This window comes from Eretmochelys imbricata, chromosome 27, assembly GCF_965152235.1.
Source record: "Eretmochelys imbricata isolate rEreImb1 chromosome 27, rEreImb1.hap1, whole genome shotgun sequence".
NCBI classification, from domain to species: domain Eukaryota; kingdom Metazoa; phylum Chordata; order Testudines; family Cheloniidae; genus Eretmochelys; species Eretmochelys imbricata.
In genome coordinates, this window is record NC_135598.1 from 11236172 (window position 1) to 11307110 (window position 70939).

Consider the following 70939-nt stretch of genomic DNA (forward strand, 5'->3'; position numbering starts at 1 on the left):
TCTGCGATGCTAGGCAGCGAGCAGACACCTTAGGTAGCGGGCCAGCCACCAGAATCATAGAATCTCAGGGTTGGAAGGGACCTCAGGAGGTCATCTAGTCCACCCCCCTGCTCAATGCAGGACCAATCCCCAATATTTGCCCCAGATCCCTAAATGGCCCCCTCAAGGATTGAACTCACAACCCTGGGTTTAGCAGGCCAATGCTCCAACCACTGAGCGATCCCTCCCCCAAAAGAGACAGCGTCCCACGCAAGGGCAGGCAGGTTGTGCTCGCACCGTGCTTAGACCAGCACTGAGAACGAGTCCAGCCTGGGATCCTGCTCGGCCTGGCAGAGGCCTCTACATCCTTTCTCGCAGCACCTTTTCCCTCTCACAGCAGGAGGCGCTAGCGGAGAACCAGCTGGGCTTCCCTCTTAAAGGGACAGTACACCCCATCCCTGGTCCTCCTGGGGTGGAGGGTGGGGGGGTCTCCTTGTTGCAGAGTCACACAGAGAGATGGGCGATGGAGCGATCGGCTTTTTGTGGTCGTTTAGGGGAGAGGTGCAGGCGGCAAGAGGCCGAGGACTCGCCAAGCCTCCAGCTGGCGGCAGGGCAAGGGCAGGCCAGCCACACCAGTGGGAGAGTAAAGAAGCTGTCATGGCTGCCCCGAGCAGGCTGCAGACCCGTGCACCAGGGAGCAGCATCCGGCCTAGGAGCAGAGGAGCCAAGCAGCCTTACGTTTGGAGAAGGCCACGTGGCCACACGTGTAGCCGGGGGTGAGCGCAGACAGGCCCGCAAGCTGCAGGTTTCCCGGCAGAGGGGCCAGGTCCAAAGGGGCCTCTCCCGGCTGCGGGAGGAACGATGCTGGCTGGCCGGCCTCGAGAATCGGCAGCGTTAAGTGGAGCTATCCCATGGAGCTGTCCTGCAGGACTTGTCCGGTGGGGCACAAGGACTCTCCCCAGTTAACCAACCCAAACAGACGGGGAGCTTGTCTGTTTCGGCCCTGCCTGGGGCAGCCCGATGGGGTGCATGCTGCCAGCCGCACCCTGCACTTTAATAGTGCGCCGCCGGTCCGTAGCACCGGCCAGATGGGGATCTCAAAGCTCTTCCTCAACTTTAAGGAGCTCACCCAACACCCCTCAGAGGCAGCTCAACTACTAAACCATTGGACAGAGGGAGGCACGGGGCAGTGGAGTGATCTGACTGAGGTCATAAGCGAGCGAGTGACAGAGCCAGGAACAGAACCCAGGCGTCCTGACTCCCCAGGGTGTGGGGGGGGGGAGGTCCAGCCCTGCTGTGGTGCATGCATTTGTGCCTCCCCTATTCAGAAACTGCCAGGGGCCAGTTCAACCCCGACATGCAACTAATTTTGCTTCCGAGCCTCGGAGGAGACGTTGCAGAGATACAGGATGCTAGGGTGCAGACCGGTCCCGGCCACACCCCTCCCTCCTCTAGCCCACCCATGCCCCCGAACCGCTCCGCCCCCTGCACTCTGGGGCCGCTGTGCATCCTGACCAGGCTGTCACAGGGCGGGTCACCAGACAGCTGGGCGGGGGAATCCAGCCTGTGGATCCCCTGGTGATTTTCAGCAGGGGCCCCCTTTGCACCGACTCTGCCTCCCCCTCTGTAAAGAGACCTTAGCGGGATGAAAAAATGGCTCCCCAATACCCCCACCCCCCTGCCGACCACCTAACCACCAGACCACGCAGGCTACGGTGATCTCTGCGGCACACATCAGCGCCCCCACCTGGGGAGCTTGCTGATTGATCCTGCGAGCGCAGGCGGGGCACCGGAAGTACCGACCCTCCTCGGGAGCTGGCTGAGAAGGCAGGTGCCTGGGTGGCTCGCTGCACGCTCCCCGCTTTCAGCTAGCTCCCCAGCCACGGAGGCGCATTACTTCCAGTGGTTACACCACAAGCCCCGAGGCCAGCTGGCTTCATGAGCTCGCAGGTGCGGGGGACCCAGCGGCTTTGGGTTTTTTTTTTTTTCCAAGAGGCGAGCGATCCGAGGCCCGGCTGACCTGCCCCTCCGCTGAGGTAGCTGGTTGCGGCTGTGCAGAGAAGGTTAATGGCGGCACCTTTCGCTCTGGCTGTGATCAAAGCAGGCATGCTGCAGAGCACAGGGGAAGGAACTGCAGACTGTAATTAGCACAGTGTGATTAGCACATCTGTTGGCTGCCCTCTTGGCCGAGGCATCGGGGCTGACCCAGGGATCACCAGACCTAGGAGCATGAGCTGCTGTGGCTTGAGCTAGAAGGCAGGATGATGGGGGGAGCTATAACAGATTCCTATCCTCAGTGGGTCAGCACCGAGCGGGGAAATAAAGCAACGCAGCCAGAGGAAACATCTGCCTTTTCAATCCCACCTCCTAACCATAGCCCCTGTGGTCTTCCCATTGTGCGGCCAACCTCTAGGGGACGAGCTTCCTTACCAGAGGCCGGGCTTTTCAACAGAGCCCTAGGGAGCCGGGATACCACCTTCTCCCAGCCACGGCGGCTGCGGCCACGCTCAGGCCTGACCCGCTGTGCTTGCCGTCACCACGGGGCGCTGGGGCATCACCATGGCTGTGTGTTGTATAGCTAATGAGAGGGGGGTTTGGTAGAATACGTTGGTGCTTTTTTTTGTAAGTGTCCTTTCAAGCGGGGGGAAATACGTCATGTATAGAATTGGGTAGTGTCCCTTTAAATGGTGTGGGAGCCCTCCCTCGCTCTAGCTAGCTAGTTGGGCCCCTTTCCCACAGTGTCTGAGCACCTCGTAATCTTTCCCGTACTGACCTCATAGCCCACTATGAGGCAGGGAAGTGCTATTATCCCCATTGTACAGAGAGGGGAACTGAGGCACAGAGAGGCTAACTGAATTCCCCAAGGTCACACAGGACCTTGCGGTTGGGCCTCCCTGTGTTCTACTGCAGAAGCCACCAGCCCCAAACAGAGAAGCAGGGTGGATATGCGGCCAGGCCCTGCATGTCCGTGAATAGTTTTAGTAGAGTTATTTTGAACCCAGCTGCGTCCATGTGGTTTCCTTGTAGCCTCAGCTCAGAGAGCTCTGAGAAAATGCTTGGAAGTGATTTCAGGGTGCCCCCGCCTAACGTTTTCTCAAGGCGTCTGGAAGGCGCCTTGTTACCCTTCTCCCTCAGCAAGAGATTTGCTGATGCTAAACAGGGAAAGCGTTGCAGGGCGTAGTCGGCAGGGCTGACACCCAGCTTGCTGGGTGGCTCAGGTTCATGCTACAAGCACTGGAAAATTGGATTGTGGCGAGATTCTCCAGTGAGAAGGTGGGAAACAAACCAACAAAGCAAAGGTTCCAGGGTTTTTTTCTTGTTTATTTTGGGTGAAGGGAATAGAACAAAGGAAAGCACAGGGTAAACAGAACATCATGAAGGGCAGAATTTTGAGAAGTTGATTGGGGGTGGCTAACAGATCAGGGTGACAGGGAGTTGTCACCCCCACTTTGGCACTGGCAAATCTCTCTCTCACTGAGGCAGGGTGGCTACACAACAAGCTAAGGTTTGGGTGCCATCAAGAAAGTGTCACACCCTATTTCGGATGTCGCCATTAGGGAGTGTTAACCTAGATTGCTTCAGGTTTAGTTGCCTGTTTGCAAAGTTTCTCTCACCAAAGAATAACTAAGCACAGCAGAGGCCTTCTCATGTGGGGCTTGAAAAAAAGACCGAACAAACTGCTGGGGGGAAAGAGTGGAAAGTAGGAGAGTGAGTTTGGGGGGGGGGGGGCGGAGGGTGAGAAAACCTGGATTTGTGCTGGAAATGGCCCAACTTGACGATCACTTTAGATAAGCTATTACCAGCAGGACAGTGGGGTGGGAGGAGGTATTGTTTCATGATCTCTGTGTGTATATAATGTCTGCTGCAGTTTCCACGGTATGCATCCGATGAAGTGAGCTGTAGCTCACGAAAGCTCATGCTCAAATAAATTGGTTAGTCTCTAAGGTGCCACAAGTACTCCTTTTCTTTTATCCACATGATGCTCTGTTTTGCAAAGGGCTCAAGGCCGGACTTACAACTGCTCAGCATCCAGAATCGGGGCCAGTGTTTCAGAAGAGCTCAGCTCCCCTTCAAGCACTGAGGGGGCAGTTTTCTAATGCACCAAAGGCTCTGTTAACGCTACACTGAGGGGTGCGATTGCAGCTTTTGTAGTTAGACCCGGGCTAGCTGCCCGAGCACTGCCTACCCAGGAGCCTGGGCAGGAACTTGGGTGGCTAGCCCAGGCTGCCATGACTTCACTGCTCTTGGTATTTGAGCTAGCTGGAGTAAAGCTAGCTCCTGTATCTACCTTCCCACTGCCGTGTAGACAGACCCTACGCCAGTTAGGAGCATAAGTCCCATTGACTTTCCATCTGACCAAACCGGAGTAAGAGCCAGATTTTCAATTTTCAAGTCACGACTCGAGCTGGTCAAAATGCAGAACTCCCATTCTGTGGGAAATTCTAACTTTTCCTTTCGTCCCGAATCAGAATGAAAAGTGGAAATTTCCAAATGCCCTGCAACCCAAAATTCACCATTTTGTTCAGACCGCATCCAGGAGTTCGCTTCTGTTTGTAATTACTGCTCAGGCATTGTTCCTACAGAAGAAACATTTATTAACCCATTAGGTATTTCCATCTTCCTGTGGTTCCTTCGGACTTACTTGGATGCTACCAACCTGCTCAATCCAAAGCCCACTGAAGTCAATGGAGTCTCTAAATTGGCTGCAGTAGACTTTGGCTAAGCTTGATATTATTATGGACCAGGGTTGAAAGCCTCAAGAGTTTTCCCATTGAATTCAACAGCACGAGGCTTCCGCCCAGATCCCCAGCTGGTGTAAATCAGTGTCTTTCCATTGATGTCAAGGCAGCAACACCGATTTATACTAGCTGGGGATGTAGTCCATTGACTTAAATAGGGCTACGTTGGTTCACACCAGCTGTGGATCTGGCTTTCTCTCTCCATGCTCTTTCGTCAGGCATATTCTCTCCTCCATTGCCTCTATTTCGCTCGGTATTTTGCTTACCAAACATCTTGTTTGCTACACGCTTCCTCTGTGGTTTCAACCACTATGTGCTTTGTAGCCTCATATCTCTCCTGGTCTTGGGGCTTGTGTTTTATGCTTATCTCCTCTTCAGTTGCAGACCAGAGTGCTTTCTTCTCCCCAGAAGAGTTCAGGAATTCATTTGCACCAGACATAGCCCTGTGGGTTCAGATTCTGAAGGCTGGAACCCTTCCTGCCCCCACCCCCCAGTCTAGGTTTTCAACACTCTTTCCAAAAAATATGCCCACCCAATTGGCAATCCATTTTGAACTGCTGCATCCCTGAGGGACCACAGCTATTTGTTTCCTGAAACCAGGTAGCTGGGGCCGGACTTACCTGATTAGTGGTCAGCCTCTCCTCTTTGCACCTTAAAAGGCCAAAGCATGGGGCTGTCAATAGGGCACTGGCGAAGAGTCAAGACACCTGGGTGCTATCTACTGTGGGATTTTAGGCAAGTCCTTCTCCAGCCTGGGCCTCTGTCCCCCTCCCACCCTTTGTCAGTCTTGTCTATTTAGACTGTAAGCATTTGGGGGCCAGAGACTCGCTCTTACTGTGTGTTGTACCCACACCTGGTATCCTGAGGCCCTGATCTCCACCCCCGCCTTTAGCTGCTACTGTGATACAAATAATAATAATATCCCTGCTTGGAAGTGGATAAACTCATAGGTAACTACCCCGATGACCACGCTTCAGTCTTGAAAAGCAGCAGCGATTTACGATGGATCTAGCTGCATTTCTTAAAGCATCCTGAACTTCCAGCATCCTGAATTAACCCCGAGCACCAAAAACGTGACATGTTGCAGTTCTCCCAATAAACTCCAGGGGGCACTGCCATGCCCTGATTCAGCCCCATTCTCCCCCGCACCCGCCATGGGGAGTGGGGTTCCATTGAAGGGGCTGGAAAAGCCGGGCTGTGTAACGTGGGAGGGGGAACTCTACCGCCCGGCAGCTTTTCCCGTCATTGACTTCAGTGGGCTTTGGATCAATGCCTCACACTAGTATAGAAGTGAGATCAGGAGGAGCGGGGCGGAGCGTGTGGAGTAGTCAGCATGTTTCCCATGGATTTTATTTACCGTGTCACTTCCCCCCCCCAACCCGGCCAGGGATGCGAAAGGTATCAATCCAGCGGTGGGGGCGCATGGCAGGGTCGGGGCTGGAGGAGGTAACGCAGGGAACATTCTCACACAGGCTTCCCACCTAACTGCCTGGGGACTTGCAATAGCTTTTGCTTTTGATTGTCCTATTTCCCTCCCACCCCCTGTGGTTCTAATCTTACTGTTGTGAAAACACCACAGTAAATCTGAAACAATCCAGCTATGATATGAATCAGGCTCTGTAGAGCCCGGTTACGAGGTCACTTCAACTCATTCACCTTCCCTGGCCAGCGATACTAACATCAGGTCTTTGTAGTGGTGAAAGCACAAGCTGGTCCATTCCCCAGCACTGGGTGAAAGGAAAGTGGTGCGGATTCAATCCCCACCTCTGCCACTCACCTGCTGTGTGAGCTTGAGCCTCATTTCTGTGCCTCTGGTTCCCACACCCACACCAAGACTGGTCTGCCAGGTTCTTTCATAGATACTAAGGTCAGATGGGAACATTATGATCATCTCGTCTGACCTCCTGCACAACGCAGGCCACAGAATTTCACCCACCCACTCCTGCGAAAAGCCTCTCACCTATGTCTGAGCTATTGAAGTCCTCAAATCGTGGTTTAAAGACTTCAAGGTGCAGAGAATCCTCCAGCAAGTGACCCGTGCCCCATGCTACAGAGGAAGGCAAAAATTCCTTCCTGACCTCAAATATGGCAATCAGCTAAACCCTGAGCATATGGGCAAGGTTCACCAGCCAGATACTACAGAAAATTCTTTCCTGGGTAACTCAGATCCCTCCCCATCTAACATCCCATCACAGGCCATTAGGCTTATTTACCATGAATATTTAATTACCACAATCATGTTATCCCATCATACCATCTCCTCCATAAACTTATCAAGTTTAATCTTAAAGCCAGATAGATCTTTTGCCCCCACTGCTTCCCTTGGAAGGCTATTCCAAAACTTCACTCCTCTGATGGTTAGAAACCTTCGTCTAATTTCAAGTCTAAACTTCCTGGTGGCCAGTTTATATCCATTTGTTCTTGTGTCCACATTGGTACTGCGCTTAAATAATTCCTCTCCCGCTCCGGTATTTATCCCTCTGATATGTTTATAGAGAGCAATCCTATCTTTCCCATGATCCACGACACTTCCAAGCAGGGAGGTTATTAGGCTACATCTACATTTAAACTGCCACATCGGCGCCGCTGTTGCGTGTCAATGTAGACGCCATTACAGCACTGGGAGAAGCTAGCGCTGTCTGCATCGGGGTTTAGGTCACATCCCGCAGCGACATAGCTGCGTCTAGCTCTGTGTAGACCCGGCCTTATTGTCTGTATGAGGGTGGTACCCGAGATCAGGGTTCTGGTGTTGTGCTAAGGCGGAAAATGTCAATGTTGCTGAGCATTTTTTGATTTTCTCTGGTGGAAAACTGCAAAGAGGGAGCCCCTGGAAGACTCTTGTCAGTTTCACTTTCCCCCAGCAGGCGGCCTGTGAAATCGACAACAGCCTTCCCAGCAAGCCTCTGGGATGCCAAAAGATTCCATTGTGGTTCTCCCCATACAGATCTTAATCTGGAAATCCCTCCCTTCCTGCAAAAAAAATTTCACATTTTTGACTTTTCATTAGGGACAGAAAATTTAAAAAAAAAAAAAAGAAAGTCAACTTTTTCTCAGGAAGGGATTTCCATTTTCTAGCCCGCTCTTGCTCAGTCCCGGAGACCATCAGAGTCACCCCACTCTAACATAGCCGAGACAGCCCCTCACGGACCAGCTGTTCTCACACGGTGAATCAGGTTCCAGCCCACCCAGCTGAAGCCTGATCCAGCGCTCACAGACATCTGTGGAGTTAGTAGTCTGACACCAGTGTAAGCCGGGAGCGAATCAGACCCATTCCCTACCCCTCTCCCTGGGAGACGTGCTGTCGGGGATATAATTTCACTGCCAGCTAGAGATGAGCTTAAGCTGTGATCGTGAAAAGGAGAGGCGGGGAGGGAGGGGGATGGAACAAACAATTTATCTGTTAAGGGGTGGCTCACTCTTATCAGAAGTTTGGGAAGCACTTCACTCCTTGCCAGAGCTGAAAGTAGTACCCAGGAGTCCTGTGCCCAGCTCTGTCCATTAGACCACATGCCCTCGCCCCCACAAGTTAGAAATAGAATCCAAGAGTCCTGGCACCCATTCTTCTGTTCTAACCACTAGACCACACTCCCTCCAAAAGCCAGGAATAGAACCCAGGAGTCCTGACTCCCAATCCTCTACTCCAAGTACTAGACCAACGTTTTGTCCCTGGCCAAGCAGATTATGTTATCCTGGGGAATTTAACTGCAAAAGCGAACGAGCCAGCCCTGACCCACAGAGCCCAAAAGAGAAGAGATTTTGGCTGCCAACTGATGCTTCAGTCTATAGGTAACTTTTATTTGACTTATTCTGTTTCACAGAGCACAGGATCTCTTCAAAGAGAACATACACAAAAGGAAGATACGTACAGACCAATGTCTCTCCACGTTCTCCTGAGCTGGGGATCTCAGGGGCCCGTGTTCGTTGGCGGGCCGTATCGAGAGGGGTCAGTCAAGAGCATGCAGCACAGAACGATGACTGACAGGCCGCTTGGATCTCCCGATTGGGTGCTCGGTTGGGAGAGGGGCAGAGATTATACCACATCACATATTTCTGCTTTGGATCGTGGGACTAGAACGGGGGGATTGAAGTAACAGGCCCGGAGCAGCCTACAATAAACGACACACTGAGAGCTCTCTGCAGGCCACGCATGGGGAAGGGGTAGCTCTGGGCTCTTCAGACAGAGCCGTGCATTGTCGCATCAGGCTTTGCGCCACAATGCAGAATGCATCAGACCCCTACAGACGGACCTGGGCAGCTCAGCCCCATCTTGCCTCTCCATCCTTTCTGCTTCTCGTTGGCTCTGAGGTAGATTTCATGTGGATGTGGGACAAGTGGTGTCAGTAGTGGGGAAATTAAATTGCTCACGGGCACTTCTCTAGCCCTTGACTCCTCCCCCCCCCGTGCTGGCCCCTCCCCCAACCTTAAAGTGACATGACTTCAATATGGCTGGAATCCTCCGCCTGCTGAAAATGCCTGTCTTGTCTGTTTCAGAGTAACAGCCGTGTTACTCTGTATTCGCAAAAAGAAAAGGAGGACTTGTGGCACCTTAGAGACTAACCAATTTATTTGAGCATAAGCGTTCGTGAGCTACAGCTCACTTCATCGGATGCACTTTCCACAGTATGCATCCGATGAAGTGAGCTGTAGCTCACGAACGCTTATGCTCAAATAAATTGGTTAGTCTCTAAGGTGCCACAAGTCCTCCTTTTCTTTTTGTCTTGTCTGTGACATCCACAGCTTGTGGGCGAGCGTGTGTTACCAGAGTATGGAAAGGAGTGATGCATCAGCCAAGGAGGATGGGGCCAGCTCCTCTGTCAGTGTAAATCGGTGCAGAGGGGCTACATCGATTTATGCCAGCTGGCCTTCCAAGGAGACTCAAGCCCTTTCAGCCCCCGCCGACTTCAGTGGGACTTGAGGGTGCTCAGAGCCTGCTTGGAATTTTTCTGCAATCTCGTAGGATTGGGCCCTTTTTTGCCCAATGCCACGACTTCCAGCCCCAGATGCAGCGTGACATGAGATATGGGGGGGAGAGCCATGAGTGGCGGGGTGTCATCCCCACCTCCCCAGAATGCACAAAACTGGTTTGAATGCATTTTCCCAAAGGCCCGCGTCCCCGCTAGACTCAGGCACCTTACCCAGGGGCACCGGCGTCAGCCCTGCTTGGAAGCGACTGGAATTGCTCTCTGATTCATAGGCTTTGGGTACGTCTACGCTGTGATTAAACACCCGGGGCTCAGGTGACTCGGGCTCGCGGGGATCAGGCTGCAGGGCTATGAGACTGCACTGTAAATGTCTGGGGTTAGGCTGGAGCCTGGGACCCCACAAGGGTCCCTACAGTTTTATAGCCCAAGCCCGAGTCAGATGACACGGGCCAGTCACTGGAGTTTAACTGCAGTGGAGACATGCCCATTAAGGCCAGAAGGGACCAATATGATCCAAGCTCCTGCATGGATCCACCCCTGGGTGGCTTGTGCGTCAGGTTCACATAACGCAGGCCAGAGCGCCGCACCCAGTGATGTCCACATCAAGCCCATCAGTCAATTCATGGTCCTATAATTTTGGCATCCATCCACCCTGGATGGCTAGCACCATCAGTCGGTAACGCACCCCTCGGCCACCCAGCATGTGGGGCCAGAGGCTAGTCATCACTTTGGCCAGCCCCTAGGGTCACCCGAGCTGCAGGTTGGCCCTGCTCTGATCCCTGTTAAACCACAAGCCCTTCTTATGGCAGTTTGGAACCCTCTAACTTCCTGGGGTCTCGCAGTTCCATGGATGAACCCCACAATCCAGGGCTCAACTACCCGTGGAGTTGTTCCATTTGTGGATCCTCGTACTCCAGCCTTGTCCCCGGTCAATGGTGAAACTAAACAGGAACGGGGCACGCTTGTTGTGGAATAAAAGGGTCCATACATGGGGTTTAATCAGGAACAGCTAATGCACTTTCCATTTACACTGTGCTTTAGTCCGCATTAACTTTCAAGTGTGGACAAGCCCTCCCCATCTGAGAGTTTCCTCAGACAAGGAGCTCGGGATTCCCCTTGGGCCCAGAGAATCCTCACCCTAAGTAAACCAATTTCACACCACACCCACTCCCCAGAACAATTTGAGAGTGGGGCCCAAACCCTGCATCTGAATACCCCTTGAAATGCCAGTGATCTAGTTGCTCCAGATTAACTGTTAATGGTTTGGGCCCATCTCTAGGCAGAGCATTGGGGTGGAAAGGGCCGGAGGGCGAACGCCACCTCCCAGCCCACAGCGCTGCCAACAGCAAGCGAGAGTCTCTTCCTTCCCTTCCCCGCCCCAAAGTTTGGATGAATGACACCAGCCGAGGATCTGGCCCAGAGGAACAGCCGATGCCTACCCAGAGACGCACTGCTACGGCTGCTAGTTTCATCAGCGCCCTGGTGAATGATGAAGGAGTGGGGGTTTGCCCAGCACAAAAAATATCTCTGGGTCCCGCTAGGAAATGTGGGATACTCCCAAAGGATCTTCACTGTACGGGCACTTCTGATGAATGAATGACTCCATGAAGTTCCATTGAGACAGTCCCCGGGGTACGGGCAGGGGGAAATGAGGGCAGCTGGCCAGTCTGAATGGGCTTGTCGCAGATCAGTACAATGCAAAGATGCTTGGTAAGGCCAGAGAGAGACAGTGGGTCTTGGACCCACGCAGGTGACCGCTGTGGAATTAACATGATGCCATCACGACAGTGTCACATGCCATCACGAGACTGCGGGCAAGGTGAGGGCATGACCACTATGTGGGACACAGAGGGTATTCTTGATACACGGTAACTAGCTACTCAAAGCAACGTGTCAGGATGAAGGAGGAGTAAACGGTACATCAAAGAGAATATAAATACACCAGGGACATAGCTGGGCTCCACCAGAGTCAAAGTCAAAAGCAGCCATTGACTTTGCAGAGACCAGGATACGGCCCCTAGCCAACATTAAGTTCAGTGCAATATTATAGGATGTCCATGCTACACCTCTAGAAAGTGGGTTTTGTTTCTCAACAGCGTCACTGAGAGAAAGGGGGGGGGGACGGATTTTAATGGAAAGATGCTTGAACTAGCAGCCAAAGGCCAAGGCAGGTTGGTTTGAAAGCTCTCAGGGGCCAACAGTGACTAAAGCTGAAGAGAACCAACCGCCCTGTAACAATTAAACCCCTGGGGAGAGGGGAGAGACTCAAACTGCACTGAGATTCCCGCAGACAGATGCATGGAAACTCTGTGCCTCTCACCACAGCAGCTTTCAGAGTGGGAGGTGGAATCCATCCTCCATCAATCCTCCCTGAGATCATCCAGAGAAACCAAATGGCACAGCAAGAGCTGTAAAGGAAGAAGCAGTAAAAGGCAAGCGACACCCTCTGTAAGAAGCCACTACTAACTGTTCTGCCCCTCCCCAGTACCTGGACCAGAGCATTCCCCCGGCTGACACAAGGAGTACTGCAGATCCTGCCATTCCCGGGGGCAGGGAGGGGAGGGGAGGGAAAAAGAAACCCACTTAAAACCAAGGTGAGGGGAAGAGGGAGAGGTGAGTCTCTTACAGTTCAGTCTTTCCTGCAGGTACTGAAGACTTGGAGGTATTTAGGGAGGCGTGTTGCTCCCCGTGTTTTCATGCAGCATCCAAAGGGGGCCAGGGCTGTAAGGAAGTCGTGATGAGGAGGAAGGAGGAGGAGCCTCAGATCTTACTGTTCTCCAGGTGCGAATCAATGTGCTTTATCAAAGCATCGTCCGGGTAGCCGATAGGGAACGCCAGCTGGCAGAGGGGGCAGCTTCGGATGTCAGAATCCACCGTCTCCATCAGCAGCTGCGGGGCGAGAGGGGGCAAAAAATGACTTTTCTGCTTAAAGGAGAGTCCCAGGTACCTCCCCAGAGAGCTGAGGGGCCAGAAGCCCAGCTGATGTCAATGGAGTAGCCCCAATTCACACCAGCCGGGGATCCACCCTGCTGGGTCTAAGTGCGCTGCCCAGGTCTTCCCTTTGAACTGCCTTCTGCCCCCAGGAGACTGTTCTGCAGCCCCCAGGTCTACCCCTCAGCAGGCTTTGCTGGGATCTTCAGCCTGAATTCCCCCCTCATTAATTTCAGGCCACTCCTTGGGGGGTTACACCCCACCCTCCCCCTCCTGGCAGCCTTCAAGGACGCAGAGACATAGGTGTCAGCTCCCCTCAGCCACCACTCAGCCAAACTAGTTATGCTGGGCTGGCGGAGGAAAATCCCCCTTGTAACAGGAGCTACCTAGTGGGATTCACTAGAGGGTGCCTCTCCCAGCACTTGCTGTCCACAGCTGGGGTCCACCAGGCAGAGCTCAGATTAAGGTTGGGAGCCAAAGTTCCCCACATTTCTTATCTGGTTACAGGCTTTCGTGGGGCCTCCAACACCACAGTAACCAACTGTCTCAGCCACGGACTGGATTGATCCTCACAGCCCCCCCGGCCCCGGTTTACTGATGGGGAAACTGAGGCACACAGTGGTTAAGTGACTTTCCCAAGGTCACGCAGCTCGGCGGCAGCAGAGCCAGGAATAGAACGCAGCTCTCCCCGTCCTTAGCCACAGGACCACCACTCCTCTTCCTCCCTGCGTCCTACATTCTGGTTCAGACCCATTGCTGAGAAACGGGGACACACGTCCCCGAGTCCAGGGGTGAGGGCCGGGGGTTCGGCAAGGCCGGCCCAGACCAGGCTGGAGATGGCGCTGCTGCGAAGAAGCTCGCAGCGGGACAACGGGTTAGGCAGTAACTGGGGCTAGCGCTTACGTTGATCGACGGCCAGGACTGCGCGTGCTCGGCCCTGGAGTAGGAGGCAGCTGTCCGGTGCGCGGCGGGGTCGGGGATGGGGAAGCCGGCGCAAAAAGAGGCACAGCGGGTGGCTCCCGCCTCGGGACTGGGGGGGCTGGGGACGGTCCACTCGTCTTCGTCGGAGGACTGCTTCTCGAAGCGCAGGTGCTCCTCGAAGGCGTCTCTGGCGCCCCCGGCCCCGCCGATGTAAACCTCGCCGTAGGGACGGTGCTTTGGCAGCGTGGAGGCTTCGGGCTGCAGCCACAGGGAGTGGCCCTGCCGGTACACGGCAGCGTCGCTCACCTCCGAGTAGCTACGGCGCCCCTGGAAGCTGGCTTTGATGTGGTGGCTTGGGGGCTTCGAGTACCCCAGATCCATCACGTTCCTCTCGCTGGCGGGGGGCGCCCGGTGCTGGGAGGCGGGGGACGGGCAGGAGGGGGCCGGGGAGCGGCGCTGCTGGGCGGGGGACTGGCTCGGGGGGGGCGCCGGGGAGCGGCGCTGCTGGGCAGGGGACTGGCTCGGGGGGGGCGCCGGGGAGCGGCGCTGCTGGGCAGGGGACTGGCTCGGGGGGATGGGAGACCGCCGCTGCAGCGCGGGAGACTGGCACGGGGGGACCGGGGGCCGGCCTTGCTGAGCCGGGGACGGGCAGGGCGGCGCCGGGGAGCGGCGCTGCGAGAGCGGGGAGTGCCTCTGGCCTGCAAAGCAATGGGACAAAAGACAAGCAAGTCAGCAAGGGGACGCACCCCCCCCACCACCCGCCAGTGTGCAGCACAGACAGCAGTGCCCTGGGGGCGGTATGCCGGGCAGGGACCAGCTCAGCCTACGTGGGGCACAGGGACCATCTCGATCAGGGAAAGAGGCCAAGGGTGGAATCCAAGCCCCTGAGAGCCATCTCCCCTTCCGCCCCTAGAGGGCGACCCTCTGGGCCTGAGGCGCACAGGAGGGGTAGCAGGGACGTCCCAGGGAGGGGCTCGCCCCCCCAGGGGTGACAGCCTGACCTCGGGGATCTCCATCCTTCCCCAGCCCCTCTCCCCTTTCGGATCCCGAACTCCGGGCCCCTCTGGTCAAGGGGGATGGTGCCGATCTCCCTTTGGAGACCTCCCCCGCCGGGAACCGAACCCGCTGCCCCGGCGCGCAAACCCCTCGCCCCCGGGAACGTGCTCACCGCCGTTGATGGGCTGCTCCTGCAGCAGCGTTCGGAGGATCTGGCTCTGCAGGGAGCTGAGGGTCCTCAGCTGGTACAGCTCCTCGGTCAGCTCGGTGTAGGCCAGTGCCAGGTTGACTCTAACACAGGGCAGACAGCAGGGCAAGGCGTAAAGCAACCCCGTAGGAGACGGCCCGGCTCGGGAACAGGGAGAGGCCCCCCACCCCCGGCTCTGCTGAGCTGCTGCACCCCCACGACTGCGAGGGGCAACTGCAGGGGCAGATCATAGCCAACTGCCCTGGGAAAAGGGGACAGCTGCTTGACCCTGCTAGCAGAGGGGCTCCTGGGAGTCTAGGGAAGGCCCCGTGAGAGCTCTGGGGGTCTGTCTGATCTCCCCCCAGGACCTGCGACCCTATAGGCTGAGTGAAGCATGTCAACACAGATCATCAGAACAAGGTGAGAACAAAACGAGCGGAGGCCGCGGCTCATCACACCAACCAGCCATCGCTAACCTGTCTGTACCCAGCTGAGCTCTCTTGCCCTATACGTCGATTGTACGCTCTTTGGGGCGGAGATTGACTTTTTGTTCTGGGTTTGACCAGCCCCTAGCTCAGCGGGGTCCTGGTCCACTCCCAGGCAGTACCATAACCCACATTATATATCATAGTACATGATAGGGCCGGACAAAAGGAGACAGCAGTTTTTTCACCCCCGGAACTCAGCTCCCTTTACAAACTGAGACCGGGGCTCTAAGGAAGTCGAGCGACTTGCCCAAGGTCACCTAGCGAGCCAAGGATGGAACCCAGGCATCCTGGCTTTCCAAACAGAACAAACAAACAAACAAGGCAACAGATAAATGACGACTTTTTCCTCCCGCCGGGCTGCCGGCTCCATCAATGCCTTTCCCGCGGCCCTGCCAAAGTCGTCAACACGTGGAAGTCTCCCCAACAACTTCCGCGTTGCCTTTAAAAAAAAAAAAACAGATTTGCTATGTTGATGTGAAGGGAGAACCTGTCTCATGAGGTTACCGAGGGGCTGTCACGCCGAGCACGAGAGAGCAGCTGCGTTGGGCTGAGTGACTGTGACACCGAGGGGACCTGGGAGATGCCTCACGTAACAGCAGCGGACAGGTCCCCCCCTCTCGCCGTTCCCTTTCCCCCGCCCACCACCCCTAAAGAATCGGGGGTTGTATTCACTCCGTTGTTCACAGGACACATCCCCCTGGAAGCGGGCCATTGCTTGTTCTGACGTGCGGCCGGCGGGAGCGACGGGCGACAAAACGAAGGGCCCCGAAGGATCCGACTCGAAGGATTTTGTGAACAATGGGCACGATGCTCCCCCAGAGGAGCCCCATGTGAGCCCGAGAAGGCAGCAGAGCAGAGCCCTGGCCAGCAGCGCCGGGGTACCTCCGTCTACAGCTCTCCTCCGTCAGCCACCGCAGCAGCTACACCTCCCGGAGCTCCCCGGTGTCCGGAAACTCACGTGCTCCCCTGTTCTTCTAGGAACTCGCCATCGATCCCAGCTGGTGCCCAGGCCCTAGCCAGTCTCGCGGAGAGAGCCCTGAGCATGGGCCTTGCCGTGGGCATGGATCGCTCGGGACAAAAAGCCAGCCCTGATGTTTCCTAAAGGAGGCCGGTCACACACGCTCCTGCCCAGAGGTGGACGCCTTTGGGATCCATAAAAAGCCCGCGGCCCCTCAGTCTGGGGGAGGGATCGCTTTGTGGCTGTGTGTCAGAGCTATGGCTGGTGCGCTAGGTGTTACAAGGCCCCTCCCAGCAGCGGAGCCCGCTCCTCTGGCCCCACCAGGGTCAGCTCACGAGAGCAGCAGCAGCCCCCTCCTCCCCCAGCCGAGCCTCCCATTGATTTCAACAGGCGCTGGAGTCAGGCCCTTAATAAGCTCATTAAGGGACCACTGATCCCACCGCTGGCAGCAGCAGTCTCTGGGGCCTTGGTCATGTCACTTAACCTTTCCACCTTCCCTTCCCTTCTGCAAAATGAGGAAACTAACCCCCTGCCTGCAGCACGACAAGGCAACATCATTGTCCCCATTCGGCAGAGGGGGGCTCCGAGATTCGCTGCTGTGGAGACGTATCCCTTGTCAACTTGCCCCATGACACAGAGCGAACCAGTGGCAGAGCTGGGAATCCATCCCCCTAAAGCCATCCCTACTCTCTAAGCAAGGGGGTGACCATGGTGCGTCGGAGCCTGTGACATACAGCAGGACAGGGACGGACGCAATAACTCTTTTGCGGGCTCACTCTGAAGAGGCAGCGGGCTGGGTGTGAATGAAAGAGACCCGCGAATAATAAATAATCGTCACCCCTAGCTCTTCTCATCCCTAGATCTCCAAACACTTCACAGAGGAGGTCAGGTTCATTCTCCCCATTGTACAGCCTGGGAAACTGAGTCTCGGAGTGCCCAAAGGCACCCAGCAGCCAAGCCAAGAAGAGAACCCGGGTCTCCAGGATCCCCACTCCACAGTTTCACAACTTCTAAAGTCAGCAGGGACCACCGTGATCATCTGGCTTGACGTCCTCTCCAACATCAGCCGCAGGACTTCTCCGAAGTCCCAGTCACTCCAACCGCTAGGCCACGCTGCAGTGGAAGGCAAGGTGAGGTGGAGAGGGGATTTCTAGGCTGGCTGATCTCACACAGGCAAGGCAGTCGCCAGCACCTTGTTCTCGCTCCTTGAGGCCCGAACAGCCGCCAGGGTGCCCGACTTTCGCCCGCCGCCCCATGAATATTTCAGACCTGAAATACTGTGGCCGTTTGGAGCCCGTGTTTTAGCACAGGGGAACCTGCCATTCCCTCGGTCTTCTGCTGCCTTCCAAAACAAAACCCCCCCAACCCAGCCCACCAGGCCCTGCTGGGGGGGGGTCCCACATTGGCAAGGGCAGGGGAGCTGGTTAGAAAAAGCACTGCCCTGAGTATAACCTCCCTTCCTCCAAAATAACCTTCTGCCCCTCAGAGATCAAAGAGTGGAAACTTCCTTCTCCAGTTCAATCACTAGCAATGCAAATCAACCAAAAGGCAGGCCAGGCATGGCAAAGCAGGACTCTCCCCTGCCGTCCCCCACCGCTGCCTGGCACGCTGTGGCAGACATAACAGACTGGCGCCGTTCCAAGCCATGGCACTGGGATTTTGGCCTCGCAAACGTGAACCGTTTCCTGTAAGGGGAGGCGAAGGCCGGGGCTGAGAGTGGGGACACATGTCGGTGGCGGCCGAGGAGAGTTGTGTGAGGTTTGTGCTTCTGAAGACAGGAAAAGTGAGTGTTTCAAATAAAGGCTGGTTAAGAAGAAAAGCCCCCCCCCAGGGTGTGTGGCTGCAAGCGGGTTAGGCAACATGCTCACAAAGCGGAGGTTTATTTTAGAAGCAAGAGCGAAAAGAAAAAAAAAATCCCCCACCGCCTAACCAGGGTGACCAACCTCTCGGGGGGCCCATTCGGTGCAGGCGGCTCAGGAAAGGCGTGTGGTTCTTGAGCCTGCGAGATGGGTGCCACACCTCCAGCGACTCGCGGGGCGATGCCCAGAAGTTGTGCAGGGAGGGAGTTGCCGCACCTCCTTCCCGTCTTCCCCCCTCGCCGGCTTTCTGCAGGAGCGTTCAGCTGCCGATTGAGGGCGGGGATAGGTGAGCCCCGCCTGGGCGAGGGGTCCCCAGAGCCCCTGGGCCTGGATCTGGGGGACACAGCCCCCAGTATTCAGCTTATTGCAGTGGCCCAAGAAACGTCACCCTCGCTTCCTTCCAGCGCCCCAGGCTCCCCGCTGGGCCTCTCTCCAAGTGGACTCTTCCTGCCGGTTCCCACCCCGAGGCACGCACTTCCTCCCCGAACGCCCCATCCTACATGGACGCTGTTCTTCCTCCGCCCAGTCCCCGGATAGACCTCGGGAGCCAATCTGGCTTTCAGCGACCCCCATACAAACTCAGCGCTTTCTCTGGATTTGCACTGGGGTAGTTCAGCCCTGGACGTCTCGCTGACTGGCCGCTACAATGGGCCTGCGTCATCACTGGGCCCTGATCCATCCCCAATTCTCCTCTGCATCCTTGCCCCTGTGACTGATCCTCCCGCTCTCAGCTGGGTGCCTACATTTGCCCTCTTTTGAAACAGCCCCCCTCCCCCCCGCCGGCAACACCCAGCCCTATGGCCGACCCCAAGCCCGCCCTGCAGTGACCTTCATGCCCTGTCTCCCCTTGTGCTTGAACCATCTTCCCATCCTACCTTGGTGCCCTACAGATCCACCTGGGCCCCGTGCAGCCCACTCCCGAAAGCCGCAGTGCACTGCTGTGCTGGTTGAAGACACAGGGGCTCAGACCTCCCGCCAAATCAAATCCTGTGAGGTTCTGAGCACCTACTGCAAGCTGCAGAACGCACTCAGCACCTCGCAAGGTCGGCGTCGGGTGCCCTTAACAACGCTCCGTAAATCATCCTCCTCAAGGACACCACTGCCTGCAAAGACCCCCCAACCGCCCAGGCGAGCGCTAGGGGCAAGTTTCTGAGCCCGAGCTCCCAGCACAGACAACCTTGCATGGAAGGGGGGAGATGGGGATTCAGTTTTCTGGATGACACCTTCCGAGCATCTGCAACCTCTGGATGCGACTGGGAAGGGGGAAAGGTTTCTCCTTTTGAAGGCAGCTAAAGTGGAGCAATCATGCATGAGGTTTCTGCAAGCCATCCAGTGAAGGATTAGTTCTAGCACCGATCAGCGTCAGGCATCTGGATCAAGCTTGGAATGGTTTTAAACCACTGGAAACAAGCGAAAGCCTGGTGCGCCTTAAAAAGATAGCGGGCTAGTGCTGAAACCCTGGCCGGGGGTGTCGAGGTGCTGTGTAGACACACCCTAAATTGGGAGGCTTTGGTTCAAATTCTGGCCGTGCCACTGGCTCCTCGATCAAGTTACATGCCACTGGCTCCTTGATCAAGGAAGGGCCCAATTCTCAAGAGACGAGTGCCCTTAATCCGTGTCAGCTCCCCCTCTGGATAACGATACCTTGCTCTGTCTTGTCCATTTAGCTCTTACTAGGAGTATGTACAGCACCTGGCACTGTGCGGCCTCTCTGCACCACTGTAACACATATAATAATGATGAGGCCCTGCAGGATTTATGCCTATTGCATGTTGATTCCTTGTATATTCCATACCAAGGGTCAGGCAGTGGGGGTGAATTACTGGCCTGTGTTGGGATAGAGAGAACCTGGATTTCTGCCTCAGGGAGACCAGACTCTGTCCTGAAGATGCTCAGATTCAAAGGTACTGCAGCTCCCACCAGGACACCTGTGGCCGGATTTTCCACAGCTCAGCTCCCCGAGCTCCTTCCGGAGTGGTCCCCACCTTGCACTCCTGTTCCTTTCCCCCAGCAAACCAGACGTCGAGCTGAAATTAACAAAGGAACTGCCCAAACCACAGAGCCTGTGAGTGCTCTGGCAGGGAGGAGATCTGTGCACCAAAGGCAACTGGTGGACAGGCTGCTGCATTTTCAGCACCCGCTTGCCAAACTGCCCCACTGGGCTCTGCCCGCCACAGTGGAAGGGAACTTTTCTGTGCACAAGGCGCCATGATTTCTCCACCTCGCCCCAATTTCACAAGGCGCCGTCTATTGATGGCATCACCCCCGGCCACAGCTAATTGCAGCGATGGGGCAGGAGGGGGAATAACATGTTCGCTCACTCCCAGAACAGATGTTAATGGCAGAAAGAAACAGCCCCAAGATCTACTTTTCCACCCCAGACACTTCACAGCCTTTCAGGAAGCCTGACGCAGCAGAAAAGCTGTTTGCAATTAATCTCCTCCCCAACAGGAGTCTTGCATGGAAAACGGAAAATTTCGACAGTTTCTGAACGTGACCCCCCCCCCGCTTCCAAAAATATATTCATTTAAAAATAAAACGGGTGGGTTTTGGTAAGTCACTGAAGACAAGAGATCTCAGACCAAACCCGCCCCGAAAGCCCAGCCACCTCCAATCTCTGGATTCATGTCCGGTGACCCGTAGAGGGCGAGGACCATTTGTACTGAGGTAGCGCCTAATTGGAGCCCCACTGAGCCAGGTGCTGTACAGACACATAGTAAGAGACAGTCCCTGCCTCAAAGAGCTGACATTCTAAATAGGCAATCATCCCATTTTAAAGATGGAGGAACTGAGAGAGATCCAGGGACAGATTTGCCGAAGAGGGCAGCCTATTGTGACCCGTCTGTGTCACAACGGCAGCTCTCAGGCGTTGTTAATTCTCTAGCCCCAAAGGGAAGAGCGGAGGACTTGAAAATCCAGCCCTAAATAACTTAGGTCACAGAGGCAGTCAGGAGCAGAGTTCAGCATTGAACCTCAGTCTTCTGAGTATGAGACTGCTGCCTTAACCACAAGACCATCCCCTTCCAATTGTTTGCTGCTTACAAAAGTACTTGGTGCTTCGCAACCGAATGAAATAGGACATCTTGTTTCCTAGGGCGAGCAGCCAGCAGCACTGTACAACTATAGAAACACCAGAATGGGGACTAGCAGTTCGCTGAGAAGTGGGAGCCAGGGGTCCTGGTTTCTAGTCCCAGCTCCGCTGCTCATTTGTCATGTCAACTTTGGGTGCATTGTTTAACATCTCTCAACTTCAGCTTCTCCCGGGGTCAAATAGGGATGATAATAAATAAGTGATTGGTTTCAGAGGAGCAGCTGGGTTAGTCTGCATTCGCAAAAAGAACAGGAGGACTTGTGGCACCTTAGAGACGAACCATTTTATTTGAGCATAAGCTTTCGTGAGCTGTATGCATTTCGTGAATGCATCCGACGAAGTGAGCTGTAGCTCCCGAAAGCTTATGTTCAAATAAATTGGGTTAGTCTCTAAGGTGCCACAAGTCCCCATTTTCTTTTTGCAAATAAGTAATTGTTACTCATCTCACCAGGGGGTGGGGGGTGGGTGAATGAATCCTCATGCAAATTCCCACTGATTGCAGTAAAAGTTCTCAGCCCATTCTGAGTCAGAGCAATGGGCCACTATCTCCTGCCCCTCAGCACTAGCTGCCTATAAACCCCCATACTGAAAAATCACGCAGTAATTTCCCATAAGAGAGATGGTCTTCCTGACCCCAGACAGTTTATGATTCACTCATGCCCTGAAGCATGCGGATTTATTACCCCTATGAAGCATTTACCCTGTGTAACGGAACTGCGGCTATGCTCATTCTCCATGTAAATGGCCAAACTTTTTTTGAATCCTTCTAAGCTCTTGGCTATGATAAATATCCAGAAACAGGAAGTTCCCTGGGTATAAAAACCAAAAAGTTGCATTTCACTGTCCCTGGACATCCCTTGTCCACATATTATAGGAAAGGATAAATAGGAGTGCCTGATCTACCTTCTCTCTTCCATTCTTCATTTTCTCTCTCTCCCTCATGCCTCTTGTTTGTCCTCTCTCTAAATCAAAAAGTCCAAAGCTTTTCATTCTCTTTCCCAGCCTCCGAACCACTGCCATGGACCTTTATACCACTTGTACGTCTGTCCCATTATGGCAGCACCTCAAGGGCTAGCCAAGTTCAGGGACCCATTGTGGTAGGCACCATCTGTATATCTAGCAAGAAAAAAACCTGCCCCCAAAGAATTTACCGTGTAAACAGACAAATGGTGGGAGGGCAAACTGAGGCATTGAGCAGGAAAGTGATTTGCCTAAAGTCACACAACTCATTAGTTGCAGAGGTGGGAACAGAACAGAGGTCTCCTAAATCCTAGCCCTATGCACTAGACCACATTGTCTTACTTGAAAAGTGATTTATCCTGGTGTCAAAGTACCTTCACAGGGTGAAAATGCTAGGTGCTAAAGGACTCTAATCTAGGGGAGAAAGACATAAATGGGAACCCTGGCTGGAAGCTGATGCTGGACAAATTCAAATTAGAAATATGGCACCAATGCTTAACAATGAAGGTGATTAACCTTTAGAACAAATTCCCAAGGAGAGTGGTGGATGCTCCATTTCTTGATGTTGTTAGATCAAGACCACATGCTTTCCCAGCAGGTATTTTCCATTGGTGTTTGCAGTGTTGTTGTAGCCGTGTGTGTCCCAGGGTATTAGAGAGACAAGGTGGGGGAGGTGATCCCTACTTTTCAAGATCTAGGGGTCCCAAACATGCCTATCACAATGTATGGTGTACCTCATCTACTGCACTAAACGCCCGAATAACTATGTGGGTGAAACCAGACAATCACTACACTCTCAAATGAACTCACCCAGAAAAAGGACCAAAGACAAAAAACACCCCCATCCCCTGTGGGTGAACCCAAAGTGATCACTCCATAGCTGACCTCTCAGTGCTCATCCCAAAGGAAACCTGCACAAACACTCTCAAAAGATGAGCCTGGGAACATAAATTCATAATTTTGCTAGACACTCAATACCATGGCCTGAATAAAGACACTGGATATATGGTTTATTACAATAAACAATCTGTAACTAACTCACTCCTCCCCTTTTTTTGTCCTACGTCTGCAGAGGTGTTAACTTAGCCACTTCCCCTTGAATGGTCCCTTAGAATATGTGCTAACTACTTGTGCTAAACAATCTGTTCTGTCTTGTATTTAGCTGTGACACTGAGTACCTTTCCCAGCTCTGAAGAAGAGCTCTGTGTAAGCTGGAAAACTGGTCTCTTGGTCCAATAAACGATATCACCTCACCCGCCTTGTCCTCCTGAAAGGTTTGCTTCAGGCTACGTCAACACTATGCACCTTTTAGCGACACAGCTACAGATGAAAGGTGCGCAGTGTACCCGCTGTATGTTGGCAGGAGAGAGCTCTCCCGCCAACAAGAAACTTCCACCTCCAAGGAGCAGCGGTAGCTTGGTTGGCAGGAGAGAACGCTGCTCACACAGCCGTTTTTCGTCAGCAAAATTTTTGTCGTTCGGGGGAGTGGTTTTTTTCACACCTCTGAACAACCGAAAATTTGTCGTTCCAGTTCCAGTGTAGACAAAGCCTTAGAGTCCAGCGATACTCAGACCTCAGGGTTTCAGGAGACAAATTAGTGGTCAGCATTACCCAAAAGAGTCACAGTCGTGTGAATTCATTGTTTCATTTGCTATATATATATATACACACACACACTCTCTCTCTCGGCAAAATGACTGCCCAAGTATTAGTATTTTATCAACTACAATTGGTTAATAACAGAGGAAAAGCCTCCTGATTGGTTAATAACTTAGATCAGTTAATCATTAAATCACAGGGTGTTTTAATATTATGTACTGCAGAGAGCCACAGGAGATGCATTAAAGAGCTATTTGCAGCTCTGGAAACTCTGTCTGAGTATCTCTGCGTTAGTCAAAAGCCTGGTCGACGCTAGGAAATTTGGCTGGTGTAACATGTCGCTCACACCTCTGAGTGGTGCAGTTAAACTGACCCAAGCCCTGGTGTAGACAGCACTAGGTGGACGAGAGAATTCTCCCGTCGACCGCCTCTTGGGGAGGCGGATCACTTCCGCCGACGGGGGCATCTCCTTTCAGCGTAGGCAGCGTCTTCACTGACGCGTTCTGGCCGCATCGCTGCAGTGTTTTAAGTGTAGACAAGCCCAAAGAAGTTACTGGACTCAACAAAGGGGAATCTGGGTGAAACGTGAGGGCCCGACCTGCCTAGATGACCTCACCATCCCCTCTGCCCCTGAAATCTACGAACTCAGAGGCCACGTCCTCTCAGAAACAATCCCCCACAATCTAGGACACCCGGGCCTCCTGAATACCACAATTCAAGTCACTGGGAGTTCAAGTCAAATTATTTTTTCTCGGATCGCGAGATACAAAGCAGTGCACTGCCGCTAAGCTGTGGCAAGTTTCTCAATACAATGATTTGCCCCCCCACCACCACCGCCGTTCTCTCTTTTGCGCACACGGGCAGCATCTCACGGGGTTTGCACGCGGCCGGGCTGAGATGGGAAATCAGGTAGAGGCTGCAGCTGGGCTGGCTCCTACGCGCTTCTTTTTACTCTTTTGTTCTTTTGCTTCTGCTTCCTCCCCCAGTCCCACAAGCCTCAACTCTTTTAATAAAATGCTGTGGTCAGCCCTTCCCCGGCCCCCACTCCCACACATCCCCCGCCCCCACGCCTCATGCTCTCCGTCAGCAGAGAGCGCAGCGGGGGCCCGTGGGTGTGGGTGGCGGAGGCGGGGGAGGAGGGGACAAGATGTTTCGCAAGGAGGTGTGGTCTCATGGGAGCATCTGGGATCCTGGGGGGGGGGGGGGGGGGCAGAACGGGTCTGCCCGTGCCATTTATACCCTCCTCCAGCTGCGAAATAAAGAGGCGAGATGAAGGGGATCCGGCCCGCCCGCTCCGTGCTCAGGCTGGGCTTGCCAGCAGGGGGTGCCACAGAGCCTGGCTACTGATCAGCCGCCAAGTGGCTACCACAGTGCTAGGGCCCATGGTTATAGCAGATTGAAAAAGAGGAGGGGGGCGCTCTCAGGGTGTCGGAGAAGGAGGAGCTCTGCTCACCCAACCCAGGGAGTCATAGAATCATAGAATATCAGGGTTGGAAGGGACCTCAGGAGGTCATCTAGTCCAACCCCCTGCTCAAAGCAGGACCAATCCCCAATTTTTGCCCCGGATCCCTAAATGGCCCCCTCAAAGATTGAACTCACAACCCCGGGTTTAGCAGGCCAATGCTCAAACCACTGAGCTATCCCTCCCCCAGTCATGAAGCTTAAGGCCAGAAGTGATTCCCCAGACCACCTAGTCTGATCTGTGCATCGCAGGCCACCAACACCGGCCAGCCCCCACCCACCAATTCCAACAACCGCCAGGAGACCAAAGCATTACCCAGGAGACAAGACTGTTCTGTGCCACAATTTAGTTGGGGATTGGCAGGGGGTTGGACTAGATGACCTCCTGAGGTTCCTTCCAACCCTGATATTCTATGATTCTATGGGCAGAGACTAGGAGGGGCCGAAGCCCGCACGCTGGTAGAGAAATGATTACGTGAGACATGCCACAGAGCTTTTTAGTTTTAAGTCAAGTGACCCACACGCTGGAGAGGAAGGTGAAAAAAAACCCCAAGGTCGCTGCCAATCTGATCTGGGGGAAAACTCCTTCCCGACCCCACATGTGGCGAACAGGGAGACCCTCAGCATGGGAGCAAGACCCAGCCAGGCAAGCCCCCGAGAGAGAAAATGCTCTGTGCTATCTCAGAGCCCTGGCCCACTCCGCCCCGTGTCCCATCTCCAGCCGTGGCCATCGCTGTGCTTCAGAGGAAGGAGCTTAAAAAAACCCCGCCCAGAATACACTGGGAGGAGAGAGGGATCCCTTCCTGACCTCTGCCGCTGGAACCCTGAAGCATGAGCTTTAGATAAGCAAGACATCAACTAGAAGTGAGCCCTGGCCCCCAGCATCACAAGCAACTTCATCAGACAATCTGTCCAGCTTTCTCTTAAAACGAATGAAGTGGTTTGTCCCCACAACTCCCAGTGGGAGGCTGTTCCGGACCCTCCCTCTGATGGTTAAAAAGGGGGGCGTCCCTCGGCTGCTGGCAGAGGTGGGGGGGCTGTGCACCTTACTTTTAGTGCCATCCTCGGGCAGGAGTAGTTCAAGAAGACCCTACTGTTTTAACAGGGAATGGGGAAGGAAGATCAGTGAGTTTGGTCGGCAGGTTTGCAAAGTTTAGTCCAGGGTTTGGGTTTTAACCCCTTCCCTCCCACATACAGAGCCAAGGATTCGCCAGGCCTGTCTCCAACCCAAACCACCTTGGGAAGCGCCCGTTTAAAAAGAAAGGTCCGGCAGGGCAAGAGCGACTGACGCGTGAACGAGCAACCGATGCTCCCAGCTGCCTTTGCCGCTCTGCTGCGTACACTTTTAAGATGCACAGTTACAATCGCCAACCCCCAAGCGCTGCAGGGAGGGAAACAGGAGCCGAGAGGCAAACGCATGAGGTCATTTGAATGGGCTTCCCTATTTACACCCCGAGCGAGCGCACGGAGAGTGGGATGGAAGGACTTCATGAGAGAAGAAAAATGCCGAGCGATCATTTAAGAGAGACTTTTTGGAGCAGGTGGTGGAGTTGCATGAGTGGCCTGGATAAAAAAAAATGACCTTAAAGCCCCAGCTTCTAGAGTCATGTTAATATGCAAGAATCTCAGCCTTCGTTTATTTTGCTTGGAGTTGGCACTCTGGCTGTCTTCTACCCCAGAGGTGGCTGCATTTCAGTGGTGCAAGTCTACACAACAGAGACACTGTCTAACGCGTAGCGCACTGAACAGGGATTCAAGAAGCCTGGGTTCTAGCTCCATCTCTGCCACCGACTTGCTGTTGGGCAAGAGACTTCACTTACGCTTCCCCTCCCAGTCTCCACCTGCCTCGTCTATTTAGACTGCCAGTGCTTTGGGGCAGGGACGGTCTCTCACACTCTGTTATGTACAGAGCCTAGCATAACATGGCCCTAATATCAGTCGAGTGAAACTGCAATTGGTGTACAGTCTGTGAAGTGCTTTGGGTTGGAAGGTGCTGGGTGTATAGAAAATATGTGCAATGAAGTTACTTATTTTGGGGGGTTTTTAACTGCTGTGATTGTGATGAATATCTGCAGTGCAATATTGCAGTGTCAGAGGTTCCTGAAGCTCTGCCTATGAGACTGAAATGAGGAAACCACCGAATTAAATGCTGGTTGCCTCTAAGGCTTGCAAAAGAAAAAACCCCGAATTTAAAAAAAGACTCTCTCTTATTAAAAACAAAACTGCTGGCTATTTCGAGGGCTAATGCTTCCTTCTGCAAAACACGGATCACCTTCCGAGGAAATTAGAGGAGGTTGCTAACCAAGACCAGCAAGAGGTTTATGTGCTAATTTGAAACTCATCTCTCATCAATAAACATGCCCCTTTTAGGGGCCAAATTAACAGCTGGGGTCAATGGAGTTCCACTGATTTATATCAGTGGAAGACCTGGCCCAGTCCTCTGAATGCACATGTCAAAAGAAACAGCCACTGAAACAGAAATGCCAGCTCCAAAGATCCTTCATGCTTTGAGCCCCAGATCTGCCTTCAGGGCTAGTAGATAGGCCAAGGATTTAGGTGACCTAGATTCTAGTCCTGGCTCTGCCACTGGTTTTCTAGGCGAATCTGGGCAAGTCACTTCGCCTCTCTATGCCTCAGTTTCCCCTTCTGGAAAATGGAGCTCATGCTACTAACCTCCTTTGTAAAGACCTGTGAGATCTGTTGATTAAAAGAGGGTATTTAGGGATTATCATTTGATGGATGTTGTTGGCCAAACCCATGGCATCTCTAATGAGAGATGGGCCCAAACACACAATTCCTGAGCTTGGTTCTTCCTTTTTACATCAGTGCAACCCCTTGGCTTCTGCGGAGTTACTCCCAATTTACGGGTGTAAGTGAGGGGGGAAATCAGGCCCCACATCTGGATCCTAATCGGGAAGGGTCAGATCCTAGATACGACAACGATTGATGCTACACATCCTATTAGAGAGAAGTCAACAGAGCGCTCGATTGATCAGTCCGGGATTATGATCGGAGCTCAGTCCTGCTGCAGCATCACCAACCCCAAACATTCAAAACCCATGACCCCCCGACCCCCCAAAATCAAGAGACTGGCTTAAAAATCATGAGATCTAAAAAAAAAAAAAAAGTGGAGTTCTTTTTCTTTGCCTGCTGGTTTGAGCTTTCAGCTTGTCTCCTTGGATCAGGAATTTCAGATTCTTTCACAACCATAAGTGCTAGAAACTTGCTGGGGCGGGAGGGGGCGATTGCTGGCGTGTATTAGGATTCACACTCCACTGATGCACACTGCTGCACCGTGTAGACAAGCCCCTGGGTTCTATTTGTGACTCTGCCACTGGCCTGCGGGGTGAGTCACTTCCCCTCCCCGTGCCTCAGTTTCCCCATCTGTAAAACGATGTTAACCTCTTTTGTAAAGTGCTTTGAGAGCCACCGATGAAAAGCATTATAATACGAGGGAGGTGTTATTATTTTATTGGCATAGCAACACCGGCAAAATGGTCACACCTTTTACCAAAGTAGTTACGCGGGTCAAACTTCTTCAGTGCAGATCAGGCCCAATAAACTGAAGCAGAGGAGGGGCAACAACTTGCCCCACACACCGCAAACCAGCGGGGGAGCCGCAGGTAGAATTCAGGAGTCCTGGAGCGAAGTCCTGGCTCCCGCTAAATCAGTGGGAGTTTTGCCGTTTTCTGCTGGGACCAGGATTTCACCCGCTCCACTGAGCGACGCAGCCTCTGCTATTGTACCCTGCTCCCTCTCTCGCAATCGAAACAAGGGGGAGGGGGGGAATGGGAAGGGATCAAAAGGACGTGCAGGGATTGGAGAGGAGTTTCTGCCTCCCTGGAGAGGGTGACTGGAATTAGATCAAAAGTATTACAAGCCCTGACCAGACGGAACTATTGTCAGTTTGGCAGTGCATGCCGGGGGGATTCTCTATCCCTAGCTTCCGGAAGGACAGTGGAGCCCGCGTGTTGCCTGGGGCTGGGAGAGCCACGCAGCTGGCCCCTGTGGACACGGACCCAGGTTCGTCACACTAAGGGCAGGTGACAACGTGGCTTCTCACAGCCCCGGGTATGCCGGCAGCGGCCCAGTGACACCAGCAATGGCTAGTCTTCTAAGCGCTGTAATACTTTAGTCTCATTCCAGTTGTTCATCTTGGGGCGGGGGGCAGCTGGGTGGGATTTAGGGGCCTGTCCTATACACAGGCGAGATCCCATCTGACCTTAAGCTCTACGACCTTGACCCCTTGACCTCATGGCAGCATGCAACACTAAAACCCACCCTGCTTTTGCTGGGCGAGGTGATGCCTCGGCCAGACCAGGGCAGGTCGGGGAGACATTTCCACTCTCTCCTGCATGCCGGCCTGTAGCAAGGCCTGTCCCCAGGTCCCCATCCCAAGCAGCATTATCGTGGGGGGGGGGGGGGGGGGGGGAGAGGCGGAGAGGAAGACGACCTACTCAAGAACGGCCAAAAAGCCGAGATGGCGTGAGTGAATAGCACTCCTGCTAAACAGCACAAACCCGAGCAAAAATAAAAGCACAAACCACAGGCTTATCTACCATCTCCACATGGGGGGTGGGCAAAGCAGCAGCGTTAAGCCAGAGACACTGGGGTAGGGTGGGGGGGGGGAAAATGGCCGAAAACAGTTAACCCCGCCCCAATGGGATCGGGAAGCAGAAGGTACCATGGGGCTCTGTGTGCCTGCCAGATGGAATAATGATGAGGATTTTTCATTATGCCAGGTGCTGTACAAGCACAGGGTAGCCATAACAGCAGCTCTGCTGCAACCCACGCTCGGGTTTCAAAGTGCTCAAGAGACGTTTGTGAAGGCAGGCTTGGCGGGTTCAGAGATTTTAAAGCCTGAAGGGACTGTCTGATCATCGCTTCTGACCTGCCGTACAACGCAGGCCGGAGAATCTCACCCAGCGATTCCTGCGTCCAGCCTATTGCACTTGGAGAGTCAGTATCAATTCTCCCCGTTTCACCAAGGACCAGAGCAGTTTAAGTGATTTGCCCATGATCACACAGTCAGGACTCCTGGGTTCTCCTCCCAGCTTTGAACTCATTTAGTGACTCCAGGAGAGTTGCCTCTCCCGGCCCCAGACTTCCCCACCTGTAAAAAGGGGATGATGCTAATGAGCTACCCTTGTGGGTGCTGGGAGGGTTAATTCGCTAATTAGGGACTTGTGAAATGCACAGAGATCCCTGCAGTGTGAAATATAGTGTTCTGCCCGTCATCGGCATCCATGGGAGTTTCCCGTGAACAGCGGCAGGAGAACGGAACCATCTGCAGAGAGAGCTTCCGGTTCTGTGGAGGACACTAACTGGCGTCTATACTGCAGCTTTCATCTAAAGCACTTTGCAATCAGTTCCTAGCCCACCGCTGAATGGCAGCTAGCCCTGGAGCGAAACACAGTGACCCTGCCCAAGAGTTTAGGACAGGAAGTGCAGAATACTGTATCCAACATAGGAATTCAGGGAGGCAGGTCGCTATTCCGCAAGGCAGGACATCCGTGTTTAACATCCCACCACCCGTCAAAGGTCCTTGGGGATTTGGAAGAACCACAAGCAGTTGGGATGTTGGTGTAACCTCACGTCTGAAAGACAGGCACCCTCCTTAACCCCAGACCGGGGCCCTGCCTCGATGCCCATTCACAGTGAAGAGTTCCCCATGCTGAACTGCAATGATCCAGAGGTCTCCTATCTGAGTTCTGTCTCCATCTCTACCTGCTTAACTTGGGAGATATAACAGACTCCCAACCATGATGGTTCAGATGCAGCATGTACTCTGGGTCTCTCTTCCATTGGGGGGGGGGGGGAATTGCATTATTCAAATCCTCTTCTATCTCCCCAATCCAGCCCAGTTCCCCTTCCCATGCAAATGAACCTGGTTACATTAATTTACCTAATGATTATTTTATGCCCCCTCTCATGTTTGTTTTTGAAAATGGATTTCCTTTGCAGCACGTACAGCAACAAAACCATCGACAAAATGCAAACGTACAAGAAATTAAAAAGGCAGCAAGCACATAGCATTTCCCAGCAAGAGAGTCTGAAATCAAACTGACGTCTGCAGACTGCCAGTCAGGCAGAACCAAAGAGTGCGGTTCAGGGGAGCTGGGGCAGGTCTTATTTTAAACAAAATCATACTAAGGTACAGGGTCTGATTTAGCTCCCATTGAAGTCAATGAGATAAAACCAAACCATCATGGACTTCAATGGAGCAATGTCGATTTATACCAGCTGAGGATCAGGCCCATTGATGCTGCAGTTAAACTCCGGTGCACACGAGTAGCTTTACTCACATGAGAAGCCCCATTGACGTCAGCGTTTTTCACCAGTGTGATGTCTGCAGGAGCCTGTAATTGTAAAATTTACTTCTGAAGGCTCATTTTTTCCCCGTCAGTAACTTTTCTATAACCTGTAAAAAGCCTGTTTTGATATTCACAACATGCCTTAGGTTTTGAGGGGCCATGTTCTGCACTCAGTGAAATTCACCTCTGTGCACCAGGGTAACTGACAACAGATCTAGAACTGAGCCCACACAAGCAAATCCATTTAAGCACATACTTAGCCATAACACGACTTGTCCTATGGAAATAAATGGGGATACTTAAGCATGTGCTTAAAGGCTTTTTTGGATCAGAGCCTTACGTCTTTCCCCCATGAAGGAAAAGTTACAATTTAAGCACTGCTACCATTTTCCATCTCTGCTACTTTTTAACCATGTGGTTCAGAGCCCCTCAACCTGGGTTCTACATTTGGAACAAGTTACCAAACAAAACCACCATTACGTTTTCGAATAAACCCGACTGCCTGTCCAAACTCTGAACCACCCTTTGGCCAAACTAGAAAAGAAATGACAAACCCAAACAAAACATGGCGGCTTTCGGGAGCGTTAAAATTTTAGGCGGAAATAGAACATTCTGTTTGTAGTTTAAGTGACATTAGAAAATCTGTTTATATTTACATCAGATGTAGCTCGTAACACTGGGGGTCTGATTCTCCATTTCTTGTGCCTTTACGTGAGTGCAAAGGAAGGGTAAGCTTTACACTGATAAAATGACAACACAAGGTACAGAGGAATAGACAGGAATAAAGATTTTCTCAGAGTAGATCTGCAATCTTGTCAATTTCTTTGATTAGCATGTATTGCTGCCGGGTTATATTTGTTGTGGTTTTACTAAGATCCTTAGACTCTCAGCAAACAAATTAATAAAGAAAAGACTGGATTTTTAGCTGGAATAAACTGATGAAGCTCTGTTGACTTCAACATCCGTTGAGGATCTGGCCCATTCATTTCAATGCAGCTATGTCAATTTACAGGATTTGAAGATTGGACTCAAAAGATCATGTTTTTACACAGGTATTCTGTTTGGGGCAGACTTCAGAAAGTCAATGGAAGTTGTGTTCCTATATCCTGTAAGGGTTTTGGAAATCTTCTCAATCTTCCATTCAAAAGAAAAATGTTGAAACAAGAGAATCTGATGCAAATCTAAAACTCTCTCTTCCCCTACACTAGAGAGGCAGAATGACTAAGTCGGCTAAAAGAAAGAAAGAAAGAAAGAAAAGGCAGCCAAAGATTAAAAATACAGATACTGTACAGTTCACACCCAAAAGAGGTGGAAAAGAACAGGTTACAAAAACGAGCCTTATTTACAAGAAAAGAGAACTCTGAGGAGGTAAATTTTGTTCCAAAATTAAAACCGAATCTGATTTTTCTTTACGGGGGAGGGCGAGTGGGCGTGTGTGGCTTCTAAAAATAATGTTGATTTCTTTCTCTTAAAGAAAAAAAAAATAGTTGAATTTTGGTTGCTTGCCCTCAACAGGCGGGGGGGGGGGGGTCTCACTACATTTCCAGAATTTTTGACTGTGCAGTAAGTGACCTGACACAAGGGGGGGGGAGAAATACTGCATTGCAAAATGTAGGGCATCTTTCTCAAGCACATTGCCAGGGAGGAAGGAAGGCGCAGGGGGTTAAAACCCCGTTCTGGGAGTCCCAAGATGTGGATTCTATTTTCGGCTCGCTGATTGGCCTTGTGGCACCTATCCCTGCCTCAGTTTTCCCATCTGCTAAGCAGAGAGGATACACTGATCTACCTCCCAAGGGAGTCGGGGGTGGGGGTTGTGAGGGTTAATCAGTATTGACAACCCCGGCCGTTCCAACAAACAGGAGTCAGGCCTCAAAATTCATGACCGGCCTAAAAATCGTGAGGTTTAAAAAATAATAATAAACAGGGGGCTCATTTTTAATTTGCCTTCTGGCTTTTGAGCCTTTAAGATACACCGCGGCCACAGTTTCAAGCTTTGCCCTGCAACCCACAAGGGCTCGAAGCTTACTTTTATTTAAATGAACGTCAAGAGTCTCACCAAATCACAGGACTCGGGGAGCTGGGACTTTAAGAAAAACACCAAGTGGGGCTGGCTACTCTGCTTAATGTATTAATATTTATTACATAATTTGACATCCTTGCATGGAAAGGAATGGGGAAGCTTAGACGTATTTTTCTCTCTTAGGCCTTGAAGAGCCATCAGTCGGAACTGACCGGGCTGCTGCTAACCATGGAAGATCTGAATTGATGACTTAAAACTAAAAAGCTCTGTGGCTTGTGCTCCATCCTCTGAGCCATCTGTACACAATCACACGTGGACAAATGCACTCCATGGATCTAAACCCCCTTACAACTGGGGTTCCAGGTTAGCGGCAGAAGTGGATGATGCCCAGTTACTACTCATTTGGATGCAACTGAAATCTCCCAAACCCAGCCAGTCTCACGAGATTTGGGCCCAGAACGGCACGAATTGCACCAGAGCAGGTGATCCAGCAAAATGTATGCGCCAAACAGGAGAAAGAGCTGACATCACAAGAACAGACTGCACAATCTCAAGCATTGTCAAATTGAATCCAACCCTCAGCCATTGTTTCGGCCTCCCACACTAAACCACAGACCTAAAGTTTAATCCATGTCCAGAGGACACCAACTATGCAGCCTCATCCTATTGCTATATATACCAGAGGGCCAAAATCTGCCGTGAAGAGAGACACGCTGGTGGAGGAGGAAGGATGGCTCAAGCACTGCCCTGGCCATCAGAAGACCGGCCTCTGCCACAGACTTCCTGGGTGACCTTGGGCAACTCCCTTCACCTCCCTGTGCCTCAGCTCCCCATCTGTAAAACGCGGCTAATACATTTAGATGTGGACGTACAGCAGAGGGCACAACAGGGCCCTGATCTCAGTTGTGGCCTCTAGGGGCTACCACGACCAACGGGCCTTATCCTCAGCTGGTGTACGTGAGCATACTTCACTGAAGCCCGCGGTGGAGCTGGATAATGGGATTGCCTGCGATACCAGGTGGGGGGGCAGGACAGGAAGAGGACTTGACCACCCAGGAGGTCCCTTCCAGTCCTGTGTCCCTAGCAGCTAATCTGATTTATACCAGATGAAGATCTCATCCAATAATAAGCGAGGAAGAAATCATGCCCTTTTCTTTCATGTTTTATTGGGCCAGATTCTCAGCTGGCATAAACCTGCCTAGCGCTACTGAAGACAGCGGAGTGACGCAGCCTTACAGCAGCTGAGGATCCGAGCGAAGGGAGAAGCGGGCCCTTCGCTCCAGAAGAAGAATGTTCGCTCGGACGCCCGTGACCTACATTGACTTTAGTTTGGCTGCCGCGTGGAACTCCGTCGCTTACTCTTCTGCCTCTGCTCACAACCTCGCTTTTCGATCGCATTCTTTTATTGGCCGTGAAACCAAACCGAACCAAACAGACCCTGGAGCCCAGCTAGCACCTTTCCCATCTACACTCCGCCACATTAGAATTAGCCCCTGTGCTCCATGTCATCCTTTATCTGTCCACAAAGCAGAGCCGGCTTGCTTGCTAATCTTAGCAGCGCAGAGTTAATCTGGTCTGTGAAAACTCACTCTGTTCTGTTTAATAATACATCACTGTCAGGCCCCCTCGCCGGCACTGTCCTGTCCCTCTGGACGAGGTTCGATTTGACATGCCAGGAATAGACAACTTGACTTTCCTTGTGCTTCTCTGTGTAGGATTCCATTCTTTTTCTGATTAATGTTACCTAGGGGGTGGGGGAAGATTGCTGGCTACCTTCTCCTAGCTATGCAAGGCTCCCTCTTAAACCCATGTGGGGCTAACCCCCTCCAGATGCAGATCCAGCAGTGGGAAATCAACATGAATGTAGAAACCACAGGATGGATGATCTGAGCCATCGGTGTCACTGCAAAGCTTAAAGGATGACTGATGAGTGATCATGGAGAAAGAAACCAATAGCCTCAAACACATCAAGAGATTCTTTTTCTCAACCTCACGAGAAAGCACTCAGCTGCATCTGGGGCAGAAATTTGCTCTCGGTTAGACCAGCATCAATACGGAGTCACTCCATTTGCACTGGTGTGTGGAATGACTTTGGCTTGATCCTGGTGGAACCAAGATCGTAATTTGACTCTAAATCCTTCAAGCAAAGTCCAGGATCTGATCTGCAATCAGAGGGGAAAAGAGGAAGGGCCCATATCTTCAGAGATGCTGAGTAGCAAGAGCTCCTATTGACCATGGTGGCAATCCACAGCACATATTTGTCTTTAGGCAGAACTCTTCGTTGGTTTCAATGGGAATTATGGCGTAAAATCGAGCATGGCAAAGTATCTGACCCGCTGAAACTGTCCAAAGCAGGATTGTCAACTCTTGCAATTTTACCATGAGTCTTGTGATATTTTGAGATATTAAAGACCCAGTCCCTGGAGACATGTGACTATGGGAAAAACTCAGCTTTCATTCAAAACAAACAAAACGTGTCTAGTCCTTATGGCTGCAGATAAAAGCCAGAAAATGTGGCCTGAGCATAGAGGAAAGGCTCAGAAATCAGAAAGCAAAAAAAACCAAATCCAAATTTGTTATATTGTTTTTCAAAATCTTACGATTTTAAAGCCAATCTCACAATTTTCTGGGGCCAGGACTCACAAGTCTGGGACGGTTCGGGTAGGCAACACTGAAGAAATTCTAGTAAATCAATAATCTTCCTGATATTTGGGGGTTACTTAATAAGCAAGAAAAAGTGAAAGAGAGGGGTTCCCGGGTAAAATGCTTTCACCCGTCCTTCCCCTCCCACAGTGACCTCACATTACACTTCATTGCCTTCAGGGGTGCTTCTCTGGCCGGGGATCAGAATCAGGCTCGTAGTTTTTTAGAAAACAAAGCATTACTTGGAAAAGCGGGTCAGCCTCTGAGATTTTTACCCTGTAAACTCCTCAGCTGAGTCAGTTTCTGTATCAGAGACTTACCCTCTCAAACCGAGAGAGGAGCAGGGGCAGGACAGGAAGTCTTACAAACCCGCTCAGAGGGCATGCTCCCCTGCCCCATTTGCAAGAATCCCCAAGGACATGCAGCCACTAGCTATTCATTCCTTCTCCAGGCATCAGTTTCAGGGCTTGATGTTCAGAGGCAGTGCCCACCCGCAGCTCCCACTGACTTCAACATGGCGTGGCGGATTACATAGCGTCTCTAAACATGAGGCTCTGAGTCAGCTCTCACTTGTGCCAGAGCAAATCGGCATAAAGGTGGCATGAGACCAGAATCGGGCCCCACCGGGGGCTCAGAATCAGACCATCCAGGAGTGACAGAGGGCTCAAAATGCCTTGCCCCCCTTGGGAGACAATCCCACACCAGCAGAGCTCCCTGTCTACCAGCCTTTCCTGCTATTCAGGCCCTCCTTAGAATCAGTTCCTGAATCCTAATCCTAGTTCTATGGACTATCCCAAATCATCTCTGCTCCATCCCCTCCCTGAACAGAGCCAGGATTCCTCCCTTTGGTAGAGCAGCGTAACTCCACACAACTGTTTCCCAGCAGCACGCCGGAGCAGAGACTTGGCCCTTGGGGAAATCAGTGAGCGTCTTGCAGCGTTACACAGAAGAACTGACCTTAACTACACGGCTGTTACTCTGAAACCTGCTCTTTGTTTGTTTGTCTAAACTACGGCCATTTTTCTCAGCACCGTTATTTCTTTCAAAACTCTGGAGGGCTTTTGTTGATTCCTTTTTAATTTTCCAAGGCGATTTTTGAAGCCAGGGCAAGTAGCAAGGAATGTGTAGCGGAATGACACATAAGAGTTTCACAAACTAAAGGCCTGGTTATCTTCAGCGGCATTTTTGTCCCCTTTACCATCGGGCTTTTTTCAAGATCCCCTGAGCTAGATCTCCCCCAGCAATCCTGACTTCCATGGAGCTACTCCAAATGATACCAGCCGAGGATCTGATCCTGCCATAGGACCTGGAGATCCTGCCATTTAACCTCAGCAGGAGTACGACCAGGACTAAAGGCTCACGTGTTTCATCTCTGCTCTGTCGTCATTTCATCGATTTTGCAACTAAAAGTCCGTTCCCTGAGCAGCCAGTGCAATGAACTGGTGTGAGGCTGAGTCACCGCTGCTCTCTGCTGGAGACCATCGGAACTGCATAACTGCCTGCCATAGGCCTTGTACTGCAGCTAGTACTAGTTCAGAATTTTTCAGCTCAACTTTTTTTTTGGGGGGGGGGGGGGGGTCAGAAAGGGCCGATTTGCAGAAACCAAAAACTTTTTGTCGGAAAAGGTCAGTCAGTTTCGACAAAAGCTGTGGCAAGAAGGCGTTTCAGGTGCAGGATGGACTTTCTCGTCAAAGCAAGAGTGACATGTCCCAATCGCAAATGGCTTGGATGCTCCCCTGCGACGTAGGAGGGACAGGTTCAGGTCCCCGTTCGGCCTGGTTTGGAGCAGGGCTTGAAGGCAGCTCCTGCACATGTCATGTGAGTGCCTAACCACCAGGCTATTCGCTGCTCTGGGGCGGGAGGGTCGGTCAGTCTCTCATTTTTCAAAAAGTGAGCAAAGGTCTTGGTTTTGTCCCCAGTGTGGAACGGGGCATTTATTTTACTCTAAAAAGCTTTTTGCAGGATGGGACAATCGTTTCCTACCCAGCTGTAACTGCATGTAGCCGAAGGAGGGTCTCCTTCAGTTCTGAAGCAGGAGGATCCAGATTGTCAATGTCTAAGAGGCCACAGACGTGTTCGGACATTAGATATAGGAGAGGAATCCTGCGATTAGCACGGATACATGCTGGGACAGGTGGCGTTCCATATCTGTTATTTCAGTCACATATGGGGGAGAGTTAAAAAAAACAAACAAACTTGTGATTATATTTTTCACGAAGGTTCCTTAATGCTCCAGAACTGAAATAAAGCAAGATGCTATCTTCTTGTGAAAAGAAAAGGAGGACTTGTGGCACCTTAGAGACTAACCAATTTATTTGAGCATAAGCTTTCGTGAGCTACATCCGATGAAGTGAGCTGTAGCTCACGAAAGCTCATGCTCAAATAAATTGGTTAGTCTCTAAGGTGCCACAAGTCCTCCTTTTCTTTTGCGAATACAGACTAACACGGCTGCGACTCTGAAACCTATCTTCTTGTGGCATTTCAAACCATCGCGTGGTAGAAACGCCCCACGGACAGCAGATCCGGCTTTATTTTCGGCACCGTAAACTGGCAAAATTTAAAAAAATAAACAGCCAGTGAGAAACCAAGATGAATGCCACCATTGAACTAGCCAGAGTAAATCCAGCTCCCACCCTCTGGAAAGATCAAATCACGCAAGTCCTGATTAAAGCAAAACTCTCCCCCCCCACACAAGTCAGTTTAGGATACTGGCGTTTACACACAATGGCGGTATCTGCTTATGCTAATGTAAATCTGGATGCATCCGATGAAGTGAGCTGTAACTCACGAAAGCTTATGCTCAAATAAATTGATTAGTCTCGAAGGTGCCACAAGTCCTCCTTTTCTTTTTGTAAATCTGGAGTTAACTCTAGTGACATCAATGAAATCCACTCCATTGACACCCGGAAAGAATCAAGCCCAGACAAGATTAAGTGGCTTGCTCAATTTTAAACCTTTCAAGGCTTTGGTGGCAACTACACCTGGTGCTGGCTCTTGGGTGCACAGGGGGTAAGTTTCACCCCAAACAAGTCAGAAATAGAACCCAGGCATCCTGGGCTGGAACCTCTGGGTGCTACCGCAAAGGCCAGGCAGCATAGCTGGGAGCAGAACCCACATGCTTTGCCGCTAGCCTCACAGTGCGCCTCTTACACACATGGACTCGTGCTCTCTGAAGCAAACTCGTGCTGTGCTTAGGGCCAAGGGGAGCAGTCAGCAAAGCTGAAGAGTTCCCAGCAGCCGAGCCATTCAGACACTGCAGTTGGGTCTCCGCACACAATGAGAGACCAAATATGTCCCGCTGGATGCAGGGGGGCTACATAAACTCACTCTTCAAAACCTTAGGAGGAAGGGGAGGGGAGTTCATTTAGCCACGAGAGGCCCTCACAGCTAGGTTCCAGCACCAAGCACCATCTGTCTTTTGCAGAGGAGTCGATCAATGGGAGTATGTACTTACAGTTCATTCAAAATCTTTATTCTCCTCTCCCTGCGTCTAGCTGCAGAGGTGTCCTGGCTCTCTGCTAAGGGCTTTCATTGCTCAGCACAAACAGCTAGAGAATGCCAGTGGTGTTTTGCTTTTCACACATTTTATTCGCGCTCCCCACCCTGAAACAATCACTTTTAGAATGAGATCATGCAAATGCAGCTGGCCTCCCAGAGATCAAAAGCTCGCATCACACCTCTCTGAGCTAGGGTGTGTTGCAAAGAAAGAAAGAAAAAAAAAAAAAAAACACCCCTGCAAGCGTCCTCACAGCAGTGCCCGGCCAATGCCACTTACAGTGAAACAAAGGAACAAACAAAAGAAATACCCCTGAGTTAAATGAACGGGGAGCAAGGCCCAGACAAGACTTTAATGAAGTCGTTATTAAGCACAAGGGTGAGATAAAGAAATGGTTATTGCCCCCCAAGTAAAGTTGCAGCAATCAGACACATGACTGGATGGTCCAAACACATCGAGTCTAGCAGGGTGTAAAATACAGTTCTCTTAGCTGGCAACTTTCCATGCCACTGTGTCTTCTAAATTAAGGACCCAGGAGAGCTGAATTTCATTAGCTGGATGACACATTCAAGGTGCAAAGATCTTTCCTTCCTTCCTGGAGGGGATGGGCGGGGGGTTATCGCTGGCGTTCTCAGAGTATAGATTTTGATGTGACAGATTTAGATTATATGCATTCTTCACCAATCATTTAATAGGATTGTGCGTCAGTGCTGGGGGGCGGCAGGGAGGGCCTGCGTCTGTGTGAGCCGCATATGACGAGGCCCAGAAAAACCCAAGAGGTTTACACAGGCACTTGGGGGAAGCGTCGGCTAGTAGACCACAGGACTAAGTTTGAGCCAGGAGGTGCGATTTGCAGCTCACGTCCACGTACCCGCAGTCATCGGTGCTGGAACTAGGGGTGCGGGGGGTGCTGTGGCCACCCAAGTACGGCCTGCCCAGACCCCCAGGGTACATACTCCGGGAGCTAGCCCAAACTGCTGCCCGGGCTATGCTGCTGTTTTCAGCAGGCTAGCTCTGTTCGAGCTAACACGGGACCATGGACATGAGCCGGGAATAGCACCTCACCTCCCGGCTCAAACGCAGACTGAGACCCGGGACTCCTGAGTTACGGTCCCTGCTCTGCCACTAACTCACTGCTCATCAGTTTCCTTGTCAGCAAAACAGGCTAAGGAAAGAAGAGTCACTGGGACTCTTACAACAAAGCTCCTGGCAAGCGTTAATGAAGTCAGTGTCAGGATGCTTTATACCACCATCCCCCCACCCCCTTTTACAAACAGGGAAACCGAGGCACAGAGCAAGGAAGCCACTTGCACCAGGGTTGCACAAGAGAAGGCAGGAACAGAATCCAGATGGCCCAGCTCCTCGTCCCGGCCCATCCCCCAACTCAGAGCGGTGCAGAGGCTTCATTAATTAGCTCTCACTAAAGCACTTTTGAAGCCTGGCGTGAAAAGCGCCCCGGAAGTGCAAAGCATCACAAGATAGAAATCCATCCCAGAACAAGAAGAAGCTGGAATAATGGCGGTGCATGCCCCGTCGGGGCTGGTACCCTCTGATCTCTTACACACACCTGCCGCGTGGGAACACAGGATGGGCTCACTAGCTACCGACTTCCAGGCTAGCTAGAAGGTCGGAGGGGACAGGGAGAAGGAATCCAAGCAGTTAGCACTGACCCAGAACCACCACCGGCTGCTGAAGAATCACTCTCTTCTCCCCATCAGGCCTCACTTACACCAGCCCCAAAGGAGAAGCTCCTTAATAGGACGGTAGAGGGGAGGGGTGCTCCGTGAGGGACCCCTCCACACACACACTTCGGAAGGTGCATCTCCACCCCCTTTAGATCCTGCCTCGGATTCGGCCTGATTAGCCGCTACAGCGGCACTGGCATGGGCCTTGTGTGCAGGAAATGAGCCAGGGGATCCCCTGGGGAGGGATTCCCAGCAGAGCAGAGCTAACGAAAGAGGGAATCCAGTAATCAGCTTCCTGAGCGGAGGAGCCGACTTGGAAGCACACCAAATGTTTACCCAGATGATACTCAGGGACGGGCAGTGGGCGGGGGAATCCCAGACGCTGGAGCAGGCAGGCAGGCGGGGGCTGTTTTCCAGCGGGCTGACTCTGCGATAGTTTAATTATGGAGGTGTCCTCCCAGGGAGGACGGCTGCGCCTTGCATGGTTCAGAGAGGCCAGTTCCCGTCTCGGCCGGACTTGCAGCCAGCTGCCAATGGCGAGGCGCTCCGTCGAAGCCCAGGGAGCTGTGCCAGCATGTGCCCAGGATTGGATGGGAGCCCTGGAACTTTCTCTCGGGCGCCCGAGTTGGAGAGCGCTGAAATCGGGAGTCCCCTGCTCTGCAGTTCAGGGCCGGGCCAAGCATCACGCTCGCGGCCCCAGCCTGGAGACACCACTGCCGAGGGCAAGAATGGAGATCCAACCGCCCCTCCTTTCGATCCACAGCCTCCCCGGCAAGACCGCTAATGAGAGTGCCAGCTAAGGGCCCTTTTTTGCGTTGTGGACCGGACTGAGACCCCCGCAACTCATTTCGTGGAGGCCTCCAAAGAGCCCCCGGCCATCCCAACTGTTCCCCACGTTTGGCGGGCACCCAGTTGCCTCACAGGAGCTGTTTTCCCAGGCCCTGTTACAGCCTGGAGCAGCCAGTCCCTGGACAACACTGACTCGATGGAAGGATTTGCATGGCGCCCTGATGGGGCCAGCGTTACATGATTCCTTCACTGCCGGGCCCGTCTCTGCTGTGGCCTCCAGCGGGAACCATGGGCCCGATTCTCCATTCTGGGGCCTGCTTCTCAGTGACTCCTTTCTTTCACTTCGGACAGAGAGGGTGAAGGTGGCTTAGGTCTGCTCTAACTGACCTCCATCCAGTCGCTACTTGGGATGGGGATGGGTGGAGCAGGAAGGGGGATTTTGAGGGGCTGTTTACAGCCAATTCCAGTCCTCTTTAAACTGAAGGAGCAGCCTGACCAAGCCTCCACAGAACAGAATCAGTGCCTCTGTATGATCAGTTACCCCAGCGCCACAGTTCAGGACAACTGCACCTGTATCGCCCTTCCAGGGCATCCGCTGTCAGGCTGCCAGCTCCCCAGCTATTGCCTCTCTTGGACGGAGCCCCGCATCTCTCTCCCCTCGGGCCAGGGTGTTTCCAGGCTGCCCAGTTCCCTGCCTTTCACTGTGTATTTCCCAGCACAGACAGGCTGTCCGAGACTGACCATCGAGCGATTGTCAACAGTTAGAAGTCACCACACGGCACTTCCCAGGCAAGCCTACTTTGCTCTGAAGGTAAAAAGTATCACAGAGAAAACATTACGAATAACGCAAGAACCCACGTGCACGCTAATGAGCTCACCAGAACTCATCCTGCCCGAATCCCTGCTAGGGTCGGGGTAAGTTCTTCAACCCTCCCCCACCCACCCCAGGGAAGTCCTTGAGGTTACCAGTTCATCACTGCTTCAGCATCGAACAAGCCCCAGTCCTTCCAACCCTCCCTAAGGTTCGGGGCCCTCCCTGGACCTGTCCGTTTGCTGGATCAGGAAGAAGGCCTGTTTAAAACCAGGCTCCTTATCCAAATCCTAGTGCATGTTGGGGCCGTTTCTCCGGAGGTGTTACAACCTGAGTGAATCTGCCCCGTCAGTCACCCCCTGCTGTTCTATTCACCCTTCCTGTGGAAACAGACAATTCCACCAGGGACACACACACAGGGATTTTTAAGACAATGGACCCCAAAGGCATTAACCGAATTCAATGAAGTCCGTTCAGGATATTGCAGGAAATTGTCAGTCTATGTCACCACCAACACACATGGCTGGTCTGCTACGCCTTCCCCTTGTGAGAGACACATCAGGGACTGAACTGGGGAACCCCAGAGCTAAAAGCAGGAGCTGCCATTAATTTCATTTGAATGACACAGTCAAGCGTCCCCAGCTGGCTCATATCCTCTGCAGATCAGGCACAGCGGGGGGGGGGGGGGGGGGAAGGAGGAGAGAGAGAAGGGGGGGCCCTCACCAGCACCGGTATGAACCTCACCATAAGAGGCAAGGCAACGGGCAGCCGGGAGACAGACACCCAAAAGCCCCTGTAAGCATGCAGCCCCACGCGTTCTGCCCTCGACTTCCCAGTGATGGTCACAAAACCCACCACTGGTTCAACAGCAGGAGGGAGGGGAGAAATATGTCAGCCGCAGATCTCCATCTTCCCAGCCATGGCAGGTATTTTTCAACGCCCATTAGAGTTCAGACAGTCGATTGGCTTCCAGGGCCTCAGGAAAAGGAGGCGAGGCCAAGTGGCTTTGAATCGTTTATTTTCAACTCTTCAGCAGCTGATGTGCGCTCGGGAGTCACAGGCGCTCCCGAGATGGGGGTGGCCGAGCTGGGGACAGCCCGTGCAATAACCACGCCGGGGCATTAGCAGGGCTCAGTGCAATATTCCCACCTTTCTGTTGTCACACTGAACAGGAGATAATCCTTTGCGAGAAATAGAAAAGCCATCAGGTAGGCTTGAGTCTCTCCAGTGCCCCGAGAACAAGAGAGATCAGGCATCTAGAACTCGCTAGGACACGCGTTACGAGCGGCAGGACACGACAGTAGCACCTAGAATCCTCCCCCGAGATCGGGACCCCCTTGGTGCTCAGCGCTGTACAAATACAGAAGGAGACACAGTCCCTACCCCAAGGAAACCACAGGGTGGGGAAGGGAGAGAGAAGCACAGACAGGGGAAGAGACTTACCTAAGGTTGCACACACTAAGTTAGTGGCCGAGGCGGAAACAGCCCCCAGGGTCTCCAAAAATCCATCCAGTGTCCTACCCACCAGACCAATGATCCACACTGTGGACTAGTGGTTAGAGCAGAGGCCTGCTGGGTTCTTTTCCTGTCCAAGTATCCGGGGGGAGGGTGGGGCCAGGCGGGAGGGATAGCTCAGTGGTTTGAGCATTGGCCTGATAAACCCAGGGTTGTGAGTTCAATCCTTGAGGGGGCCATTTAGGGATCTGGGGCAAAAATTGTGGATTGAGGGGGTTGGACTAGATGACCTCCTGAGGTCCCTGATATTCTATGATTCTGTGAAGTACTGAGCTCCTGCAGCAGCCAATGGGATCTTTGGTAAGTTACCTTCCTACTCTGTGCCTCAGTTTACCCCTCTGTGCACTGATAGAAGCGTAGCTACCGCCCTCACCGGGTATTGCAAGGTTTAACCTTTTAGGGCCAGGCTGCGGACCGCACATGGCTGCTCCACCCTTGGGGACGCTGCCCAGGGGGCGACCAAGGCTTCCCAGAACTTCGCCACCTTCTTTGGAGACTGCAGCAAGGACCCCAGACTCCTACTGCCAGCCTGCTCTGAGTGCGGAGGGACACGGGCCATGCCCTCGCGGGGGACGAGCACCTCTCCTGCGCCCTGCCCTTGTGCATGGGGCACAAGGTGGGGAAGGGAGGGTCAAACCCGTCGCCCATCTGACACTCGTCATGCCAGGCACCAGGACAAGCTCGCTGCTGCCCCCCCGGAACGCACCCACCCAGCCGCTTCACCTGGGCTGCCCCCCTCAGTGCAGGGAGCTCTGCCGTGCAGGGGCCGCTCACGCGCCTCGCCTGTCGGCCTGCGACAGCTCTCCCGGGAGACGCTTCCCGATGGGTTGACAGGAAGTGTCAGCCGGGTGCTATGTGATACCAGCGCTGGGCGAGGGCACGCGGGGAGAAACCGTGCGGGAGAAGGACCCTAGGAGCAGAACCCGCCGGGCTTTTCTCACAGGGTTTGCTACACCAGCCACGGGGCACGCATGCCACGGGGCACGCATGCCACGGGGCGCGTGTGTACGCATCACTGGGGGCACGTGCACAAGACTGTGCACAAGCAGATCCGGATCCCTGAACGGGTCAGACTCCCTACACCGGCCAGGCAGTGCCAGGCTGCAGCCACTTGGCGAGGGACTGGTATCCCTACGCCAAAGTCCACCCATCAGATATCCCTACACCACACGCTGTCCCCCCCCCCATCAGATATCCCTACACCACACGCTGGTCCCCCCCGCCCCATCAGATATCCCTACACCACACGCTGTCCCCCCCACCCCCGCATCAGATATCCCTACACCACACGCTGTCCCCCCCCGCCCCATCAGATATCCCTACACCACACGCTGTCCCCCCCCGCCCCATCAGATATCCCTACACCACACGCTGTCCCCCCCCCCATCAGATATCCCTACACCACACGCTGGTCCCCCCCCGCCCCATCAGATATCCCTACACCACACGCTGTGTCCCCCCCCGCCCCATCAGATATCCCTACACCACACGCTGGTCCCCCCCCCGCCCCATCAGATATCCCTACACCACACGCTGTCCCCCCCCGCCCCATCAGATATCCCTACACCACACGCTGTCCCCCCCCGCCCCATCAGATATCCCTACACCACACGCTGTGTCCCCCCCCCGCCCCATCAGATATCCCTACACCACACGCTGGTCCCCCCCCCGCCCCATCAGATATCCCTACACCACACGCTGGTCCCCCCCCCGCCCCATCAGATATCCCTACACCACACGCTGTCCCCCCCCGCCCCATCAGATATCCCTACACCACACGCTGTCCCCCCCCGCCCCATCAGATATCCCTACACCACACGCTGTGTCCCCCCCCCGCCCCATCAGATATCCCTACACCACACGCTGTGTCCCCCCCCCGCCCCATCAGATATCCCTACACCACACGCTGTGTCCCCCCCCCGCCCCATCAGATATCCCTACACCACACGCTGTGTCCCCCCCCCCGCCCCATCAGATATCCCTACACCACACGCTGTCCCCCCCCCGCCCCATCAGATATCCCTACACCACACGCTGGTCCCCCCCCCGCCCCATCAGATATCCCTACACCACACGCTGGTCCCCCCCCCGCCCCATCAGATATCCCTACACCACACGCTGGTCCCCCCCCGCCCCATCAGATATCCCTACACCACACGCTGGTCCCCCCCCGCCCCATCAGATATCCCTACACCACACGCTGGTCCCCCCCCGCCCCATCAGATATCCCTACACCACACGCTGGTCCCCCCCCGCCCCATCAGATATCCCTACACCACACGCTGTCCCCCCCGCCCCATCAGATATCCCTACACCACACGCTGTCCCCCCCCGCCCCATCAGATATCCCTACACCACACGCTGTCCCCCCCCGCCCCATCAGATATCCCTACACCACACGCTGTGTCCCCCCCCCGCCCCATCAGATATCCCTACACCACACGCTGTCCCCCCCCGCCCCATCAGATATCCCTACACCACACGCTGTCCCCCCCCGCCCCATCAGATATCCCTACACCACACGCTGTCCCCCCCCCGCCCCATCAGATATCCCTACACCACACGCTGTCCCCCCCCGCATCAGATATCCCTACACCACACGCTGTCCCCCCCCATCAGATATCCCTACACCACACGCTGTCCCCCCCCGCCCCATCAGATATCCCTACACCACACGCTGTCCCCCCCGCCCCATCAGATATCCCTACACCACACGCTGTGTCCCCCCCCCGCCCCATCAGATATCCCTACACCACACGCTGTCCCCCCCCGCCCCATCAGATATCCCTACACCACACGCTGTCCCCCCCCGCCCCATCAGATATCCCTACACCACACGCTGTCCCCCCCCCGCCCCATCAGATATCCCTACACCACACGCTGTCCCCCCCCGCATCAGATATCCCTACACCACACGCTGTCCCCCCACATCAGATATCCCTACACCACACGCTGTCCCCCCCCGCCCCATCAGATATCCCTACACCACACGCTGTCCCCCCCCGCCCCATCAGATATCCCTACACCACACGCTGGTCCCCCCCCGCCCCATCAGATATCCCTACACCACACGCTGTGTCCCCCCCCCGCCCCATCAGATATCCCTACACCACACGCTGTGTCCCCCCCCCGCCCCATCAGATATCCCTACACCACACGCTGTCCCCCCCCGCCCCATCAGATATCCCTACACCACACGCTGTCCCCCCCCGCCCCATCAGATATCCCTACACCACACGCTGTCCCCCCCCGCATCAGATATCCCTACACCACACGCTGTCCCCCCCCGCATCAGATATCCCTACACCACACGCTGTCCCCCCCCCATCAGATATCCCTACACCACACGCTGTCCCCCCCCCATCAGATATCCCTACACCACACGCTGTCCCCCCCCCATCAGATATCCCTACACCACATGCTGCCCACCCCACTCCCCAAGGTATCCCTAAGCCAAACGCTAGAGTCCACCCATCAGATATCCCTACACCACACGCTGCCCCCCCCCCCGCATCAGATATCCCTACACCACACGCTGCCCCCCCCCCGCATCAGATATCCCTACACCACACGCTGCTGCCCCCCCACCCAAGTATCCCTATGCCACATGTGTACGCCCTCACCCGAGAGAGATCCCTATGCCACGTACCTGCCCCATCACACAGTATCCCTACGCCATTTGCCACTAGCCCTGCCTCCCCCCGGTATCCATACGCCACATGCTGTTACCCCCACTCCCTTCCCCACAGTATCCCTACGCCACACCACCCTCTTCCCCTGATAGCCCTGCACCACAGACCACACCCCCCCCATGCCCTCCCCTAGGTACCCCTATCCACATGCTGTACTCACCCCCCCCCACACACACACACACAAAGTATCCCTCCGCCACACACTGCAGCCCCCTAGCCCCCCCACGGCCAAACCCATCCCCAGCTACACACAGCTCCCGCGGTGACCCTCACCCCGGGAATCTCACTGCCAGGCCAGGGGGGCCAGCAGGAGCCCATGGGGGGAGGAGACAGGCGCTAAGGGGCTCTGAGAGTCAGCTGGGCAGCAGAGGAGGTACCGGGTTGTATCATCTCCAGAGGCACGGTCCAGCCATTGCTCCGCGGCAGGGGAACCTTGCAGTCTCTCTTTACCAACCGGGCTTTCCCTGGAGTCCCCAGGAGGGGCTGAGCATTTCCCCATCCTGGCGGGGTAGCAGCAGAGGGAAGGGGAGATTTTCCTGGCCGATTAAGACCTAGGAGGGAGAGCGGGCTAGCAGGAGGAAGTGCTGGCCAGCGGTTAGAGCAGGGAACGAAGAGCCAGGACTCCTGGGTTCTCTCCCCTGCTCTGCACAGATTCCCTGGGCAAGTCATACCCAGCTGCGTTTTCAGCCAGGGGTTTCAAGCGCCTCCATCATCCAGGGAGCCTGACCTGAGGCCGCGAAAAGGGGACCCTGTTTTCACTGCGCCAAGAACCTGCCAACTTCAATCGGCGGCTCCGGGCACTCCACCCCTTTGGAACATCAGGCTGCCCCAGCCCAGTATAGAAACGTTGGAAAGTCAGGGCCCCCTGCTGAGCTGAAGCCAGGGATGGTTCAGCGCTGGATCCGGTGGAAACACAGACAGGGCCTGATCCCGCAGCCCCCGCCGCTCACCGACTCCAACGGGAGGGAGGGCTGGTGGCTCGGGCCCACGGGCACTATTGATCCAGAGACTCAGAGCAGGCAAACAGCTGAGGGACGGGGCCCTTTCACCGTGCCGCTCACCGTCTCTCTCCCACTAAGAGCCATTTCAGACCAAGGTCCCTGGGCCGTCTCAGGGACAAGAGAAGCATCCAGCTGCCAAGTCATTCGCCCTGCAGCTCTGGCCACCCACATCCTGCATCGGGCGGAGCAGGATTCTCCCCCTTCCCCGGGTTGCGCAGAAGCACGTCCGTCCATACTGACGGGCACTTACTGGTCATCACCGACTTTCTTCACCCAGGCCATGTCCCGCTCCGACTGACTGGTCGCCAGGTCCTAGGGAACATCAGACAAACCGCCCATTACCATCAGCAGGGCACCCTAACCCTTCATGCACACGTTCCAGGGTGGCTCCCATCCCGGTCCCGATAGATTTCTCAGTCTCCACAGCTGGTAACCCAGCCATCCCCTCTCTCCCCGGGTGTTGCTCTCTCAGGATAGACTGAGATCCACACACCCCTATCAAGCCGCCACATGGAATCCCTTCCCCAGGGGAGGCACAGCTGGGGTCAGCTGCAGGGGTTGGACCAAGGGCCTCTAGCCCCAGAGAACCGGCATCTGGCATTTGAGCTGCAGGACTTGGCCCGCTAGCAGAGGGCGGTGGCAGGCTATCATCTGTGGATCAGCCACAGAAGGGGCACAGCCATCTCCCCCAGTGTCCCACTGCCTCTAGCCTAAGTAAGGGCCAGCAGCGCAAACCTTGCACCAGTCCTACCGGCCCCACGTCTCTGCACCAGAGACGGGACCCCGGGGGACACAAAGCAGAGAGCTCCAAACTCCCGCAGCCAAGTGCGAGCCCCCTGCCAGAGGGATCAGGCAGAGCCAATAATCCCTGTGCGCTTGGAGATCTCCTTCCGGTTGACAAGCAGCTGCCCCCTCTGCCAGGGAAAGATACCAGGACCGGGCTCGGCTCTCTGTCGGTCATGACTCCACCCAGGCTCCAGAGTTACAGCAGGGAGGCCGAGAGCGGGACCCGGCCCTGCCTGAGCTCTCAGCTTGTGGGGGGAGACACAGGTTTACAACCAGCCCTGGGAGCTCCCGGCAAACAGAAGTCCCGATTCCAAATGCCAACAAGGCCCCAGCCAGGACTGGGCCTCCGGTCTTTCACGAGGCCTGATCCTGCAAGGAGTCCAGGGCACAATCGGGCCCAGACAAACACCCGCAGCGGCCCGACTGCCCCCTCACCTGCGCCCGGGTCTCCTGGAGCTGCTTCAGCTCAGACTGCAGCCTCTCGCACTCTGCCTTCAGCTGCTCCTCCCGGCGCTGCGAGCTCTGGGCTTCGTGCCGGGCCTCCTCCAGCTCAGCCTCCAGCCTGTGCACCTCCAGCTCGCTGGGCTGCTCCAGGCTGCGGGAGCTCTGCCAGCTCATGGACCGATCCAGCACTGGAGAGAGGGATAGGACAATGCCGGTGAAGGGAGGTGATGGGGGGAGGCAGACCCACCCCAACTGGCACAGGCTGGCTCCCTCCCGCCAGCATCCCTCTCCTGGGGGGAGGTCAGAACACAAAAGCCCTATTGGGATCAGCCCCACAGAAAGAGGCGAATGACCAGCCCTGTGTGTGTAACAGAGCAAAGCAAGAAGCGCCCAGGGAACAGAAGCCACGGACAAATGGGCACCCCAGTCTGCAGCTAGGAGCAAACCAGGGCCCTGCACCTCAAAGGCACTGCCTGCTGCCCCTAGAGCCGGCAGAGTGACGGCATTAGCCAGGCCCCTCTCCTAGCCAGGGCTGGTCACTAGGAGGAGACGTGACCAGATACACCAAGCAGCCCCATGTCCGTGTTACGCGCTCTCCCAGTAAGAGCAGCAAGAACCTGCCTGAGAGCTCCGGCTTAAAAGCCCCAGGGCCTGATCCCTCGCTGGGGCAAACCAGCGTCACTCCACTGGGGCCAAGGGACCAGATCCCCAGCGGGCATCCATCGATCCAGCTGAGCTGGCCAGCAGCCCACGTCTGGTTCCCGGACACCCAAGGTGACAGCTTCCTCTTGGGTTTTCAACGACTCCTCCTTTTAATGATATTGACCGGCAGGTTTCACGCTCGCCCCAGTGACTCGCCCCGGATAGCTGCCGTGATTAGAGCATCTTTATTCCGCTGCAGCTCATCCCCTAAGTGCCTGCACTGGACGGATCAGGCTGGCAGCTGTGGCTCTCAGGGGTGAAGAAGTCACAGGGGGTGGCTGGGGGTCCCTTTTCTATGGCAGGGGGATCATTCGAATCTTGGGAACCTTTAACATGAGTCAAGCCACAAGCAGCCGGGGGCGGCTGGGGGGGAAAATCAGCCATTCATTCTCCCACCACCAGCAAAGCCCCCTCGGCACTCATTGGTGAAACCACCACTAGGAGAAGCAGCTGGTGATCAAAGAGCCGGTGGGTTTGCTTTGTGGTCCACTCTGACAGCAGCTCACAGAGGGGTGGGGTCCAGGCATGGAACCAGGAGCTTGCTTCCCCCCCCACCCAGGTCTCTGCGCCTCTCTCCTTCCCCCCCGCCCACCCCGTGACTCTAGAGGAGAACGGTGCCTCGCTCCCAGAGCGTGGCATAACTTGGCCAGCATCCTCAAAGCCACCCTCCCGCTCGGAGAGCCGGGTGCCATCAGAGTGCCGATGGCTGTCACTTCATCGGGAGCTGCCACCCAGTTGTGAACAGGTGGCCGGCGCAATCTCCCTCACGAAAGCCGTGGAAACAGACTTGGTGTTTCCGGGTGGCAGGGAGTCTGAAACGGGCCATTAACCGGGCTTGGGGCAGGCTTTAGAAACAGAAGCGACAAACGGAGGGGCGGCAGTGCCCTCTGCTGGCCGGAAAGCACCATGCCTCCGCACGGGTTTTGATCCCCGGGCCCTTCGAGCGGCCTAGCAAACCGGGCGCGGGGCCATAGAGACGTGTGGCCAAGAGCCGTTCTTTTCAGCAGGGGGACATAAATATACCGAGAGCATCAACAGCCCACAGTACTCCGTAAGCTAACAGGCCGGACTCAGAACCACCCCTGGATAGGTCCATCAATGGCTATTCACCAGGATGGGCAGGGATGGTGTCCCTAGCCACTGTTTGCCAGGAGCTGGGAATGGGCGACGGGATGGATCACTTAATGAACAGAAGGAGGAATCATCCCCTCTGGGGCACCTGCATTGGCCACTGTCGGAAGACAGGACACTGGGCTAGATGGACCTATGGTCTGACCGTTCTTATGGATGGTATAATTCCACGGCCTGCGTTGTGCGGGAGGTTAGATTAGCCCAGTGGTTCTCAACCTATTTACCTTTGTGGGCCACACATGCAGCTCTTGATGTGTTAGGTGGGCTGCATCCACACAATATATATACTACCAATATGGCCCTGAGGATGTCACATGGGCCGCAGCTGCGTGCTGATTGGGCCACAAGCAGCCCATGGGCCTTGGGTTGAGAACCACTGGATTAGACAGTCATAATGATGCCTTTTGGTGCTAAAATCTAGAAACCCTATAAAATATTCACTGAGCTCATAGCGGGACTCCATTCTGAGGGCTGGGATGGGGAGGGAGAGGGCAGCGCACTCCAACTATTCTCTGCTTCCCAGGGCCCATACAACGCCATGCAAAGCGGACCAAGTTAGAGCAACCCTGAGGCTGCTCTAAACACCAGTGACTGAGCAGGCCCATGACTGCCCCAGAATGCAGTGAGCAGAAAAGTGGCCTTACGGAGCTGGGAATCATGGCCAGCGAGGGCATAAGCCCCCCATGTATTACAAGTCCCTCTACAATGGACAACATTATGAAGGGTCCACGCTGGGGAAAGCCAAACATCTTCCCGGGCCAGAAGTGAAAGACTCACCATGTGTCAGGCCAGGGCTGCCATGGAGAGACAGGTATTGGACCTCCTGGTTCTGCAGCTGGGAGTTGAGGTTCTGGAAGGAGTTGCCATCTCTCTGTCTCAACTGCTGCTCCAGGCTCCGGATCCGATTCAGATGAGTCTCCACCAAAGCTCTCTGGCGAGGAGGGAAAAAAAGGGGTGCAGAAAGAGAGGGTGAAGGTAAGAGATCTGTGCTACAAGTATAGCCCCCCCCTTCCCTGCACACACAACCCTTTGCACACCACGTGGTTTGTGGGCCCTTCCTGCAGGAGGCCTGGCCCCATGTAGCATACGGGGCTGTACAATCTGAACATACATGTCAGAGCCTGAGAGCGAATCTGATGGCCGCCACTGTGACTGACACACCAGGGATTGAACTGAGGACCTCGTGACCGAAAACCAGGAGCCGTTACCGCTTGAGCGAAAGCTCTGCGGCTGGCCTGTGTAACAGGCTCTGATCCCCCACAGATCGGTATCTGTAACACACACTCACCAGGCGGGTACACAAACACCTATGAGATTCAGTAGCTGAAATACACCCAGCGTGGAGGGGCAGATTTTCAAATTACAATAGGAGTCGGGTGCCTAACTCCCTTAGACACTTTGGAAAAATCCCACCTTAGGAACCTCTCAGCAATGGACAGTCGACCGCATCAAAAGCCACCAGCTCAATTGTCACAACCTGAGCGCTGCATAAACACAGTCCCTGTGTCTCTCTCCTGTGCTGTTTGTCCCATCCACACAGACACGTCCGTATCCCAAAAACAACACTCAGCTGGATCCTCTTTGCCTGATCTTTTGAATTTCTGGGTGGCCTTGGGTGCGCCTTTGTCTTGGAGACCACTTTTGTTTCTTACATTCCACCAAAACGAAGGGTGGTTGTTAAACTAATGAACATAAGAGGTTTTTACCTAGCCCACATAACAACAATTAGGTTAACAGCACTCGGGAGGACAGGACAAGACCTTGACAAGCTGGAGAATTGGTCTGAAATGAACCAGATGAAATTCAATAAACACAAGCGCAAAATACATTGGGGGGGGGGGGAGCAATCAAATCCCTTTTGATCAAATAACTGCTAGGTGTTCGTACTGCTGAGAAGGATCTGGGGGTTACGGTGAATCACAAAGGGCGTATGAGTCAGCAGTGCGATGCAGTTGTCAAAAAGGCGAATATCATTCTGGGGGGTGTTAACAAGGGTGTTGGACATCTACACTCGGAACTTAGGCTGGTATAACTACATCACTGGTACAGACAGAGGTAGATTGATGGGAGGATGCTGGCTACTGCCACTCACGGAGGCCAACAGGAGAAGAAATCCCGGCAGCACGGGCAGCGTCTTTGCTAAAGGGCTAACAGCGCCACTCCAGAATTGTAAGCCCTAAGACACGGGAGGGATTTATTCCACTCTACTCGGCACTGGAGGGGCCTCGGCTGGAGTACGGTGTCCGGTTCTGGGCACCGCGCTTTAGGAAAGACGTGGACAAACTGGAGAGAATCCAGAGGAGAGCCACAAAAACGATCAAAGGTTTAGAAAACCCGACGCATGGGGGAAAAAAAGTACAAAAACACCTGAGCGTGTTTAGTCTTGAGAAAAGAAGACTTGGGGGGACCTGAGAACAGTCTGCAATATGTTACAGGCTGTTACAAAGAGGACTGCAATCGACTACTCTGTGCGTCTGCAGAAAAGGACCTAGGGGTTACAGTGGACGAGAAGTTGGATATGAGTCAACAGTGTGCCCTTGTTGCCAAGAAGGCCAGTGGCATTTTGGGGTGTATAAGTAGGGGCATTGCCACCAGATCGAGGGACGTGATTGTTCCCCTCTATTCAACTTTGATGAGGCCTCATCTGGAGTACTGTGTCCAGTTTTGGGCCCCACACTTCAAGAAGGATGTGGAAAAATTGGAAAGAGTCCAGTGGAAGGTAACAAAAATGATTAGGGGTCTGGAACACATGACTTATGAGGAGAGGCTGAGGGAACTGGGATTGTTTAGTCTGCGGAAGAGAAGAATGAGGGGGGATTTGATAGCTGCTTTAAACTACCTGAAAGGGGGTTCCAAAGAGGATGGATCTAGACTGTTCTCAGAGGTAGCAGATGACAGAACAAGGAATAATGGTCTCAAGTTGCAGTGGGGGAGGTTTAGGTTGGATATTAGGAAAAACTTTCACTAGGAGGGTGCTGAAACACTGGAATGCGTTACCTAGGGAGGTGGTGGAATCTCCTTCCTTAGAAGTTTTTAAGGTCAGGCTTGACAAAGCCCTGGCTGGGATGATTTAGTTGGGGATTGGTTCTGCTTTGAGCAGGGGGTTGGCCTAGATGACCTCCTGAGGTCCCTTCCAACCCTGATATTCTATGATTCTAAGGTAGGATAAGCAGTAATGGGCTTAACCTGCAGCAAGGGAGATGTAGGTTAGATATTAGAAAAACTTTCTAACTCTCAGGGAAATTAAGCTCTAGGTTTCCAACGGAGGTTTGGATTCTAAATACCCCTGTGGATCTGGGCCCAAATGACTAGCCGTGGAAGCATTTTCGCAGTCTTCATGCAGCTCTGAGAGCAACACAAGGCTGGGGTACAGCTGAAAGCAAAGAGGAAGCCCGAGGGAGCCGAGAGCACTGCCAAAGCGAAGGGGAAGTGATAAGACGCATTAGGAAAAGTCACGTTCAAAGCCGCACTGCAGCGGACTCTGATTCAGGCATTAACCGAGGTAAGTAATCGAGTTATACTGCCCGATGCACGAATTCAGCCATTACAGTAATTGTGTCTTGGAGCGCTCTGCATTCCCCTAGCACAGAGCTCAAACGAGCGAAGCCCCGCGAGGTAGAGTACAGCAGGTCAGTGTCATCAGCCCTGCTTGACAGATGCACAGAGAGGTGAAGCGTTTTGCCCAGCAACAGCGAGTCAGCGGCAGAACTGGAAATAGGACCCAGGAGTCCTGGGAATAGAATCCTGGAGTCCTGACACCGGTTCCCTGCAAACAGGCCCAGAGCAGCAAAGACAGGCCCCTAAACTTCCAGGAAGTTAGGGGCCTAAATACCTTTGGGGACCTGGGCCATACTCCCTGTGAGAGCCAGGGATGGAACCAAAGAGTCCTGTCTCTCAGTCCCCAGAGACTCCAAGATCAAAGGACAGAACAAACAGACTATCTGGTACCTTATGCCGCCTCCTATTACCACAGCATCTAAGTGCCTCAGTCTTTAATGCATTTGTCCTCACAACAGCGCTGTTACTCCACTGCACAGATGGGGAAGACACAGAGACTAAGGGTCTTGCCCAAGGCACACAGGATGTCTGTGGTGACAGCAGGGAATCAAACCTGGATCTCCTAAGTCCCAGGCCAGGCCAGGCCCTTAGCCCCCTGACTACCCTCTTCCTAGCTACCTGTGGATTATTCAGTCTGGATTCCTCTGGCCTATTTTTGAGTGGTTGAAGACCGTGAGGTCGCGACTCACGCAGGGCACTCGCTGGTACCTACCATCTCCCCCAGCTCCGACTCCAGGTCGGCCTTCTCCACACACAGCTTCTCATACGCCTGGATCATCTCGTCCAGCTGCTCCTCCCTCTCTTTGCTCTTCTGGAGCTGGAAAGAAGCAAAGGGAGCTGTTCGCAGGGAGCAGAGAGACGCGCCACCGAGTGGAGCATTGGCCGGACCTCTCCAGGCCTGTTAAAGGAGGGCAGGGGGTGCGTTGTAACAATGGACACATGCTAAAGGTACTAAAGGCCGAGATCCGAGCCGCTCTGCCGTGGGGTCCTCTGATACGTTAGCAGTGGGGGAGACGCTGATCCTGCTCCAGCCAGAGAAAGAAGTGGATACAGGAACAATGATAGAAGATAATAAATAGCTTCCATTTTCCCAGCCCCTTTGAGCCACAGTGCTTGACAAGTGTTATATAGGCCGACACCACCTCTGAAATGCAGCCACCTCTGGGGTGCAACACGGCAGCTGTTTAACAGCACCCAGCAATGTTTCAGACAGGAAGAGAAGAAAAACAGCATGCCCGGCTTAAATGGCTCGGGAAGGGGCTTTTTGGTTGGCAAAGTGTAATTACAGGAACTGGAATTTGGCCAGGATGCCAGGCTTAACCCCCTTGCATCTGAGAATTCTCCTCCATAGGGGCCTGCAGATCCTTCTATCCCAAAGGCTGAGAATTCGTCTCTATCGGGCTCTGCAAACCACCCCCAACACAATCAGCGGGGCTGTGAATCCCCCTCTATCGGGCCCCCCAGACACACAGACACCTCTGCAGCACAGGGCCTGGCTAGCTCCATCTCCCAGACTTCGCCACGACCCTGATCTTTTCAGCTAGGAACCAACGGGCCTGGGCAAGCCAGCTGCAAGGTGCCAAGCCCCTAGAGCCACCCACCTCATGCTGGAACTGGTTCAGCTGCTGCTGGAGGCTGGCCTTCTCGCTCTTCAGCAGGGAGCACTCCTGGGTGTCGTAGACGGAGAAGAGGCGCTCCTCTCCGAACTCACCGATCACCGGGTACTGCAGCCACGGGGCGAAAGCAGACATGGGCATCAAGGAACCCGCTGACAGCAGCACGGGGCGCCCTAACTCAGCAGCCCCGGCAACTCCCCAGGAGCCCGGGGGCTGCCCCCAGCTGGCATCCAATGGAGCAAGTCGCAGGCCGGCCCCGGAGAACAGCGCTCGGCTCAGATCGGAGGGACTCCCAGAGCTCAGTCCAGCGCCGAGCGCAACAGAGACGCACTCTGGTTAAGCATCATTGTGCTAGAGACACAGGAAACTGCACGCCCAGCGGTGTACAATCACGGGGACAAGCCCAGAGCTGCACACTGCGCATACAACCCACAGAAACACGTGTGAGCCCAGAAACCCCCCCCCCAATCAAATCTAAAACCCCAGAGATGCTGCCCACGAAGTGTGAACAGGCGTACACACCCAGAGCTGCACGCCCAGCTTTGTATTTCTATGTGCGTGACCCCAGAGCCGCACACGCCGTGCCTCACTGGTACAGCTGCTCTTACAGTTATCCCCGGACTCCTGGCGCCTGTCCCAGTGGTGCCATTCGCCTGGCCGGGGTCAGGTCCGCCCTGGATCTGGCGGGGGGAGAACGCTCGCCCTCTCACGCCTCACCTTGATCTCATACATCTTCAGCCTCCTCTTGAGGGTGGAGTTCTCCCTCTCCAGGCTGGTCAGGCGGTTTTTGATGTCGTCGTAGGCCGTGATGAGGGCAAAGTGAGAAGCCGAGCACATCTCGCTGGAGAGGTCCGTGTTGGGGCTGTCCAGCCACACCTCATCCTGGCACAGGGCCTCCTGGGTGAGGATGCTGATGTCATCCTCGAACATGGAGTCCATCGCACGGCTTGGGACGGGCCTTCAGCGGGAATCGCCAGGGCACAGCGACTCCTGACTGCAAAAGAACAACAGGGGCCAGGGTGAAGAGAGGAAGCACGGCCTAGTGGTTAATCATCGGTGCTCCGGCCCAAGAGCGCTTGCAACCCCCAGAAGCTGACCAAGGAAGCATTATCCCCATTTTACGGTGGGGGGGTGGGGGGAGGGAACTGAGGCGCAGAAAGACTTGCCTGAAGTCACCCCAAACCTCTCAAGTCCCAGCCCAGCCACAAGAACAAAGCACTTGGACAAACCACTTAACCACAGCATTAGCTCTGGGGGAGACACACTGGTGGCTGCTGGTGGATGGTGTCGGAGATTTCTTTTAAAGCAGACCAGAAAATGGGCAGTGAGGTAGGCCATCTCATACTGGCAGGGAAAAGGGCTTGTGTTTATTAATGAACTGCCATAAAAATTTTTTTAAAAAAGCCCCCCGTCCTGGAACACAAGAGAAATCCGGGACAGCTAGGCCTCCATGCTTCTGAGCGCGGGAGGCAGATAAATCACAAACCCAGGTAATGGTGGGGAATTAAAAGATCTCAGCACTGTGACGCCTCTGCCAACAGATCGGCTGAAAAGGGGAGCGAGCCTGGAAGAGGGACCAGAACTATCTAAGTACTCCCCCGCCCCAAACACACGAAAAGATGGGAGTTGGGGACATGACACAGCGATGCCAACTGCACAGTGAGTCAGTGCAAAGGGGGCGGATGAGGACAGAACCCGACGAGCAAACTTTGTGCTGGCTTTAGCATCTTCCAGCGGAGAGGATGAAAGCCATTTAAGTCACCGCTAAGATCCGCTCAGAATTAATACATAGGCCTTCTCCTCTGTAGATCTCAAAGCGCTACCCAGCACATCTGGCTAATAGGCTATTGAATTGCGGCTAACGCAGGTGGCTTTTTAATAATGTGGCTAATAAGAAAAATTAAAAACCACCAAGCGTGGCTAGCATCAAATTTCTATTGGACGCCACTGCACGACACAGAGATTTTTGTCCCGGTATCACTATGTCAGTTAGGGGCGAGGTTTTTCTTTATGGCTACAGTTATCCCAGTACAATTTCTAGCGTGGGTGCAGTTATCCTGGTAAAAAGATGCCTTATACTGGTGGAGCATATTCCCCTCCTCATACAGGTCTAAGCTAGACCAGTATAAGCAGCTTGATACTAGTAAACCTGCGGCCCCTCCGGGAGGGGGATGCAGGATTTTAGCTACACTGCTCGTGGGTAGACAAGATCTGAGCACCAGGATCCGCACGGGATAGATGGGGCTATTACAGCAGAGAATTCAGACAGGAGGCTGCCATGCCCAGTGTCGCATGAGGCTCTCACAGCACGGGGGGGGAAGGCACCCATGACGTGTCAGCCAGCGGGGGCGAGCTGAAGGAAGTCTGTCCTGGTGTTCTTTATGCGCTGAGTGGGCCAAAGGAAGGCGTACATTACAGCAGCGTAAGACTCCTCTCTGATTTGTGGCCGAGTGGGGTTAAGTGACTTTCTCAAGGTCCCAGAGGAAGTCTGTGGCTGAACCCAAAATAGATCCCTGTCCCGATGTCTCCCGGGCCAGCGCCTTAGCCACAAGGCTCCCCTTCCTCCCTACAAATAAGAGGCAGGAATACAGCGTTCCCTATAGAAAGACACACTATCACCAAGAGCACAGCCCGCGCCTCCTGATTCCTGGCACAGACACCCCCCACCCCCAATGCTTGCCGGCCCAGGCACCGCAGACCTGCGTTAAACCCACAGAGGATGCTGGGGCACCCTCTTCTCGTCAGGTCACCAGTTCAAATCCGGCTCAGACCAGTAGGGCCTGACGTTCCGCCCAGCTGTTTATGGAACTAGGTGAATGAGACGGGGGCTGCAATCCAGAGCTTTAGCGGACAGGTGCCTCTGACATAGCTAGCACCAGCTGACCCCCTTGTTGGCAGCCTCAGGACAGGAACGGGCCATTAAGACTTATCTCTCACCGCCATGCGGGTCCCTCCAGGGAAAGGGCCAGGGCATGTGGGAATGTCTCTCTTCCATGCTTAACTAACATGTGACACAAGGGGTTAAGGCACTGACCTAGCATGCAGGAGACCTGGGATCAATTCCCAGCTCTGCCACAGACTCTCTGCATGACCTTGTGCAAGTCACTTAGCCCCTCCGTGCCTCAGTTTCCCCCTCGGTAAAATGGGGGAGAATAACTCTGAGTAGATGTCTCTGCAGCCTGACAGGCAGGGTTATTAGAGCAGGGTGGGCTAGGAGTCAGGAAAGCCCCAGCTCCACAGTGTGACCTCAGGGGAGTCACACGTCCTCTCCCACCCTTTGTCTGCTTAGCTTGTCACTATGCGTATGTTCAGTGCCCAGCACCCAACCTGCCCTTGACGGGCTTTTAGGCACCCTTCAAACAGCTGTTTCCCAAAGATCTTTCTGTGGCTTGTGCCAGAGGATGGCTACAGTGCCACTCTCTTTGCTGAGGGAATTAGTATTTAAATGCATTCAATTAAATAAAGCCTACAAAGAGCATCATCACAACGTCAACCCCAGCTCAGAGGGCAAACGAACAAACCAACCAACCAACCACAAAACACACACTATGAACCAACGTAGGAAAAAACCCACAAACCTCCAGATGCCACCCCCGCAATCCCCCAAAACTCAGGGGAAAGGCAGAGGACTTGCCTTCACTGCTAAGTTAACACAGAAGTTACAACTCAAGCCCCACTCACACACAAACCCTTCACTCAAATGCACGGTGCTTGTAACTGGAGTTGGGCCAGCCCCAAGGGAGAGACCCCTCAGCTGCTGCCCCAGACTCTCTGCAGTGTGAACGCCGGCTAGGGCAGGGCTTCTCTCCGCACATTTTCCAGTGACCTCAGAGTGCAGCCATCAACTCTTGCTGGTGGCCACTCTGACCATTTTTCCTAAAATACTTAAGTAACTTTAGGAAAAACAGATAAATATGCACGTATACCCGTCCAAACCATTGAAATTTATTTATGCAGAGGTTGGGTTTTTTTGCAGACTCAATGATAAAAATAACATACAGTTGTTTCTATTCCTTACCAGACCTAAACAGAATAGAAACGCAAATAAGGTGCTTTGCACGTTCTTGTCTTTTGTTGTTGTCATCGTCGCGTTTCTTTTGCTTTCTGGTGTCTTTAAAAAAAATAAATAAATACTTACGAGCTAGTAAGTCTGCTGTTGCGAAAAGTAATATTTGTTAATATCACTTTTCACATTAAGCCAGAATTAAGCTCTGGATGGGGAGGCGGGTAGAGAGGCAGAGCGCGTTGGGGGGACGGATGGGGTGGCAGGGAGGCAGTGGGGGCCAGGGATGATACGGGGTGCGGGCGTGAGCCGAGGACCAGCATCCACAGCCGGGGTCCAGGACGGGAGCCTGCTGCCTGCCACTCCAGGGCTGAAGCCCGAAGCCAGAGCCTCACGGCACCCAGGGAGGTGGGGAACTCACTGGCTGCCTGCTCCTCTGATGTTTTTGGCTCCAGAGGGGGCAGGGGAGGGGCCACTGGAGGCTGTGGCTGCAAAAGAAGCCCCTGGTGACCACAGGCAACCACGGTGGCCACATTCGAGAAACACTGGGCTAGCACCATCCGAATACTGCCCGGTCTCCAATTTTCCCCATGTGCCCAGAAAGGACAGGCAAGTTGTCCCATAGGTTCCTGGGAAAGAATCCCTCCTGCAGCACGAAGAGCTGTGGGATGTGCCCCAGAAGTCTATAGGATACGGATGGCATTATGGGATGGAGAAAATTGCATGATGGGAACTTGACTCCTTGCTTCCAGTCATCCCTGCACGACTCATTTCTACCCCACAAGGCATCGCGAAAAGGCACTGCCTGGGACGGCGGCGAGTGGCACACCAGGGTAGCTACCCGCAGTGCGACACACTCTGCATCGAGGCAAGTGCCCCGGGCGAGCAGACGCACGCGCCCAAGCGATGTACTAACAGCGGTGGCTGGGTGCCGAGGTAACTGGCGTCGACCCAAGCCTGGAGTTAGGGCGACCAGATGTCCCGATTTTATAGAGGCAGTCCCGATATTTTTTCTTCTAAAGACACCTATTACCCTCCACCCCCCGTCCCGATTTTTCACATGTGCCATCTGGTCACCCTACCTGGAGTGCAGGCATGGCCTTCGCGAGCGCAGCCCAAGCACGGGGAGTTAACTCCGTGGTGAAGACAGACCTTGAGAGTCAGGGGACCTGGGTTCTAATCCCAGCTTTGCTGCTGACCTGCCATGTGAATTCAGACACTCAGTTCTTTTCGTTAAACCTCTTTGATCCCTCCCCCTTTGCCTATTTAGATTGCGAGCTCTCTGGGGCAGGGACTGTCTCTCACATCGTGTTTTTAATGAGAGAGGTCACAAGCAAGCCCCATTGTGCCAGGAGCTGTACGTGTCCAGAGGAGAACACGGGGCTTGCCAGCAATCTGAACAGAGCACGTGGGAGATACGGTCACACAAAGCATTAATGGCACCAGCACGAGAGGGGAAGTGGTTTGCTCGAGGTGAGCGGCAGAAGTGGGAACAGGACCCAAGGCTATCGAATCCCAGTTCTGTGTTCTAACCACTGCACCACACTGCCTCTGTAAGACCTACCCCTTGCTGTCGAGGCCCTTATGCATTGCTGTAGTACGAACAGCACAGAATCAGAGCCAACCGCCTTGCAACGGGCCGAATGACATTAAAGAGATGAGGTTTGAAACAAGCCCGTTAGATTGATTCCAAGCCCTTTTGACTCAAAATCCCTCCATCCACAATTGACGTTAATTGAGCTTTTCATAACCCTGGGTTCCATTTCAAGCTGCACAGCTATTAAACTATTATGCCTGCTTCACCACCGCCGCCAACACCACAGCCCCCCCGCACCCGACTGGCACTGGTCCAGCGAAGGGCATCGCTGGGAACTCCAGGCCATTGCAGGAAAGGACAGCACAAGCCGAGCCGGGTTGGACTAGCCCGTCGCAGAGCAGGCGCTGGGGTTACAGGAAAAGCCATGATAGTACATCCAGCAGGATAAGGAAGGCTAAAAGAGAAGGCAACCTCAGGCACTAAATGACCTTTACGCTCTCCCGTAACACTTGTCTGTTCAGATGCTGTATTTACAGAGAGGACATAAAGCCAGCACAACACAGAGCCTGTTAGGGGAGCAGGCTATTACAGGAGCTAGTAATAAACCCTGGCATTTATCCTGGACCCTGGAAAGAGTAATTAATCCTGAGACCACGGCCATGAGGTACTGGGGGATAGAGGGGTTGTCGAGCTGTTTTCCAGATGGGGAAACTGAGGCACAGGAGGGTTAAAGTCTAGCTCGTCCAAGAGTGGCCACAGATCCCCAGCACCTCCATCCTTGAGGCACTGTAGGGGCCTGGCTTTTGGAGGGTGCCGAGTGACGGTTGCTCTAGTCAATGGGATCTGTAGGGGTTCGGCTCCTTTGAAAGCCAAGCCCCCTTAAGACATCTCAAGTTGGGCTCCCTAAAAATTGGAAGCGCCCAGAAATCAGCAGCCACCTGAAAACATGGCGGTTAGCCACAAAGAGAACGTGTCAAAGCCAGAAATAGACCCCAGAGCCCAGACTCCCAATCCCCTGCTTGATTAGACCTCCCTCCCTCCCTCAGCTAGCATGAGAAACCAGGAGCCCCAAGTCCCAGTCCCCTCCTCTGACCACTATTCCACACTTCCTCCAACATCAGAATCTTCCCTCTCCCTCCTTCCACATTTCTAGATCTAAATCTCCTCTCTTGCCACCCGGGCCTCGTGCTGGCCTGACTCTTGGCCGGCACAGGGCTATGAATCAACTGTCTGCAAGAAATCGCTCCGAGACACCGGGTGCCCTTCGGAACAATTCACTCACCATTCTGGAGTCCTTCATGTCTCAGTTATTTGTTCTGGTTTGTGCCCACCCTGAGGGGACGCATTTATTTCCGTTTCCCATGTCACAGGTTATTCCTTAAGAGGCCTGAGCTTACCCCAGAGGACTGGGCACAACAGACCTAGGAGAGGCTGGCATTAGAACATGCAGTTGTCCTAACCCAAGTTATCAGGAAACCCTTATATGTGAGATTTGCTTGAGACAAGCAAAGGCAGCACCGCCCAGCGAACAGGACTCCTGGGTTCTATTCCTGCTTCGAAGCGGGGAGTTGGTTTGAGTGGTTACAACAAAATGGACTGGGAAGCAGGACTCCTGGGTTCCATTCCTGGATCTGGAAAGGGAGTTGGGTTTAGTTAGAGCAGGACTGCTGGGTCCTAGTCCCCACTCTGCCATGGACTCACTGTGTGACCACTTTGCCTCTCTGTGCCTCGGTTTCCCCATCTGTACAATGTGGGATAATGAAACATACTCAAGAATGCACCGCGTGTATGCTGAGCGTCCTCGGGGCTTGTGCACTCTCCGGCAACCCCTTGCCTTCTCCAGAAGCCCTGTACAACAGCCTGGAGAGTCTGCAGCAGTGTCGGACAAATCAAAACATTGAGACATTCACTGAATCCAATAGGAAAGCAAACCATGCAATTGCTACAGCTTCCCCACTTATTGCATGCTATTTATTTTACAAGGCCTCTACATTTTTAATCGTCCGTCTGCTGCAGAACTTTGCAGTTAAATGCATCACTGCCTTGCAGGAGTTCTTGGCATAGGTGAAGCTGTGGGTTTTAGTAGCTGGGGAGAGGACAGGTGAGGTGTTTGGCACCTGGGAAGGTGTGGTGGCAAACGGCAATAAACATAATAGTAAGTATACCAATAGGTAACTAACTAGTTAACAATAGTTTAATAGCTGACACTGATTGTGTCATCATTAGTTTTCAGAGTTAACCGCCCCCTGATATGAACAAGGCAGTTCACCTCTCCTGTGTTTTGGTTTCAGGCTGTCTGCCGGCTCTGTGGGGGGAGGGATAGGAACTTGAATCACCGCCCCCCAGAAATACCTGAACTGGTGCCACTGGCAAGCATGATTGCATCAGTTACGTCTGAGTGATGAACTTTGCAACCATAAGGCCTAGAAACATTTTATTTATATGAAGGAACAAGAAGCCAAACATTCAACAGCTGCAGAATCACGGTGCACCTGAGCCTCAAAAGCAGGTAGGCAAGTAACCGGTAGGATCAATTTCCAGCACGAACGCACAATCCCAAACACCAGGCAGGTGCTAGACTCCTTGGCCAAAATTCCCCAAGGGCGGCTTGATTCTCAATAGTTTATCATACCCTGGCCATCCCCATCGTCTTCGGTTCTCTCCCACAGGAGCCAGTCAATCCCACAGGAATCAGTGGGAGTTCCTCCTGTCCCAAGGGGAGACACTGGGCCCCGGCTGAGCAGCATGACGGCTGGCTGGTGCATTTCACCAGCACCAAACTCAGCTCTGGTTTGCAGATCGCCCAGGGGGACAACAAGAGCTAGAGGGACCAAGGACCCTCCTCAATGCCTGCTTCACTGCCTGCTCCCAGCTCTCTCCCACTAAGAGCTGGCAACGTGAACAAAGAATTCAGTTTTTCCACTGAATGCATCCGATGAAGTGAGCTGTAGCTCACGAAAGCTTATGCTCAAATAAATTGGTTAGTCTCTAAGGTGCCACAAATCCTCCTTTTCTTTTGCGAATACAGACTAACACGGCTGCTACTCTGAAAAGAATTCACTGAAACTCAGACCGACATTGACATTTGACAGGCACCACTTCACCATGGGACCATCCCAGATAACAACAGCTTCCCAGGCCCGGTAGTTTAAAAAGCAAGGGAAGATGATTCGAGAGTTACCCCCTTTCATAGCGTACCTTCCCCAGCCCCTACAAAAAACCAGCTATGGCTGTGTCCTCCCCACCCCCAGCAGATCTGAATCTCTTTCCTGCCCCTGAGCTTCTTGGTTACTCAGCGGTGATGGGAAAGATTCCTCCCTTAATTACTTTTCATTTCCCTTGCCTGCTTTCTCTTTCACTTGTGACCAAAGCAGCAGTAACTCGCTGCCCAACAGAGATCGCTCCAGGTATCGGGGAAGGCGGCAAAGATGGCGCGCATGGGTAAGGGGGGGCTGGAACACTTTGCACTGTGGGGTTGCTGAGAGCCATCGAACCAAACAGTAAGCCCTGCATCCAATGGGAACCACTTCCAGCCCAGGGGTGCGGCAGCCTCTCTCCTTCCAGCACCTCTGCGCATGGGTGTGCAGCCGTGAGCCTCAAGCGTGCGAGCGAAATCCTGCCAGCGTGCGCGATGTGGGAGGGAAGCTTGCCAGCTGGTGTAGAGGAGCGTGAGAGAGCGTGTGTGTGTGTCTGGGTGCAAAGAGTGCGACAGTGTGTGTGACCAGCTGTACGAATGTGCGTGCGTGAGCCTGAGTGTGCACACCGGCACATGCTGCAGGGTAGCAGTGAGCATGCCGGCGTGTAAGGCTGGGAGCGGGTGCGTGTGAAAGGAGCGTGCATCAGGGTGCGCAACACTGAGTGTGAACGTGCAACACTGTGCTCCTGAGCGTGCACACGGGCCTGTGACCCGCATCCCGTGTAAAGTGCGAGTCTGACTGTGCAGGCAACAGCGATGTTGTGAGAACAAGCCTGTGTGAGAGCAAGTGGCGAAACCGTTAACCCCTTCCTCTCTGCTCTGCGAACCGCAATGCAAACACTCAACTTCCCAAATGGAGGGCACCAGAGCAGGCCTGGGAGCCAGCCGAACATCCCTGCGTCCGCTCCAGCCAGCCAGGAAGATGTTTGCAAACAATAAACTACCGTTACCTGGCTGGCAAAGCCCCAGCTCCCTGCTGTGAGCCTTCACAGAGATCAGCCTGCAAGCCCAGACTCCCTGCCCCTCCCTCTCACCCCACACAGAGTCATCCCAAGCAGCCAGATGTTGCATTTGCTTCCAGATGTCTGGTCCCTGAGCCCAAAGTAGAGCTGATGGGGGTGGGAGGGGAAGGGTCTGTCCAGCTGATCCCTCTAGTGTGTAGAGAGTGGGGTGAACACACACAATGGGAGCAGGATGGGGGAGGGGCACGCTTGCCATACTTGGGGGGAAGGGTCACGTGAATGGGCCAGGGTGTGGCATGTGCCGCTGTATTAGCTTTACAAGTCACATATGCAGAGTGGTCAGAACGCAGGGTGGGGGGGGGGCAGTCACAGAGGCGGGGATTGCAATGGGATGGGGGGGACAATGATGCAATGGGAATGGGGGGTGGGGATCAGGGTTGGAGTGTCTCACAGACACAACAGGGTCCCGGGAGTTAGGCTGCGAGGGTCACAGATGCAATGGGGTCACAGGTCTTAGGATGCAGGAGGTCAGAATATGGAGGGCCCAGAGGTGCCCTGGGATCAGGATGGGGGAAGATCACAATTAGAGGGGTCACAGATTCAGGGTGTCAGTAAGCAATGGGGGGACAGACACAATGGGATCAGGGAGTTAGGGGTGTGGGGGTCATGTAGGCAGGGGTCAGCACACAGAGGTTGGAGGATCACAGATACAATTGGTTGTGGTGGGGGTGTCATGGATGCAGGGTGTTAGGATGGGGGAGTCATGGATACAATGGATAGGATGGGGGGGTGTCATAGATGCAGGGTGTTAGGATGCTATGAAGCAGTTGGCCCGAGATCAGAATGTGGGCCGGGGGTGGGCCACAGATGCAGGGAGCTGGGGGTCAGGGTAGGGACCAGAGATGCAATAGAACGAGGGGATTAGGATTGGGCAGGTGGTACAGATGCAGGGAACCAGGCAGGTCACAGATACATTGGGACCAGGGGCTGGGGGTGGAAGGGTTGGTATACAATGTGGTCTGGGGAAATTAGGGTGCACACGTGGGGTCATAGATACAGGGGGCCAGGGTTTGGGGGGGTCAGTATACAATGGGGTCCAGGGAGATGGGGGGGTCAGAGATGCAGAAGCTGGGGGGTGAGGGCAGGGATCAAACATGCAATGGGATCAAGTGGCTAGTGGTGGGGGTCACATATGCAGGGATCAGTATGAAATGGGGCATCACAGATGCAATGGGACCAAGCATTGAAGTGGGGGGGGGGGTCAGTACGCAATAGAGTCTGGGGACTCAGGGAGGTTGGGGTGTGGAGGACTCACGGATATAGGGGGCTGGGGGTGGGGATCAGGGCAGGAAGGGAGCAGGGTGCAATGGGGCCAGGGGAGGGTCAGGATGGGGGGTCCGGGCAGGGAGGAACTAGGGATGCAGTGGGGCCTTGGGGAGGGTTGGGATGGGGGGTTCCAGATGCAGGGGCAAGGGAGGGGAGGGACCAGGGGTGCAATGGGGCCGAGGGAGGGTCAGGATGGGGGTCTGGGCAGGGAGGGAGCGGGGGTGCAATGGGTCCGGGGGAGGGTCGGGGCTGAGGGGGTCCGGGCAGGGAGGGACCCGGGGTGCAATGGGGCTGGAGGAGGGTCGGGATGCGGAGTCCAGGCAGGGAGGGACCCAGGGTGCAATGGGGTTGGGGGGACCAGGGAGGGAGGGACCCGGGGTGCAATGGGGCCGGGGAGGGTCAGGCAGGGAGGGAGTGGGGGTGCAATGGGGCCAGGGAAGGGTCGGGCTGGGGGGCTGGGCGGGGAGGGACCCAGGGTGCAATGGGGCCGGGAGGGTTGGGATGGGGGGGTCCAGGCAGCGAGCAAGGGACCAGGGGTGCAATGGGGCCAGGGGGGTCGGGCTGGGGGGTCCGGGCAGGGAGGTAGCAGGGGTGCAGTGGGGCCGGGGGGGTCAGGATCGGGAGGTCCAGGCAGCGAGCGAGGGACCAGGGGAGCAATGGGGTGGGGGGGAAGGACCTGGGGTGCAATGGGGCCGGGGAGGGGGGCGGCCTGGGGGTCCGGGCGGGGAGGTAGCAGGGGTGCAATGGGGCCGGAGGAGGGGGGAGGGAGTCCAGGCAGCGAGCGAGGGACCCGGGGTGCAATGGGGCCGGGGAGGAGGGCGGGCTGGGGGGTCCGGGCGGGGAGGTAGCGAAGGTGCAATGGGGCTGGGGGGGTGTCGGGATGCGGGGGTCCAGGCAGCGAGCGAGGGACCCGGGGTGCAATGGGGCCGGGGGGAGGGACCTGGGGTGCAATGGGGCCGGGGCGGGGAGGCAGCGAAGGTGCAATAGGGCTGGGGGGTGTCAGGATGCGGGGGTCTAGGCAGGGGTGCAATGGGGCCGGGGGGGGGGGAATCGGGAGTCCAGGCAGCGAGCGAGGGACCCGGGGTGCAATGGGGCCGGGGGGGAGGGACCCGGGGTGCAATGGGGCCGGGGGGGGGGGGAGACAGCGAAGGTGCAATAGGGCTGGGGGGTGTCGGGATGCGGGGGTCTAGGCAGGGGTGCAATGGGGCCGGGGGGGAGGATCGGGGGTCCAGGCAGCGAGCGAGGGACCCGGGGTGCAATGGGGCCGGGAGGGTGTCGGGATGCGGGGGTCTAGGCAGGGGTGCAATGGGGCCGGGGGGGGGGATCGGGGGTCCAGGCAGCGAGCGAGGGACCCGGGGTGCAATGGGGCCGGGGGGGGGGGATCGGGAGTCCAGGCAGCGAGCGAGGGACCCGGGGTGCAATGGGGCCGGGGGGGGGATCGGGAGTCCAGGCAGCGAGCGAGGGACCCGGGGTGCAATGGGGCCGGGAGGGTGTCGGGATGCGGGGGTCTAGGCAGGGGTGCAATGGGGCCGGGGGGGGGATCGGGGGTCCAGGCAGCGAGCGAGGGACCCGGGGTGCAATGGGGCCGGGGGGGAGGGACCCGGGGTGCAATGGGGCCGGGGGGGGGAGGCAGCGAAGGTGCAACGGGGCCGGGGGGGTGTCGGGATGCGGGGGTCTAGGCAGGGGTGCAATGGGGCCGGGGGGGGAGGATCGGGGGTCCAGGCAGCGAGCGAGGGACCCGGGGTGCAATGGGGCCGGGAGGGTGTCGGGATGCGGGGGTCTAGGCAGGGGTGCAATGGGGCCGGGGGGGGGATCGGGGGTCCAGGCAGCGAGCGAGGGACCCGGGGTGCAACGGGGCCGGGGGGGTGTCGGGATGCGGGGGTCTAGGCAGGGGTGCAATGGGGCCGGGGGGGGAGGATCGGGGGTCCAGACAGCGAGCGAGGGACCCGGGGTGCAATGGGGCCGGGAGGGTGTCGGGATGCGGGGGTCTAGGCAGGGGTGCAATGGGGCCGGGGGGGGGATCGGGGGTCCAGGCAGCGAGCGAGGGACCCGGGGTGCAATGGGGCCGGGGGGGGGGATCGGGAGTCCAGGCAGCGAGCGAGGGACCCGGGGTGCAATGGGGCCGGGAGGGTGTCGGGATGCGGGGGTCTAGGCAGGGGTGCAATGGGGCCGGGGGGGGGATCGGGGGTCCAGGCAGCGAGCGAGGGACCCGGGGTGCAATGGGGCCGGGGGGGAGGGACCCGGGGTGCAATGGGGCCGGGGCGGGGAGGCAGCGAAGGTGCAATGGGGCCGGGGGGGTGTCGGGATGCGGGGGTCTAGGCAGGGGTGCAATGGGGCGGGGGCCGGGCTGGGGGGCGCGGGGGCCGGTACAGCCCGCGTTGCTCGGACCCGCCCGGAGGAGACAGCCCCGCCCCTGCCCCCGTGGGACCCCCCCAGCGCGGGGGCGGGGGCGGGGGCCCGACCCCCGGCCGCAGGCGCCCAGCGCGGCGGAGCCGACTCACCGCAGCCCGGCGGGCTCCATGCTCGGCGCGGCCGGATCCCCCCGAGCAGCGCCGGGGTGGGGGTGGGGCGGCTCCTTCGCCCCCCACCGGGAATGGCTCCGCCGCTTCCCTTTTCCTGCC

The 70939-nt window shown here is 54.7% G+C and overlaps 1 protein-coding gene across 1 annotated transcript; it reads right to left on the reverse strand.

Annotated features, from left to right (window-relative positions):
* Positions 1-12400: 12400 nt before the first annotated feature.
* Positions 12401-58233, reverse strand: TBKBP1 (TBK1 binding protein 1). Its single transcript, XM_077806489.1, has 9 exons — positions 58012-58233; positions 57280-57402; positions 56391-56495; positions 52894-53051; positions 50279-50456; positions 49308-49369; positions 14661-14779; positions 13475-14190; positions 12401-12529 (listed from the first exon to the last, which is right to left on the reverse strand). The coding sequence occupies exons 1-9, from the start codon at positions 58231-58233 to the stop codon at positions 12401-12403; spliced, it is 1812 nt and encodes a 603-aa protein (XP_077662615.1).
* Between the last annotated feature and the right edge of the window lie 12706 nt (positions 58234-70939).

What these genes read in the sequence shown, in the direction of transcription:
- TBKBP1 (XM_077806489.1), bottom strand. Translation starts at nt 58,233, where the DNA reads ATGGACTCCATGTTCGAGGATGACATCAGCATCCTCACCCAGGAGGCC. An exon ending in AGTCGGAGCTGGGGGAGATG is followed by an intron (nt 53,052 to 56,390) that starts GTAGGTACCAGC and finishes CCTCCTCGCCAG; the next exon opens with AGAGCTTTGGTGGAGACTCA. An exon ending in AAGAAAGTCGGTGATGACCA is followed by an intron (nt 14,780 to 49,307) that starts GTAAGTGCCCGT and finishes GCCCTGTGTTAG; the next exon opens with AGTCAACCTGGCACTGGCCT.